Source organism: Sardina pilchardus, chromosome 11 (genome assembly GCF_963854185.1).
Source record: "Sardina pilchardus chromosome 11, fSarPil1.1, whole genome shotgun sequence".
Taxonomy (NCBI): domain Eukaryota; kingdom Metazoa; phylum Chordata; class Actinopteri; order Clupeiformes; family Clupeidae; genus Sardina; species Sardina pilchardus.
Genome location: NC_085004.1, coordinates 26,268,343 through 26,340,431, shown reverse-complemented (window position 1 = coordinate 26,340,431; position 72,089 = coordinate 26,268,343). Strand labels below are relative to the sequence as shown.

Sequence of the window (72,089 nt, the reverse complement as noted above, 5' to 3'; positions counted from 1 at the left end):
ATTTCATTGATGTTGGTGATTCTGGACTTGGAGCTGTACATTTGACATGTGAACTCCTTTAAGGATGCATACAACTCAGGTGTCATTGCCCAGTCTGCCCCAACCTTCTGAAAGGTCTCACAGAAGTTTTCATTCTTCTGAAAAAGTTTTAGGGCTGACACTTGGCCTGCAAATGCACTTACAGTATCGCAGCCTGTATATACGTGTATTTTCTTGCCTGAGAACAAGGCATTCATTTTTTAATGTAAATTCCAAGAAAGTGGGGACCTGATATAAATGATATGTGGTGGATATGTATTAAGGACCTTTTTAACTATCTAAAAATGCTGAGAATGCTGAATAACAACTTTTTCAAAATTATCTGTATCAATAATTATTATCTAAAATATATTTACCTCAGACTTTCAACTCGACATATCAACAAATTAGCCAAGGGTAATAGTACACTACTGTTTATGTCTTTGAAAAAACGCCATCTCTGATACAAGACTGTAAATCACCCCCTCCAAATCAGATAATATGGGTAAATGATATATTTCCTGAATCCTTAAGGTCATGCCAGTATTTCAGTGTTTGGATTTTGTTTCTCTGATGCTCCCAGGTGCCACAGGATTAAAAGACAAAAAAATGGCAGGGAAATGGTAGGGAAATGTGTGTGATTAAAGGTTTGAAGAGCTCCAGGGTTGGCTGTACTTATCCAAAATGTTCACAAAAGGATTTAAATGAAAGCTCTGAGTCTCCCCTTTAAAATGATACCAAACATAACAAAATAAAATATTCCAGTGTTCTGCTTGATTTATACACATTATTTCTTTAACCTTAGTTTACATTATGTGTCATAACTCAAAACAGCTACTCTTGTCAGATGGCCATCATACATCATTGAAAAGCTGAGATTCCAGGCTTTCAGAAAAGGTATGGTAGCCTTTGCCACCTTTTCGGTAACGGTTTCCATAATTTGAGGCCCTGGCTCACGGTCTATTAGTTCAATTCAAACAGGGCCAGGAAAAGGATTTTAAAATAACATTCAAATTTGATTCTGATGTTCACGAAAATAAATAAATAAAATGTTTCACAGAAATGTTTAATTGAAACAAACTTTGATACACAACAAGATATTAAATAAGCAAAAGAGATAATGCACTGACTCACCCTCCTTGGGTTGCATTGAGGACCATCACAGTATGAAAAAAGTGGGAGAAAAAGGTAAAAAGAGGAGAGTGATAGATGAAACAGACTGTGGTGTGACAGGGTAATAAGAGGATGAGGAAAAGAAGACTTTGGAGAGGGGAGCTAGCTCCTTGTGTCTCCTTGGAGACAAATGCTTTTTCAAAAGGAGCAGCCAATGACAAACAGACCTGTGCTGTGCTCACACACAAGAGGTCATGTGACCAAGTTGCTGTCTCTCACCTACAGAAAACAAGCATAGTGGAAAGAGAGAGAGAGAGAGAGAGAGAGAGTATGTTGTGTGTATGACATTTAAATGTTTATTGGATGATAATGATATAGTTGGCGGTGACATTTTAAGTAAGACCGGAATATGCATTCACAATTGAATAGCATATGGCCTTAGGGGGCAACTTTGCTCCATGATTTTTGTGCCATAAACTGAGACAAATTGAAGTATTTTTTTACTTAAAGTGCATTACCTTGCTATTCTTCAGTTTGTCACCATTTTGTGAGATTTTATAGACCAAACAAGTACATTAATTGTGAAATTAGTCGAATATTATGGACAAATGAACTTATGAAAATACTTGTTAGTTGCAACCCTGATCAATTAAAATGATCAAATCAAATTACTTAATTAGTTTTACAATTTGCTATGGCATCATGAATGAAAGCAACATGTAGGCCTAGCTATTTTAAATGATGGCTTCAAACTCAATTTGAGCTTGCTCTTTATGTTAACAAACAAAGGTTACAACGGTCTCTTCTCCTGACTTCTGTACAATTCTTGATTCGGACATGCCACGATGCCTTAGCCTGGATGCCAGACCGAAGTTGAGTATGACGTCGTCAGGCTAACGATGCCTTGCTTCCCTGTAAGATATCTTAAAATGCAGCGTTTCGGACACAGCCAATGAATTCTCCAAGCTCAAAGACCCGCATTCCCCCTCCTGACAATTGCACTCATTGATGCACTTTCTAAATGTCACTACTTTTGTCACTTTCTATTTTCTTCACTCTTACTGCACTCTATCTTTTTTTAGAATTTTAGAATTGTTGGTAGAATTGCTGTAAAAAGCTTAAAATGTTGACCATGTTGTAAGTCGCTTTGGTTAAAAATTGTCAGCCAAATGTCATGTAATGTTGAACAAATTGCCTGTATGCTTTGCATAATACCTTGTAGTGACAACTTTTGGTGATTCTAGTAAAGTTGGGATCTGGGTGAACATGGTTCAATAGCACCTATTGCTTAACCCTCATGTTGTCCTAAAATCTTACGACGTTCGTTGTCCTTGGGGTCAATTTGACCCCAGCTACAAAAAACTCTCAAAAATGATTAAAATTATTTTTTTTACCCAATTTTTTTTGTGGTAGGTACTTAACAAGAGTGTAATAACCACTATCAAAAGCCCTACAAAACAATCCCACCCCCCCACACCCCTTTATGAACCCTGGAACCCTGACTGGCAATATGGCCAATCCAGTGTCAACAGCCCAAAGGCTGACTTTTTGGACTTTTTCAGACCTGCCAAAATAACTTATATGTAATATGTACTTGTATATGAAATAATGATAATAGCTACATGTTCTCATACTATTACAATAATAATATCCATAATTTGTCAAATATTCATTTTCATCATGTTTCATAAAAATGGGGTCAAATTGACCCCAATACCACCAACGTAACTATTTTTTTTACAGGACATTGGAAACATATTTTTGTGCAAATTTCATGTTTACTCTGTTGTACCCTTCAAATAAGGAAAAGTCATGAAACTTGAAGCAAAACAAAAAAAGTGAACCATATATTTTATGATGTTAAACACTGCTTGGGGTCAAATTGACCCCAAGGACAACATAAGGGTTAACTCCTGCTTTGGGAATTTGGCAACGGAGGCCTATATTTTGGTGGTAACTTTTTTTTAGTTGTAATGATGACTTGCTGAGTTGACTTGGAGGTACAAGAAATTATTTATCCTGGCCCTGGGCAGTGTGTTGTCAGGAAGTACATTGGGGTGTTTTGTGAATCTGGTCAAGTTGGAAATTGATAGGGACCCTAATGACTAATGTTCTTGTTCTTTCTTAACTAAATAATAATCTCAAATCAGACTGTGTCTGAATTCATTTTTATTGCAAACACCTGTATTTGTTTTTAGCCTAAGAAAAAAAAGTCAGATCAGTTAAAAAAAAAAACACAAATATACCAACATTATGAATAGCCTTACCTAAGCACATTGATGTTTTTCATGTTTCATGTTTCCAACACATCCTTTTTGTCTGTGCACCTGCCTTAACAGCATCAATATGAAGCTTCGTCCATGCGTAATGTGCTAGGTTTCACCTTTATCCGTTCCCATGTCAGACAGTCTTGTTCCCATGTCAGTCTTTTTTTGGCCTACAGGACACTGACTGGATCTGCTCCCTACTATCTTAATTCAATGATCAAGATGTATATCCTCAACCACTCACTGCTGTCTGATGAGCATCTGATGTTTAAGCACTTAGTTTATTAAGCGTTTCTCATGCATTATGATTTGTGCATTGTAGTATTTATACATTTTCATTAGGTTATTGATTGAATTGACATTGTTGTTTATTGCTGTTCTGCTTTAGCCTGGCAAGCCAAACTATAATTTGCGTCTAGATTTCTAGGCTAGTTCTGCTTGGTTAAGTCTCACCAACTTTTTAATTGTTTACTATTAAATGTAACTGTTGTTGCTATTTGTAAGTCGTTTTGGACATAAGTGTCTGCTAAATACCAACCATAACTTGGATAACAAACTACAGGTAGGCCTACATGGAGCTGTTGTTGTCAGCGCTGTCATGTCATCTATAGGCTTGATTGGGTGTAATAATAGCTTAAATTCATTCCACAAAACAGTCATTGCAAGCTTGGAGTGAAGTTGAACTCAATGAGATGAATATGCTGCCCTCTGCTGGCACCCATAAATTACTTTAATACCACCAGCTGAAGGACTCAAAACAGCCTGGGATGAATGCTCTGAGAATAATAGCAGACAGCCTCCCCAAATATTTTTTTCTGTATACCCAGAGAATGTGCGCTCATTAAAGCATGCTTTCATTATAAGATTGTGCTCTCAATTTAGTAAATCAAGCACACTTTTTATAGTGTGCTCATTTGAATAAGTGCACTCATTTTTTCTAATTTCTGCACAAATTACTGAAACAAGCACTCAATTTACTGAATTGAGCACACAATCTAAAATGAGACCACACAATTTAGTAAATTGTGTGCACAATTCAGTAAAATTAGTACACATTCTCTTAATAAAATAAATCTTGCAGACGCCTCCCGGGGCTCTGTACCACAATCTTGTACTGTTCAGTAAGAAGCAGCTGATTATATTTTCCCTATGTTTCCCTTTCTATCACAGAGTAGCTTGACATTTCTCAGTGAAACTTAATTTGTTTAGCATGTCCCAGTATTTATTTCATACCCATGTGTCATATAAGTGATGTGATGTCCTGCAATCAGGAATTAATGTGTTTCAGAAGAACAGATCTGTAGAGTCATATCCTTTTTTAAAGGTTGAATGGGACTTCACCAACTGGGCAACTTTCACTTTTTAAGAATGTACTGAACCTTGGGTCACCCCCTATTCTGATCTTGCTATCTAGTTAGTATTGTTTATGGTATTTTCTCCCATGACAGTCCCTAGAAAGTGGCTCTCAACATAAGTAGCCTAATGCGTGACCTACTGTCAATGGTATACCACTTTTCCACTGGGATTGGGAATAGTCTAGACTGTCATTAGTTTTATGAACATTGAGTTTGACATTTTCGATAACCTCCTCTAATTATAATTGATTGTCTCTCTAATTGATTGAATATGGTTGAATTGTTGTCGTTTTAGGCCAGAAACATGCAATATGAACCAAGGGAAAAATACATCTCAGGCACAATGTTGATAGCAGCAGGCTACCGCTTGGAAGATCTACAGTATTTAAGTGCAGTAGGCTATATAGGCCTATCGGATTCGAAGATAGGAGGATACAAATGGGTGATTCCCAGTTAATAAATAACCTTGCACTTATGTCAATAGCTACATAAAAATCATTTTAAGCAATGAAGAGTTTCTCTCTGCATATGTTCTTTCTGGTAATACACTCTGAACTCACAGCTGACCCTAATCTTAGCAATTGTGCTGAGGGGTGTAAACTAAAGGTTACGACCGTAACCCCGGTTCTCTGATAGCATGAGTGAGCACTATGGGACACGCCCCCTCGCGGGTTCCCCAGAAGCCAAATATCATTACGCCAGCCACACTGACGTATGCGACGTGGAGGAGGTACGCCCATAGATATATATAGCACTATGTATGCCCACCACCCTTATAATCCACGGCCTCAGTCTAGCTAAACCAACCTCTTCTCGCCACCGGCTATCAGAGAACCGGGGTTACGGTCGTAACTAGGGTTGGGCATCGAAAACTTATGCGGTTTAAAAACTTTGGGTTTAACTTATCAATTCCATCGACATCGTACGTCTTTTTTGTTATCGATTCCCTTAAAGGTTGGGTACGGAATTAGCAAAACGGACGGCAGAGTTTGAACATATACAACCTCAAGTCCCGCCCTCCATGCACGAGCGACAATTCAAATGCGCAGCGCGAGAGCGAGCCAGGCTAAATGAAATGCCAGCCTGGCGTCTACAGCACTATGAGCTCTAGTCTCCATACAATCACTCACATCAACTTCCCCAATTACATTCTTTATTCACCTCCAAAGGGTTGTAGTACATATGGTTCAGTAGCCATAGGTGTGTAGCCTATATTTGAACAGAATCTGGTTTGTTCTTACCAGGGCGATTATCTCCTGAAATATCCAAGTTCAGTGCTGGCCCGTTGGTTCGCCTATTCCACCGTAGCTCCAAGCTGTTAAGTTTCGATTTCATGTTTACAGCACTCTTCGTGTCACGGTAAAATGTAATTTTTGCTACATAGCTTATTTATTGCGTGGGTGATTGAGTTTCCGTAGATATCCGCTGCATTAGTTAGTTTGTATAGAAATGAAGTGACACATACAACAAGAGGGGAACATGGACGTGCAGCAGCAGGCAGTTGGTTTCGTTTCAGCACTGACTCGCGGTCACGACTCACCAGCTTTCGAAAGGGTCGCGCGCGGTGGGGAGGAGGAAGAGGAGTAAGACGTTAGATTGACGAACGAGCTGTGAAATGATGGTATGGGGTGAGGAATTCTATTGGCTGGAGTTTTTCGAGCCCTGCCCGTTCCGCAGATGATTGACGTGTTTAATTTACATTTCAGTGCTTCCAACTTAGTGGCTATAAGTGGGTTAGGAATAGGATTTCAAGTGATTTTGCAAAAATGGCCAACAAAGCTCATTCCATACCCTACCTTTAACGATTCCCTCAACCTGCATGACGTCAGACTTTTTCCGGTTTTCCTGAAATGTTGTGTTACTACACGCCCTCTGCGACGACTCAGCCTACTACAAGTCAACCCGAGAGGAGGAAAAGATCCAAAGTCTGGCTCCATTTCACTAAAAGTGATGAAAATTCTGCCGTCTGCAACCAGTAGGGGAGAGAGGGGTAAGATGAGCTGAGGGGTAAGGGGAGCCATACCCTTTTTCTAGGATAGCCTACGGTAAACACATTTAATTCTCTGACAGCATTCTAAGGGGGAGGGGAGATATTTGGAATAATGTGTTTTTTTGCTCTTTGAGTGAATGCCATGTTTGTCCAGAAGTAAGATGATTTAGAGAAAACAAGAATAAAACAACATTTAGACACATTATATCTGAGATGGTGCCTTTATAAGCTATTATATGAGGGCTAATCAAAATGACAAATCTTAGCCTAGCTTGTCATGAGAAGCATTTTTTCCCGAAATGGTGCTATGTAATGGGGTAAGATGAGCCATAAGAGATGGGGCAAGTTGAGCCACAAAAAGCCTGACAATATCAGGCCTATATTTTAACATCAGGCTTTTAAATTGCAGTTGAGTTTATTTTTGATAATGATTACAATATGATATTTTAACATATGAGAATAATGTACAATATTATATTTTAACATATTTTAACATATGAGAACAAGGTGATATGGTCCATGCATCCACTCTATATCCCTTTTAAACTTTAAATGGATTTTAAGGTAAGTTTAAAGGCTGAATTGGTTGACATAGCTTTTACAGGTCATATTTTGTGTTATGAACAATGAAAGACTTAATACAATATTTTACCTGAGTTTTTGCTTTGGCTTAGGCTATTTTACCCCACACATTGGCTCATCTTACCCCGTGCATGGGGTAAGTTGAGCCACTTGACCACTTTTTTTCAAAAGGGCATATCACTGGGTCTATAAAATGTTTTCAATGATTTTTTTAGTCAAATAGTAGCAGGACACTTTGAAGTTTGATATGGTATTACGATTGAAAAAAAAAGACGTCTTTGACATGACGCTGTGATGAAAAATGTAAAAAGTGGCTCGTCTTACACCTCTCTCCCCTACAGTATTGTTATCGTGTAAGGGTAGTAATACCAGCAATATGTTAAAACATTTGTCCGTGAAGCATGGGATTAAGCTCCAAGACAGCCTACGGAGGGGTGCTAACGTTGCCCTGTCCAGGGCTCCAGAGTGCATATGCGCCCAAAATGTTTAAGAGTGTGCCTGAAAATAATTCTAGGTCGCACTGGTGCACCTGACGCTGCTCGGGTGAAAGCATACGTTTCCTTCACAAGTTTTAATTGTAGACTATGCGTGCAACTTTGCCAAACTGTATAGAAGTAACCCCCTTGGCCCACTCTCTCTCCCTCTCTCGTGCGCGCTCAATGGACACCCGCTCCTCGACATGCACATTCACAATCGTGAAAGCAATTACGCATAGAAGACAACTAGTGACATTATAATTAATTTCGGTTAGCATCATAGCGTAGGCTACTGCACAAATTTGATTCAAACTCTTGCATTCAAGTTGACTGATCATCTCAATGTTTTCCAACTCTAAGACTCAAAAGGGCCTGTCCCAAGGAGAAAAAGTATTAGCCTACCTTGCAACTTAAACACACGTGGGGAAACTGAACAGTCCAACCAGTAGACTATAATAAGCTAGCCAACCATGCTACTTTGTTTACAATTTGAGGCTTCAAGCCGACAGCTGAATTAAAGAGGCAGAGTTGTAATATGAATAGTCATGAATGTCATGAATTGTGTGCTTAGTACTTATCTCAGTGCTTAGTACTGTATGCGCTAAGGTCGGGGCTGTGACATCAAGTCTGTAAAACCTGACAAACCTCGTCGGGTTTGCCCAACACGCTGCCAAGCACACATCCTCTATGGGGAAACCCTGAAATAAAGCCCACGAGGTCGACATTCCACGAGTCGAATGAGCTCGTAAACCAGCCGGGGGTTGTTGCCCCTTGGTGGTATAGGCCAGGGCAATGGCCGCCACAATCCATTGTGATAGCCGCTGTTTAGTGAGCGGTCTACCCAGGCGAGACTTCGCACAAGACACAAACAGCCGGTCAGTTTTTCTCAACTCTGCTGTTTTGTCCACATATACGCGCAACGCTCTGCGGCGGCGGATTGAAAGCAAATAGCTCAATCGGACGGCACGACAGTGACGGATTGAAAACCTTCGGAATGAACGCTGGGTTGGGTTTTAGTACAACCCTCGTGTCACCCGGGAAAAATTGCATACAGGCTGGATTCACGGATAAGGCGTGAATATCGCTTACGCGTTTAGCCGTACATAAGGCCACCAACAATGCCGTCTTAAGTGAGAGCACTTTAAGATCTAACTGCTGTAATGGCTCAAAGGGGTGGGGGGGGGGGGGGTGAGACAGAACATCCAAAGCCATAGGTAGATCCCATGAAGGGGCCAGTGGTTTAGAGACCGGGCGGAGACGACGCGCTCCTTTCATAAAATTGGTGCTAAATTCTAAAAAAACTAAATATATGCTGTTTACTCACTCTAGTAATGCACTTGATTTGCCACATATAGTCACTCTGCATGGCCAAGAAATTGAAAAAGTGGAAAGCTATAAATATTTAGGATTTTTGGTAGATGAAAAACTCTCATTTAAATCCCATGTAGAAGACTTAGTAAGGAAGTTGAGAGTTAAGTTAGGTTTTTATTATAGGAATAAGGCTTGTTTTAATATAAAAGTAAGGAAGGAACTTGTAGCCGCTACCTTTTTGTCTGTTTTGGATTATGGAGACATTCTTTATATGCATGCATCAAAGTCTGTATTACGCTCACTGGATTCTGTTTACCATTCTGCCTTGCGCTTTGTTGTGAAGGCTGAGTATTCCACACATCATTGTAGTTTATACACTTTATCTGGTTGGTCTCCACTCTCAATTCGTAGACAGCATCACTGGCTAATTTTTATTTATAAGGCAGTGATAGGATTGTTGCCCTCCTATTTATCAGTATTATCCCCAATAGAAAATCATAGGTACAATCTTAGGTCTAATAACAGCATTCTTTTTGCTACACCTGCCGTACGATCCGAATTTGGTAAGACTGCTTTCCGTTACAATGCCCCTTCAACCTGGAATGCTTTACAGAAGCAGTTGAAGTTAAGCACTTTTATTTCAGTCAATGATTTTAAAGCATATGTGTCAGAGATCCTCAGCTACAACTGTAGTTGTATATAGTCTGGTCTATTGTTCTTGTCTCTTGTTTTTCTTCTGTTTGTGGCTTTCTATATTGCTTGTTGTATGGTGTCTTGATTGTTACATGTGATATTTTTGTTTGCTGTTCTATTTAATTGTTGTCCTTATGTTGTGCTGTGCTTTGCTATGTTTAATGTGGTGTGGCTTGTGCAGAGCTGTTTGTTGTTGTGTAATGTGGTGTGATCTGTTTGTTGCTTTGTATGTTCTTTGTTTGTACTAACTGGTGTTTATTGTTGTCTATGTGTGCATGGTTGGTCCACTGTAGGTGAGGTGAGGTCTCTCTATATTTTAGGTGTTTTAAGTGTTGCCTTTCTTGGCCAGGGACCATTTGAAAAAGAGACTATATGTCTCAATATGACCCCCCTGGTTAAATAAAGGATAAATAAAAAAAAAAAAAAAAAATAAAAAAAATAAACTGACATATGAGAGGGTGCTGGCCCGCTGTTTTGTCCCCAAAGCCTACATGGCAGGCCGAAACGGCAGCCAGGTAAACTTTAACAGTGGAGAAGGACTTGTTCCTATCCAGTAAATCTTGTTGAAACGTAAGGATAACGTCCACCGAGCACTGGAAGGCTATTGTCCCTGTTTTAATGCACCAATCATTAAATACACGCCATTTGCTATCATACAACGTTCTGGTTGATGAAGCCCTAGCGTTCTGAATGGTTGCTATGACATTGCAGGGCAGGCCTGCAGCGGTCAGATTTAGCCTTTCACGGGCCAAACCCAGAGAGCCAGGCGTTCTGGGTGAGGGTGAAATATTTCCCTGTTCGCTTGGGACAGCAGGTCCCTGCAGAGTGGCAGCGGCCACGGCGGGGAGTGGAGTAACGGGATGATCTCCCTGGCCAGCGCGGGGCTATGAGGATAAGTGAGAGGCCCCGTTCCCGCACCCTGGCTAGTGTTGGAGTGATTAGTTCCAACGGGGGGAAGGCATAGAGTAGGACGTGTGGCCACTGGTGTGCCAACGCATCTATCCCTAATGGAGCGTTGCGATCGCGCAGGGAGAAAAACATTGAACATTGCGCATTCTCCCCGGAGGTGAATAGGTCCACTTTCGCCTGACCGTTCCGCAACCAAATCTGAGCCACCACATCGCTGTGGAGTGTCCAGTCTCCGTAGCGGGGGTTGCCCCTGGATAATAAATCTTCACCCAAATTCAATGACCGTGACGCGAGGGATTCAATTTCAGCGATGCCACCCACCGCTGAATAGCCCTCATGTACAGGCGGCCGAGTGGTATGACTACCAAGGCTGACGCCATGAGACCCAGGAGTCTGAGGCAGACCCTGAATTTCACAGTGGCTCCCCTGCGGAACAGCGTGAGACATGCGCGGAACGCTTTGACCCGCTCCGCTGACAGGCACGCTCTGAATGAGACGGAGTTTAGGGACAGCCCTATAAAGGTGGTAATCTGACATGGGCGCAGAACGCTTTTCTCCCAATTTATTCTGAAACCCAGTAACATTAGGTGCTCTGTTAGGAGAGCCGGATGTTCCTGCGCTTCCTGGCACGACCGCGCGGCCACCAGCCAGTCGTCGATAAATGTAGCCAGGCGTATGCCCTGTTCCTGGAGCGGTGCAATAGCCGCTTCGGTGACTTTCACGAAGACACGGGGGCTGAGGGGGTCATCGCAGACTTCTGGGCGGGATGGAGGTGGGAGGCCAGGAGCGGTTCAACAGGGGGCAGGTGGGCGAATCCACTGCTTTCCATGTCGGGCCATTCCAGCGCCACGACCCCTTGAGCCGGGTTTTTCGCTGAGAATGGGCTGCTCTATGACCGTGTAGCTTCCTCAAGGCACTCGGGGAAAACGGGCAGCAGTTGTCTGGTGGAGCTTTTAGCCTTCGGGAGCCTCTTTCCCTCGTAGCGAGAGGAAACGGTTTCCTTCTGGGCCTCTGGCCAAGCAAGGCCGAGCTTTGCAGCTGCTCTTTTGCAGACGTCGTGAAGGCCCACGCTCGCGGCCTCGTCAGCCTCGGTGGTGCTTTCACTTTTCGTGCCGCCCGGGCGAGTAGTCGCCATCTTCATCCCCGAGGGATAGTAGGTCGACGGAGCCATCCTCCGAGGAGAATTCAGCTTCACCCCATTGGGCTGTCTTCAGCGTCGGACATAGGCGATAGGGCGTCGAGCTGGTCACCCTAGCTGGCGTCCACTCCTCCAGCGCCGGCCGGCTCTTGGGTGAGGGTTGCTGACTCAAGGGGAGGGAAGTCATCCGCTCCGAGCATGGGGTCGTCGCCGGTGAGGCTAGCTAGGCGTGTTAGCCTGCGTTGGCGAGACCGGTGGGAGAGACGGGCGCAGTGTTCGCACACTCCCGGGGCTGTTATCGCGGTCCAGGCGTGTAGCAGCCCCAGACACGCGGCACACACCTGGTGGGTGTCAGCAGCCGCAATCTTGTTCCCACACAAGCACAACCTAGCAAGGTCTTCGCACTTCCTCGCGGGGAGGGGAGGTACTTGCGTAGACATGCTCCTTCGCTACTGTTTGGTGACAGGCTAGCGGTCGCTACTGTTAGGTGACAGACTAGCTTGGGGTACTACTGTTTGGTAACAGGCTAGCGGGGCTACTGTTTGGCGACAGGCTAGCTGTGGGCTACTGTTTGGAGACAGACTAGCTTTAGAGTTTGGGGGCTACTGTTTGGAGACAGGCTAGCGTGCTACTGTTTGGCGACAGACTAGCAGGGAGGCTACTGTTTGGAGACAGACTAGCCAAGTCCAAACCAATGCTCTTCGAAGATGAAGTAGCGTTAAGGAAGCGTTCGGGGACCGAGTCGTTACCTCGCTCAATGAACAGTTAAGCCTCCAAGCCACGACACCTGTACACGAGAGAGCAAGCCTCTGGGGGCGAGAAGAGCAATGACGCTGCGCCGTGGATTATAAGGGAGGTGGGCGTACCTCCTCCACGTCGCATACGTCAGTCGTCCAGCCAATAGTGGCTGGCGTAATGATATTGTGACCCTGTAAAGCGGAACCAGTCGTTTCGGTAAAATTGACTAAATTAAGTTATTGTGCTCACGTGAACGACCATAAACTAAGCTTTCCAACGATATGTGTATCGAGGGTATTACACAAACTATCTCTAAGATAACCGCATCCAAAGTTGACATGGTTCTCCTGTCACGATATGCCAGAAGAGGAGAAATCACCTTTTTAAGCGGCGCATGCACAACGGGAATGACAGCAAATGTGTTGAATCTTCGCCGGGTTTAAAAGTCTAAACGTATGTTTTTCCGTGAAATGCGTTCACGATATGAAACTGTAGACTGTATACAGTCGAATTATGCGAAAACGTGAAATTCAACATTTTAACCTGGAAGTTTGTTATTGTTGATTTTCTCATAATAACGTTGTGCGCAAAACGACTGATTTCGCTTTGAATGGTCACATTTGGCTTCTGGGGAACCCGCGAGGGGGCGTGTCCCATAGTGAGATACCGAACGAATGCTTGAAAGAGAACTCGAATTGCCTTCATATAGCCTAGCGGAACGGACTTCTTAATATCGTGTCTGCATTTTACGCACGGACATTATGATCAAGACGCATCATTCATGTGTCAGTAGGCTAATCGAGGTGTTTTAGTTAAGTGAATAATGTATTTTGAAAGTCGTAGGTCTCTATGAGAAATGAGAGCAGTCACAGGCCTGTGCGCCACACTTTCACTGTTGATGAGTTTGGGCGTGGGCTGCGGTTACGCGCTCACTCCCGCCTTCCCCTGCGCGCGGCACATTGTTCACTGCATTCTACTCTGACCTCACCGGGAGCTCTGCCTTCTCGCCAGCGCCGTTCGACTCACGGGTTGCAAGCTACCGTTGAGAAATGACGGCAATAACACGACTGAAAACGGCGAGAAGCACGTAGTGTGGATGGTAAGAGAAAGAATTAATATCACGTCGTTGCCCAGTATGCGCTAGAAACAGCGCAACTCGGACCGAACGATTGACTATATTCTCTCCCGGTAATCATTGATCTCCGAGGGAGCTCATCACGTTCTGTCCTCGAGGACATCGACGGCGTCGTGTTTTTGTAAGTATTGTTGAACATTTTGTCGTTTTCCTCAAAACGTGCATGTGGGGTTGTTTTATATGATAGCATTTGCCATTATAGGAACAACATTAAGCTATATAGTGAACTTGCTGTTTGATCATTGGTTTATGGATGCTACCAAAGCCAATACACCCCCTCCAAATCACAGTAGCATGTTATCTTTTTGACACTTAACAGTTGCTATATCTTTTTGTCCGAAGTAACAGTTTGGGAACTTGTGTAGGGCTACAGTACGTTTGTCTCCCACGTCTCGTTTAATTTCTAGGTGCTTTGTGCTTTGTGCATTCCAACCAGGAACATATCTTTCCCTATTGAAATTAGCCACAGAATATACGTGCTCGTCGAGGGGGAAATCAAATGATGTCATTACAGTTTCATTGACGTGTGGCGTGAGCTTTGCAATAGTATTGTCTGATTTGTTTACGTGGGTATAGATGCTTGTAGTAAGAGTCTTATATACATTAGGCTACGTTAAAAAGAGAGGCACAGGCCAGAGCGAGATGTTTGGCATCTGGCCTCGCCTTCCTGTTGCTTGTGTTTAGCTGCAGGGGTGACGCCCCGTAACAGGCCGACTAAACATTGTAGCACTCCACTGTTGAAACAACAGTCTTGTCAGTGTGTACGTCTGTGCATGTAGGTCTGATACTGCTACTGAAAAAAGTGGTATCTTTCTGGACAGTGTAGTTCGCTGTATAAATGTAAATCTACCCGCTTAATGAAGCGTGTTTCGAAAATGTTTGTTTGTGACCCTAATAATAAGCCTGGAATGGCGACGGATCGTAGATTTGTCAATAGACCTCTGTCATTTCAGTTAGGTAATTGAATCTACAGATCTACAAGCGCACAGAATTCCCTGTCAGAGGCCACTCCCAGCCCAGAACCGAGTCTGCACAGCATACAGCCATGCAAACAGATCACCAGAATGCTTATTTATTTATTACACTTGCTTGAATGCTTAGTTAGTTTTCAAAATATCTCCACGCTGAGTAGAATAAGACCCAAAGGCCCCTTTCCTTGAAATTGAAATGACCACTTGTGATTGAAGGATGATGATCACAGTGCAACAGAATATTCAAAATGCATCAAACCTAGTAAAGTGATGTTTGCTAACTTGTCTCCTTTTCCCCTTTGTCAAGAAAATTGACATTTACAGGCATTTCTAAAATTATAAAAAAGGTGTAATCTACAGTGAAAACATTTCTATTGGTTTTCCATAAGGTTAGCATCTTTTCTCAGGTCATGATGACATGCCCCATAACCATGGCTAATTTTGACCAGTAGATGTATGATACAGATGTATGATACGTATAATAAACAACCTGAACTGCAAGCAAGCTAGAATATGGGTACAAAGGTCATATGTCTGTGATCAAACGTGGGATAGTGGGGCCTTCAGTATTTTTTGTACGTGGTGGTAGGTTTGTTTGTCTACATATAGCCAGATAAATGTTGAAAAATGAGGGTTGTGACTGTAAACTGTAAAAACTGTGTTGTGTTTGACTGACCGTGTGGCTTAGCCCTGCACCTGCAAGTTGCAGCACTTTCGATTGGGAGGTGACTGTGCTAGCAGGAGACCTAAAACCCTCGCGTGTTTACATCTCTTACTAGCAGGTTTCTTTAGACATCAGGATGAAGATCTACTTAACATATAGTGATAAACTATCATACCTTCTGGCAACTGATACACTATCTAATCTTTTAGGGGTGTATCTGTGTGGATGTAAGCTTGCCGTGTTCAGCCCCTATATTTCTGTACAGTGATTGCGGTCTGGACATGATGTTTCATGTGGGTATGTTTGGGTGTTAGAGATGTTGAGATTGCTTGTTGTTTAAAGTTAAAACCAAATGTGGTTTGGATTAGTATCTTCCAGTAGCACATTTTATTGTTTTTCTGGTCCGACTCGAGGTACAATGAGCTGCTGATGAGATATAATCAGGTAGTAATAGGAAATGTGTTCCTGTCCCCAGAATATTTTCACATCATCCGGAGGTTGAATTGTCTGGACATAAGAGGGAATAGTTGTGTTCATGTAAGTTTCAAAATAATTGATGATTAACTCATGTTGTCTAGGAATAGTAGCCATTTTCCATTGACCTCAGCAGCAAGTTCTAACTGTTTTGTTTGATCTGTATTGTGTGGAACCAGTAAACAGACATGCCATTTCAAAACAGAATCAACAGAATCTCACAAATATGTGGGGGTTTTGTGCCCCATAACACACTCAGTGACCATATGGAGTAGTGATGCTCCGATCGATCGGCCGCCGATCATGATCGGCCGATATTGGCTAAAAATGGCTTGATCGGTGAAGCTCAAAAGCGCCGATCAAAAAAGCCGATCATATGACCTAAATTACTTGCGTGACATTTTTTCACCTGCAGGCGCGGCGCACAGGCACACAACAGCCTAGAGTAGAGAGGAGCTTGCAGTGGCAAACATGAGTAGGCTAAAGGTTCAGTGTAAAATTAACCATTTGCAATGTATGTCGTGCTGAAATCCCTCGAGGTGGAAGCCACCAAAGACGTTTTAACACCACTGACGGACAACTGAATATGTTGGGTATGAGAAACTAAACCAGCCAACTTCCCCATCCTTCAATCAGCCGACTGTAGGCCTACTAACGATAGGGATGATAAGATGGAAAGGCATTACGTTCAGAATTAATTTGCCTCCTCGAACAACCCCTATTTCGTTGTGGAGGATAAAGCCCAATTACGATTTTGCAAATATCTGTAGCCTAAAAGATTTTTGAAAGACAGTCAGACTCTCACATCTAAAGACAAATCATAGAGTTTTAAAGTCAGAAACTAGTCACAGACTATGCAGACATGCGATAATATCAGACATGTTTGATATTGTTGTAACGGCAGAATTAGAAAAAGACTCCGACTGGCTTACAACCGCTAATTAACACCTTACATTAAACGAGTACACGGGAGCGCGCCGCGCCATGATTTCTGTCCCGACTTTGGATATTTATTCATCGACTGTGAAAACATGGCAATATCGCGCAATGTAAGTCGGCCCTAACCTGCCTTGATCCACGATATTACCCCGCAGGCATAAAATACTAGCCTAATGTGTATCTCCCCGCGTTACCAAACAGTGTAGCCTACATTGACAAGCTGAAGAATAGGCATATTAGCTTCCCAAGCGCAGACGCCTGTCCAATGTCCCTGCTAGCTTAACAGCGCACTTTATTGACTCAAACTGGTGGCATTTAACGGCATGTTTCAGTCATGGGGGATTCCAAGATAAAAAAGACTTGCAATTTGGGGATTTGGAACAGAGAAAAGGCCATAGTTTTGCACTTTGAGGCAGTAGGTTTTGGTGTAACACGTTTTTCATTTAATGTAGTCAGTCTATTTAGAAGCTATACTTTTCAAGTAGCCTAGGCAATGTAATTTGGTCCCATCCCATTTAGGTGATCTGTGTGTTGGTCTGCCTGACCCTCTCCTTGTATGAAATCATTTTATGTCTCGCTGCATATTTGGAAAAGATGGCCAAAGTTATTTCATTTTCTAAATACAAATCGATAAATGGTGGTTCTTCAACATCTTGACTAGCCTATAGGCCTACTGTCTTTTATGCCACTTACTGTACATTAATTCATAGTTAGTTTAATTTCTACAAATGATGCAAACTCTGGTAGACTATTGTTAAGAGACTCTCATTCCCCTGCCATTCTGTGATCGGCAGTGATCGGCAATCGGCCGATCATGATTTTGATGATCGGTAATCGGTGATCGGCCCCAAAAATGCTGATCGGAGCATCTCTAATATGGAGCTATACATTGTGGCAAAGTTTTTGGTCTTTCCCTTCGTATATGTGAGAGAAACTGAAGTTCTTATTGTCACCTGCAATAGGAACTTGTTCCACTTCTGTTCATTATTGGAGCACTAGCTTCAGCAAGGCAGCCAGGGAAAACCCTGTGGAGGTGTGTGGGTGGCCTTCTCTCGGCTGCTCAAAGAGCTTGTTTTGTGTCGTCTGTGCGTCACTCCATTCGAATTGCTTCATTTTGTCGTAGCAACAGCAGCAAAGGTGAGCAGTTGCCAAGGACAGTCAAGGAAGTGGTGGCAAAGGCAGTGTGGAACAGAACGTTTGCGTCAGCACAACGTTGTGCAACGTTCCACGGCCTCTTTCTGTGGGTGTACGTTTTGTTTTGTGCTGTGTTATGGATCACCCTCCCAGTTGCAGATTGATAAATGACGCCCTTGAGCTGAACCTGAGCTGTTCTCAATTTTACACTACTGCTAAGAATTTTGCTTAATCATTCCAAAAGAAAGATGTGACTTCATCTACTCGGGCAGCTGTGCCTGTTTCAGCATTATGCTGACTTTATGTTCAGTACTTCAAGTGTTATTACATACAGTAACCTTTGTGAAAGCACCCCATGGTCATTATTTTTGGCACGGTGATCACTAAACCAGCCTAAGTTAAACTGACTGACTTCCTCAAAAAATCCTTTGTTTACAACTTATTATTTTATTGATGTTGTTACCTGGAACATTAGGGGTTTTCCCAGCATTCCAGCAACCCTCAGGCTCAAATAATCATTGTCTCTCTTTTTTTTTCACTCTTTCCTTCACAGCTGCTGCTGATAGTATGACTGAGTATAAGTTGGTGGTGGTGGGTGCTGGTGGTGTGGGCAAAAGTGCACTGACCATCCAGCTCATTCAGAATCACTTTGTGGATGAATATGATCCCACTATTGAGGTGAGTCTCATTTGGTCTAGTTTTCTTGTATTTGTAATAGCTTGACTTGGGGATTCTCTGTGATATATCAGATAGATAATAATGATAATGATGATAATGAAAATAAATACAATTTCACCAACTCTCAGGTTCTCTGTACAACTCTTTGTAATTGGCCATTCACTTGTCTCAAAATATCAGTAAATGAGGAATATTTATACATGTGTGGGACCTTACCTGTTTTGACAGGACTCCTACAGGAAGCAGGTGGTGATTGACGGGGAGACGTGTCTGCTGGACATTCTGGACACTGCAGGTCAGGAGGAGTACAGCGCCATGAGAGACCAGTACATGAGGACCGGCGAGGGCTTTCTGTGTGTGTTCGCCATCAACAACACCAAGTCTTTTGAGGACATCCACCAGTACAGGTGGGACAGTGTGAATAGTCTGGGTTAGGGAGGGGTGTGAGGTCCAGGCATATAACAGGATTTGTCAACTTATTTGGGAGCCAAAATCCACTGTAAGGAAATAAGATGGCAGAATTGAATAAATCCTCTGAACTAGAAATATGGGGCCGTGTTAAGTGTGTAGTAGCTATGATTATGACAAGGGCCGGAAGATTGGTGAAACCCAATTAAAAGATCTGAATAAAAACTATTTACGTGTGTGTGTGTGTGTGTGTGTGTGTGTGTGTGTGTGTGTGTGTGTGTGTGTGTGTGTGTGTGTGTGTGTGTGTGTGTGTGTGTGTGTGTGTGTGTGTGTGTGTGTGTGTGTGTGTGTGTGTGTGTGTGTGTGGGCATATAGGGAGCAGATCAAACGGGTGAAGGATTCGGATGATGTGCCCATGGTGCTCGTGGGCAACAAGTGTGACCTGCCGGCACGCACAGTGGACACGCGCCAGGCCCAGGAGCTAGCCCGCAGCTACGGCATCCCTTACATCGAGACCTCTGCCAAGACCCGACAGGTATGTGGCACGCCTGCACAGTCTACTGCAAAGCACAGACAAGTTTGGTCTGTACTGTATATTGAAGGAGTGGATTGAGAATAAGGAAATTGAGATTGTGGGCCGCGGTTGGACAATACATTGAGTGTGTGTGGCATTATGCGATTAACCAGGATTTACCAGACCCACTGACTTATGGCACTATTTGTGTTAGTGTTTGCTCTGCCATCAGGATGGTGAACCAATAGATGACCAGAGAGGGCCAAGTGCATAAAATTGATAGCATTTTATTTGTAAATGTATTAATGAGCTAGAAGCATACAAAGAACACCAACAAACATTGACAAATTTAAATAGAAGTCGGAGCAAGAATAGTGTGGTAAATATAAATGTGCGGTATGCCTGCATGATTGTTTACAAAAGGCTGTGATCAGTTTGAACTAAGTGGAATAGTATGTCTGTTGCTGTATGTTGCTGTATGTCCAGTTGCTGTATGTCCAGTTGCTGTATGTTCAGTTGCTGTATGTTGATGTATGTTCAGTTGCTGTATGTCCAGTTGCTGTATGTCCAGTTGATGTCTCTATTGAGAAATGTATTTGTTTATTCTGTGTTTTGGTGAGCCAAAGACAATTTTCCACCCAGGTGGACAATTAAAGACTTATTCTATTCTATTCTATTCTCTTCTATAGTAAGTAGGAATCCCATACTGGTCGATGCTAATTGGTTCAGGGTAGGAGACCCAAAGACCTCACCCATATAGGATGCACCTATTGGAAGCAATCTCCAATAGAGAGGGTCCAGACCTTTTTCACAAAGTGAATGGGTTTAAAGAAACCAGGATATTATATTGAATAGCCTATATAGTGAAATTAATTACTTCTAAATGTAATTTTATTTATGTTGTGCCATAACATAATCTCAAGGTGCTTTGCCGCCACCCTCCCAACCCCTAGATCAAGGGCAAAGGCAAAATTATTCACAAAGTGTATGGTTAGGGTGTCATATTTATATTTCCATAGGATTTTATGTCTGTGAGTCAGTCTGTAGTGGTACGTGGAATAATGGCTTGGAATGGTGAAGAACACACTCTACACCTTGGTATGAAGGGTGTGTTCCGCATGAACCAGTTTTATTTCCTGACTCACATGTTCCATATGCTAACTCAACAGAGGGTACTATATGTTGTTATACAAGGGAATTGAATGTGTGTCTGTGTGTGTGTGTTGTGCAGGGAGTGGAAGATGCCTTCTACACTCTGGTGAGAGAGATCAGGCAGCACAAACTGAGGAAGCTCAACCCACCTGATGACAACGGACAGGACTGCTTTAAGTGTCGCTGTGTATTGTCATGACCAGGTGAGTCGTTAAAAGAGTGTGTTAAGTCGCGATTAAGTTAGTACATTTCTTTAGGGTTGGACATTTATCAGGTATATGTGGCAGCCATTAAAACTATGGCCCATTTGCTGAAATAGACTCCGACACCAATGTGCAATGCATAACAGGATTACAGTATAACTTAGCACTTTGAGATCATCTATTTGATGTAAAGCGCAATATAAATAAAATGTATTATTATTATTATTATTATTATTATTATTATTATTTCGATAACATAGGCAGCCGCAAGTAGCTTACAACCAATGTATGGGAATACAGCTGCATGAATTGTACCTGTAGGCCAGGCCTATACAACTTTTGTGCCTAGTTGGAACAGACATTAATCAGTAAGACGTTAAGACGTTCTTTTTTTATATACAGCTGGTGCACTCCACATCAGATCTCTAAGCTGCCAACATGAATGTTGTGTCATGTCATGTCGCTGTCATGACAGTGCACGAAAGTTGTCCCAAGGAGCGATTCCACAATGCCCCGTGCCAATTTTTGTGACACGCTATTGTGTGAATGACATTATGTGCATGTGTGTGTGTGTGTGTGTGCGCTTGGGTGGTGAGGGTGAGGGTGGGCTATGCATCAGTAGACATTTGTGTGGAACGAGGCTCATAGACCACCTCTCTCTGCAGCCATCACGGACCCCCGCGGACCAGAGTTTTGGAGCAAAGTGGCTGGATGGACCTCACATGCCGCACCTCCGGTGAAATACTGCGGGAGAGGGGGGAAGCTTTTCTGCGTCGCGCACAGACGCCTGCAAGCCTGAGTCTGAGTTTGAGTCCACTCGCCGGAGGCTCCCACTGCCTTCAGTGTTGGCCTTGATGGGACAGCAGAGACTGACGCACGGGAATCAGGCCTAAACCACTGTAGTCTCATCACTGGGCTGGCCATGGCTGAGCCACAGAATACAACACTCATATTTGATTTGATTTGATTTGAGGTGGACTTGTAGATGGGAAGTCAACGGTTTGTTGTTTGCCTTTATTTTTTTTAATTTTTTTTTTATTGTATTTGGAAGAAGATGGTCACACTCTACCACTGAGGATGATTGATCTACAGTGTAATAATGACCAGCTGCTCCAGAGGTGATCGTGTATGTGCGTGTGACTGTGTGTGTGTGTGTGTGTGTGTGTGTGTGTGTGTGTGTATATGCGTGTGTGTGTGTGTGTGTGGGGACCAAGTGCCCACAGGTCTCTCTCTCACACACTAGAGCATTATCCCTAAAAACAAGACATGCGGTGATTGTTAATATGCAGTGAGTTAAATGTAAGTCTCAGTGCAATAGTATTTCTTTTTTTATACTTAACAAATTCAAGGTACAGTGAGTAGTTGAAAAAAAACATGATTTGTTGTTGTCTGTACACAATGCCTTGTGGGAAATGTATTGAAATGCCGTCACACAAAGCCTGCAGAGACTGATCACCATCTTAGAAGACTTCTTATAATGGGTGGGATAGAAGTGTGTGAGTATTTTTGGCACACTGACCACCCACCATCACACACTACTCCCAGAAATCTCACAATGCACTGAAAGGCTGGTTATCGGAATAGGTGGTTTACTAATACTGGAATCTAATTATGTGGAACTTTTATCACCATCTAGGCATTGCTGGTTTTCTTTTTTTACGAGTGCCTGAGTTGAGACCTTGACACATGTGCAGTCCCCTTGTAGGGACATACACGGAGGAGCTGTCATGTTGGGCAGAATCTAGTGAAGGTTTTCTGATGCAGCCATCACTGTGCTATGCATAGGCTCAGGATGAATGTGGATAACGTGTGACTGCATTGACATACAGTACAGACCTGACAGTGACTGTATGGATACTTTTAATAGTAGAGGAGTGTTAGATGTACTGTGTGGCTGTTTTTACTGTGCCTCTTTCTTGGTGTTATGAGTGTCAGATGTCCCTTCCTGCTCTCCATCCCTGAAGCACTAACCATCTCCAATTGAAAAAAAAAAAAATGACAAGACAGAAAGATTTGCTTGGATTGAAGGAATAAAATGGTTCTGTTGGTGTTTTTGACAGCTGGTAGTGCCGATAATGTCTACCCTAATGGAAAGACATTCTCTCTTTCTCTGTCTCTTCTGCATGGCAGCCCAGGAAAAGTCATGGCTGCTTGTTGTTGGATTTCACTTTGTCTGTAAAGCCCACTAGCGTACCATGAAAGCATTGAGCAGTGGCTGATACAATGTCTATTATTATTATTATGATTATTATTATGATGATTATTATTATAATGCTATCTAGGATTTTCTGTGGTGCCGGTACTGGTTAACATCCTGTTGTAAGGACATTTTCAAAGTAGTCATTTTTCAGGGATGGATTTATTGTTACACACAGGAGTATGTAATGGGAGACAACTGAGTGTCTAACTAATGCCATTAAATAGCACGAACCTTTAAAAATTACATAATTTTGCAGAGATTTGGAACTGTCATTTCTGCGTGTGCTCTGTGATGGTAGAACAATGTCATTCCTTTTTAGGATTAATTAGCAAAACCATTGTAAACATAAAACCTGTGTTCAGTTTCTCAGATATGCCAACATTCACTTATTGTCAAAAATAGGGGTTTGTCTTCAAATCTCATTGTTTAGACAACCACGAGGCCAGATTATTGACTTCTTTACCTCCAAATCTAGTGTCTTGGTATAATGATCTGCTTCACAGGGTGTGGTGTGTGTTGTGTGCGTGTGCGCATGTGTGACATTGCTTGAGTTCTTCCTTGTTCAGGCAGGTTCCCTGTATTTCTTGATTCAATGAAGATGGTCATTGTGAACCCATTGTACTTCCTCCTGACCAAACAACAAACCACCCATTTGAAATTAGATTTTTTTTTAATTATTATTTATTTGATTATTTTTATTTTTTTGTCTAATGAAATTGGCCACCTCTGATCATAAAATGTACAAACAACATTCAGTATATTGGATAGTATCTGGCTATTGCTTTCCAATACAATTATTTTGTATTGCGTGTTTTTGTTTATTATAATCCTTAACTTTGAATTCTAAATTACTTGATGAACACATTTTCGACAAGGTACACCATGCATTTTTAGAAGCATTCATTGTGTACCATCAATTTCAATGGTCACTTAGTTTTAGCATGATTTCAAAATCAGATGAGATTTGACTTGTGATAGAATTTAAAAATATATATGTATTGTACCTCTATAAAACAGAAAACTGCAGATTCTTAACTGTGAGTGTATTGGTTAAATGTGAATATGTTCCTCTGTGTTTTTAATAATGTATCTACATCATCATGAAATTGATACTTGAGTGCTTTTTTTTATTACTTTAACCAAATGTTGGATTGCTTTAAGGATCTGTCATAATGAAACACTTTGTTATCTTTCTTACCCATCTCTAAGAAATGTGTTTGCTTTCCTTTTGTGCCAGCGCTAAAAAAAAAAAAAAACTGTTGAACTTTATTTTATTTTTTTTTATTTTTTTTGAGGTTGGAAAAAATGCCCCACTACCTACTACTGCATCTGCTGCTATGATCATCTGCCTCAACCTCTGAGTGGAGAGCAGAATAAAAGGATGTAACTTTAACACTTAAACTCATGTGCCTGCTATTTTTTTCCTTCATATAAACACTGGTAATGGAGTAAGAAAAAGTGAAGTATTTGACTATGTGTATAAAGTCACATCTGCAGATAGATAGATAGATAGATACTTTATTGATCCCCAAGGGGAAATTCAAGAATGCATGCATGCATGCACAGAGAAGCACAAAGAAAAACCTGGTAAGTAATGTGAGTGGGTTGTTATAGATCTGTAGCCATTCCTTTACTGTTGAAAAAGGGATCAGTAGCCTACTTTTTATACATTTTAAAAAGATAAAGCCTATTTAAGTCCTATATAAATTGTCAGCCTGACTCATAAGACGAGCACATTGGACAAATGGATCACACCATTATTGTGTTATCCAAGAATGGGAAATGCATGCAACAGTCACCATTCTCAGGTGAGAACATGTCAGTCTGAATGTTGGTGTAGGAATTTTCATTGTCCACCAGTTGGCGTTGTGGAATAGTGTCTAATGCTTCGAGGCATTTCATGTCTAGAGTCCCAGTAATAATTTGATGTTTCTCTTCCACTTTCAGCATAGTCTTGGGCACCGTCTGTCAGACTGTCACAGTGCAAAAGTGAAATAAGTCGGCTAGTTGTATCCTTTTGGGGGACTTGTTAAGACTATAGCAGTCAACATGAATGTGCTCCAAATAATGTTAAAGGTAAGTACTGGTATGTCAAATTTCTATTTTCAATCACTATTTAAGACTATCTCTGCATTACTTTTCCCTTGTTGACTCCAGCAGTGTAGAAGGATGCTTTCAGATTATGATGGATTCAAACATGTTGATGTGACAATCCCTAGTGTTTGCACCACTTCTAGTTCGGAGTTTCTTGAAGGATGGCTGCTATAAGGCTTTAACCAGCGGGACACATCGTCAGTTGTGTACCTCAGCATCATAGGGTGTTTCGGCCAATCATCACAATACACCCTCTGCTGAGGCAGGCCCATAGCAGATTGATCAAGCCAGGGTGTGTGTCCCGCATTTAGCTATTCGCCTTAGCAGCCCAGGTGGTATCGTTCCTCTTCAGCCACAGCCAGTGGCTTGTCCACTCGGCAGTGCTGGCCAGCAGCATATTTGATTTGATTTAGTTTGAGGTGGACTTGTAGATGGGAAGTTAACAGTTTGTTGTTTGCCTTTATTTTATTTTTGATAATACAGTGTAATAATGACCTGCTGCTCCAGAGGAGATTGTGTGTGTCTGTGTGGGTGTGGGTGTGGGTGTGTGTGTGGGTGTGTGTGACCAAACTGCTTCCACCTCCCTGACTTTGTTGAATTTTGACCAAAAGTCCATATTCTCCTTATAGTTGTTTGATGTCTTTATATCACCATATCCATGGTTGAACTTCTGTGGTTCTATTGCCATTATCCACAAATTAGAACATGTTTATATGTTAACTGACAATATTGAACATGTATCTTGGGGACACATGTCCTTGTTTTGTTTTTTATTACTTACCTGCTGTACTTACTTATCTGCAATATTACAATATAATATGAGAAGCTTTTACCATGTATGGCACCAGATGGTGCAATAGATGTGTAGCAAACTTGTAATGTCCTTTCACCTTTGGTCTGCTGTTCTCTTTCACTTTCAGCGTGGTCTGTCGCAGTGAGGAAGTGAAATAAGTTGCCTTTTTTTCTGGGAGACTCTCGTTAATTCAGATTATGGCACTGACAATCAATGAAAATGCACTCCAAAGAATGTTAAAGGTAAGTTTGTGTTTAGGCCTACGGCTTTTGTGTTTAGTGTTTTGTGATCTTCTCTTTTCCCTTTGCTCCTTCATGCAGCAGTTGGCTATAACTGACAAGTGTGTCATGAGTACAAAAACACCAATTGCGTTATTGTTCATTTGTCGATGTTTTCAAGTGGCCAACAATGTCAATTAGGTTGTACAAATCAGGAGCATTTCACCCTTTACTGTAGTTTGCTCATTAGCATTTTGACTAGGCTATTCCAGCAGAGCATTTAGCCCATATGCCTACGCCAATGTTAAAGTAGGCTACTTCTCTATTTACCCATTACTATCTTAATTCTTCACTGTCCTTTATGAAGCAGGCCAATTATAATTAACCTAAACGTATTTTGTAAACACTCCAGCAGCAGTTTTTTTGGCTACGGTCTATGTGAAATACTATCTCTTTTTACATACAGAGTTACAAATGCAAGGATCTGACTGCGCAGGAAATCATTCATGTCATTATCCAGTACAACGATCTCAAGCCTGTTATGGATTTATATGGTAGGATAAACAACAACATTTTTTTCAATTCCAAAGTACCCTGAGTTCACCGGAAAGATCTCGGACTAAGTGGTGTTCCATAAGCCTACCTTTTTTAGTTAGAAGACCTCAACTTCAAATCATGTCTGGGTCTTTGTTTGGTGATGGTGTTGCAAAATTAATTTGAGCAGCATATCAGTAACATGCAAGAAAGATAAACAACACTAGAGAAACTTATTTGTATTGTACCTCTACTCTTCTGGTCTCACTTTCTCTCAGTGTTTAATGATGGCTCCAGCAGGGAATTGATGAGCCTGGCAGGGACTGTCCCCATCAACTACAGAGGTAAAACAAATGGCACCTTTAGTATGAATATGTATCAACCTTTTATGCATCAATTGTAGGCTATTTATAACCTTACTCAAATCAGTAATACATCAATAACTATAGTACAGCAAATGTCCCTAGTTTCATAGTCTTTTGTTACATGTGTTATCTCCTAATGCTCTCCTCAGGAAATACTTACAACATCCCCATCTGTGTGTGGCTGCTGGATACCTACCCTTATAACCCCCCCATCTGCTATGTGAGGCCCACCAGCACCATGATGATTAAGAAAGGGAAGCATGTGGACCCCAATGGCAAAGTCTACCTGCCCTACCTGTACGAATGGAAACATGTAAGTCCTGACCATCGTCCATCATCACTGTTGAGCTAGGAACACTACATTGCGGGATAATGAAGCACAACACAACCAAAATAATTTTAACCAACTTGCCATTTGCCAATATGTGTGTGTGTGTGTGTGTGTGTGTAAGAGAGAGAGAGAGAGAGAGAGAAAGAGAGAAATTGAGAGAATGTGTGTGTGTGTGTGTGTGTGTGCCTGACTACCTTAACTATGGTTCATGATCCCTTCACACTTTCTGTGCTGTCAGCCTCAGTCAGACCTGTTCAGCCTAATCCAGGTGATGATTCTGGTATTTGAGGAGGAGCCACCCGTCTTCTCACAACCCACCACACCAACTCCACACCAACCCTTCCAGACAACAAGCCCAACCACTGGTGAGTAACACATACTGTAACAACTGCACAAGACTCTAACAGAGTAAATTCTAGATTCTAACCCAGACCAAATTTCCCTGCTGAAGAGTTATTCCTCAGTGACATATTTTTAGTAGAAAAAGCGCTAGTAGAACACTCCATTCACTTGAATGTGATTTCCCAATGTTCTATGGTCAAATATGCACCACAGAAACATAATGACCACTGTCAATGGCAACAGGTTATGTGTCTCTGATTCACGTCTCTCATATCACTCTGCTAGTAATCCGGTTACTTCTTGCAATAGGACTTCAGTCAAAAGTGAAAGCAGACTGTTGATCTGTTTGATTCAAGGTCAGCGTTTTGCACTATTTGTTTCTCAGCAAAAGCCATGATGAAACGGTAACAAATAAATGTAAAGAGACATAATCGTGTCTTTATTTTTTTCATTTTGCCAAGTACCCATATGATAAGCAGGATAATAGAACGCACGTCATTATCAGGGAAAATAAGTCCCTTCAGACCAGTTTACTCAAACTGACTGAATTGTAATTATAACACTCATGCTACAACTTAACATTCAAACCAAATGTAGGCAAGTTTGACACACTAGACACCCCATATTCTTTACAGATCCCTTTAGCACATCTTCAGGGGATCTGCCAGAGAGAGCTGCCAGCGGTTCCCTTGCTGGAGCACTTTCCATCATCTCCATTGAGGAAACAGATGAAGCTCAGTCGCTGGAGGTGAATTTCTAAGTGATCCAAATGATCACATTTATTTATAAAGCACATTTAAATTTACTAGCACGATGACTGATTGGAATTGCTGATGGCTGTGTCTTTATGCCATTACAGTATAGGTTATTCATAGTTCGTCATTATACTGAGGAATCTGCTAGTGCTCACTGAAAGTTAACCACTTTGTAACTTTGCTGTGTCAGTGGTACACAAGTTCATCCATGTCCTATCCAGCGAGAGTTAACCACGTCACACATATATTTCTTTCCTGTAGTACATCCAACTTCAAGAGGAACTCTCATTGCATGAGATCCTGGAGACATTCTCCATGAAGAACAAAGAAGATGGATCCACCCCAGTTGTGGTTCGCCGAAAAAGTGTGCTGAAGGATGCTTTGACTCTTTGTAAGAAGAGTTATTTTTCTTGGAAGAGGACACCCCATGTGGAATTTATTGGGGAGGAGGCTGCAGATTTGGGGGGATCCATGAAAGAGTTTTTCAGGTACATGTTTACACCAAATCTTTATCACAAGAATAATCACCTACACACTACTCAAAATACTGCTGCAAGCGAGAGAGAGAGATTAAGGTCTGCTGAGGGCCAGCTTAAGACCCACTTTTTTAGACAGACATTTAGTTTCCTTATTGTGTCTGTATTGTATATCTTTTTTATTCGTTTTACTTTTGTATATTGTTCTGTAGGCTATCGTGTTTCATCTTGTTGCCACCATTTCACTCTGTTACTTGCTCTTGCAAAGCACCCTATGGCTAAAAAAAAAATGTTTACAAATTAATTTGACTGATGTCCGTAATAGGACATAATCTTAAAAAGTAAGAAGCTTAGCTGAGCTATCTGGCTGATCATATTCCATGATATATTTTGTCACATTCTGAAATATTCTGTTTATGTTACTGTCCAAACACTGTCCAATACTGTCCAAGATAACGAAAACAAACTGTCTTGAACCAAGCAACAACCAATCAACATAACATAACAACATGTATAAGTAGCCTAACCCTTTTACAGAGTTTAATCCACACTGCACACTGAATTCCTCAAAATTCACCTGAGGAAGGTCTATGACCGAAACGTTGTAAATAAATATGCATGCGTATTGGACAGTGTGCGGGATTTTCTTTCACAAGTTTAACTGGGTAACCTATTCCGACGCACCTGTCCCTACAAAAGAGGTGTGCAAAAGCGTTTTGTAAACTAAACAGAGTTTAATCCATGCCATCTTTATTCACAACAGGCTTTTAATGATGGATGTGGCATCAGCTTATGGTGTCTTTGAAGGTCCTCAAGACAAGCTCCTATTCACGTATGATCTCTCAGCTCTGGAAGATGGGAAATACAGGACAGCTGGGATGCTCATAGCCTGGTCTGTTCTCCACAATGGACCAGGCATCCGTGCTCTGCATCCAGCACTATTTCAGATCATGTGCAAGCAAAAAGCAGACCTGCAACACTTTGACTATCATGACATTCCTAATGAGAAAGTTCAGAGCAATCTACAGAAGGTATTTTTTTTTTACCTCTAAAGTTGCCACTTTTGGCAAAATGAATAAAAATGAAACACCTGAAACCATGGTGTCGCTCAGATATATTTGTGTTGATTTGATGAAATTATGGAATATGATACTAACCATTAACCCTTGTCTGGTTATATAGGCTTTATGATGACTACTAATCCTTCCTCAGTTTACACACAAATTAATTTTGGTTGCTTTTTAATTCTTTCAGATTCAGCAGTGTGTAACAGAGAAACAACTTATGTCTTTGTGCAGTGAACTAGGAGATTGGATATCAGATTGTGGAGTTCCTAGAATTTTTACTGCAAAAATCAAAGACATACCTACTATTTTTGATCAGGTTGTGAAGTATTATATTTACTTCAGGTAGGCTGTTTAAAAAATAATTATGAATGATGATAATGATTTGCCTGTGTGGCTATATTTTTCAAGCCTGATACCATTTTTTTGTCTTTTTAAATTATTGTCTCATGTGTGGCATTTAGTTTCATTTTTTGTTAAGCATCACTTTATACTAAAAGTCCTACCCCTTTAGGTGTACTGAGGAGCCTTTGATAAACATTATTTTTTAGAATGGCCTCTTTTAACACACAAAACCTCACCTAAGTTAATTCCAAAGTTACTTTTGCTTTACTCAGGACTGCAAGTGTGATTCACCAGTTCATTGAGGGGATGAACATGTGTGGGAATCTGTGGAGTCAGGTTGAGAGGAACTGGGTGGCATTCCTACCCATCTTCACCAACACATCTGGAGAAATGTCACTGTCTTCATTTAAGGGCCTCTATAACATCTCCTGGTCCCCACAAGGAAGCAACCAGAGAAGGAGGGAGGAAGAAACCATGTTTGGATGGGAAATGTTCCTCATCGCAATTCAAGGTGTGAATATCCTCTTTGTGTGATATGTATAGGCTGAAGCATTACATTATACTGTTGAATTGCTCTATAATGTGAACACATGTAATGCATCTTTTATGTTGTAAATGCTTTTATGATGTTCAAAAAGCAAAAGACTAATGTGTTTTGCATAGTTCTTACACAGTCATGGTTTGTATGTGGTTGTTTGTGGTACTTTGTCAATTTGATATTGTTATTATTCTGTTTAACTTATTTAGTCTATCACTATTACTATTGGCTTTATGTAGGCTATATGACTACTTTGAACTGCTAGTTCTTTTGTTGTAACAATGTTTATTGTTATTTATGTATGTCACTTTGGTGGACAAAAGTATCTGCCAAGAACTGCATTCTTAACCATAACAAGAGTGGCCCCCTAGCTCATTAGCGGAAATGGTGCAGATTAACTCTCTGACTCAATGTGTTTCAGAAAAGGCCACAGATGTGACTTTCAAGGATCTGCTGGTCTTCTGGACAGGCATGGATTCAGTGCCCAGTCTTGGGTTCTCAAGGAAGCCAGTCATTGAGTTTTATGAGCAGGAGGGTAGCTCACGGATACCATATGCCTCCACCTGCTCACTGACTCTCTTTCTACCTAGAGGAGTGGAGGAGGAGATGGATGCACTTCTTACCATAGCAATCAAAGAGTCATTTGGCTTTGAGACAGTTAAAGGCACCACACATTGTTGGTGAAGGGGACAAAGTATCAAGAAGAAAGCTTGAAGATGCTTGAATGGAATGATCCATATTGTGAATGCTATACATTTTTGATCTTCAATTGCTTATAAATAGCAAAAGTTCAAAAGAAAACTTAATGAGTAAAAAAATGATGTATGTATACTATTATGTATTGTTTACATTTATTCAAATTGTTACTACAGAGATTAAAGAAGCACTAAATCGTTTTTACCTTAAAATAATGTTTCCAAAATCATTTTGATGGCACATAAACTCTTATTGGGGCAAATGGCACTTCTGCCGCACTTTGAGTTCCTGCTATGACTAACAAAAATGTGTAATTTACCTCTATACCAACAAGTTCTGAAGATATCATTTTCATGCGCACATATGTCACAGACAATGTAAGTCACTGTGGTTATTATCACTGAGTGATAAAAATACAAATCGAGAGGCAGCATTCCCTTTGAATCTCCAGCAAAAAAACAATAAGAGCTGTAGACTTTAGACTAAATAAATACAGTAATTCAGAGCTCTCTATCTGAAGACTGCCGTCACTGCATTCTCTTATCGTCTCCGTGTTACAGTTTGTTAGATACACATTCATGACCCGATCTGCCAAAATCAGTCACAGTGACCCAAAATTCAAAATTGGTATCAATGGTCAGACAACACAATAAGCTTTGGAATTATATCCTCAGAGTCATATCTTGTTGTCAATATACAGCATTTTGAATTATGGCCTCCCACCATCTTTTTCCAATTGAAAAACTGAGAAAATAACATTGTAAGTTATTGGTGCAGGCAGGTACAGGTAGGATTTGCCCATATGAATAATAATTTTGGCAATTTGATAATTGGCATGTATCTCAAAATGATTGAGCGACTTTCAACTCATTTTGCCGGACCGGGTCACATTTATTGTACTCTACAGTAACAGACAATTCTTAACTGTGAGGGACCCCAGGAGCAATTCTTCATTAGAGCTGCTTTAAAAACAAAATGTTTACAGATACACTTAAAGTATTGATTACACCCAAAGCAATGAACATCCAATTCAATGTTTTTGTGATGAATAGACAAAATATGTGGCCTGTTAAAAGGTTTTCTGACAGCCAGATTCAATTTAGAATTTGAGTCTACTACATTATTGGGATGTGAGTGTGACTGATACAGGCGAAATGCACACAACTGGATATATCTAACCAATCATAGCAACAAAATAGACTGTTGTCAAATTAAGTTAACCCTTTTGGTTGTGAAACTTGTGAAAGCTTTCGCATGTTTTCACTAAAATCCAATATGGGGAAAATGGTGAAATAGACGCTTGATGTAAGAATTCCAACTGTAGGCCTGCCTACACCTCGGTCATTGTAACACCGCACATTGAAGCGCGATGCGCAAAACTTGGTGGGCAATCTGGGCATGTAGCATGAATCCATCGCAAACTCTGAGGACCCTGTGGGAAAAGTGTCTACAATAGATGCATAAATATATAAGTTAGACCCGTTAGCCTATTTAGAAAGAAGGAATATTTCGTGGTTGGAGAATAGCGCCTGATGTGACGTAAAGTCGGACACCTCGGGGAACAAAACTTCCACACGAGTCTCCGAGCAAAAAATCCAATCCGACTTTGAGTTCAAGTCATTTTTCCGCAAACAATGTGACATGAATAAGTGATCTGAAGTTCAGCAAAACCAATGCAACTGAAATTCTGTTTGCGTTGTTTTAGTCATATAGACCTAACACCTATGGTTTTACACATTCGACAAGTTTGCCGCTGAGGAGTTTCGGACATTTTTAGTACGCACTCGGTGCGTATCGCGAACACGCCCTCATTTTCCATTCAGTCAGCTGGGTAGAAAGTATGAGGAAGTTTTCCAGTTTGTTGAGGATATCATGGTTTGACGTTGTCCGCTCTTGTCTTTCAATTTCCATCCAAATAATGTCGGTTTAATCGAAGAACAGATAGTTTGTCGAAGGGAAGAAGTGAAATAAAACGTAGGCTATATTTTTGTCCTGATTTTTGGCTGATTTTGGGACTAGTTAAGATTATGGCAGTCAACGAAAATGCTCTCCGAAAAATGCTGGCAAAGGTGAGCTCGGATTTACTAAACTTCTTCGGTCTTGTTTAGCCAACAGTTATGCTCATTCAGATGTAGGCCTTTTGTTGCTTAAAGTTATGTTTGGCGACGCCAAAGTGGTGTAGGAAGACTGCTTTGTAGGCTAAGCTTATTCTTTTTAAAAATATTGAGTTGTGTAGTCGTTTTTTAGCTCGTAGCCTAGGCTATTCTCTGTGCTGAACTTTTCCGTCTGGTATTGTAGGCTACGTGTTGTTGTCTTTGTCTAGATCTTTGTATCCATTTTAACATAATTATTTGCGTGCATTTGTAAAACACAGCAGTTTCCCCACTGTAACCTACGATTTCCCCACTTTTTGCATGCGCAGGGTTACAAATACAGGGACCTGACAGTGCGAGAAATCAATCATGTCATCACTCAGTACAAGGATCTAAAACCTGTTATGGATTCATATGGTAGGACAAACATTCTCTTTGAGTGATTATTTTAATTTCCCTACAAATGTAATCTTTGTAGCATTAGCCTTACCATGCAAGATAACCAACCTGGTCATAGAATATGGAAGGCGAAAACACCAGCGTCAGGCTGTGCCCTCAATGTAACCGAAGTATTATACAGTAGCTGTATTTCCTTGGGCTACTGAGTGCAGTCATCATACAAACCTCAGTGAATTTCATGAAGTCGGCAATATTTACCCAGATATCAGAGAGTACACAAATGAAGGGAAACTAAGATATATCTTAGGAGAAGTAAAAGAAACTGCAGTAGCAGTAGCCTTTATCATAAAAGACTATACAACCTCAAACCAGGGAGGCCATGCCTTGCTTCATTTCTTTCATTCTTTAGGATTTTATTACTTAGTTTTTATACTTTATTCATTCATTATTATTATTGCATGGGCATGCCAGTAAAGCCTGATTGAATATAATTGATAAACTAAATAATTCTTCTGAACCTATGTGAAACTACAGCATGCAGGAGCTGCATTGTGTCATTATAGTTTGTTGTGAATTTTAATTCTTCTGGTCTCACTTTCTCTCAGTGTTTAATGATGGCTCCAGCAGGGAATTGATGAGCCTGGCAGGGACTGTCCCAGTCAGCTACAGAGGTAAAACAAATGGGACCAAAAGAGTCATGAATGCACTTGAATGCATGCATGAAATATGTTATTTTATTATTAACCAGCATATTCATCCAAATTAATATTAAAGTTTGTCCTGTTCCTGGTCATGTTTTTTAATTTGCAATATAGGCCAGACAAAATATGCCGATGTAGACACAACATAGAGGGACATGGTTTTGATCTTATACTTGGTGGGAGGGGTTCACAATCTTTGTTTGGGAAGTTATTATCCAGTACATGATAAAGATGTGAGCTGCATACACACACACACAAACATTTAAGTGTGTTTCCATTTGGGTGGAAGACTAAAGCATGGGGATAAGATCAGCCCTTTAGATTTATAGTAAGCTACATAGTCTTATTTTAGATACTTAAAAAAGCTCTGTTACTGTATGTTTCTCCCAGAAGTGTGCAAACGCTGCACTTGTGTGTGTCACTCAGGAAAGGATATTTTATTTGTCTCCTCAGGAAATACTTACAACATCCCCATCTGTGTGTGGCTGCTGGACACCTACCCTTATAACCCCCCCATCTGCTTTGTGAGGCCCACCAGCGCCATGATGATCAAGACAGGGAAACATGTAGACGCCAATGGCAAAGTCTACCTGCCCTACCTGCACGAATGGAAACATGTGAGTCCTGAGCATCATCTCTGTTTAGCTTTTCTCAGACAGATTTTCTGGTCATTTTGCGATATTTGCTTGCCAAATTTCTGATGGTAACGGACATTCAGACATGAAGCATATGCAGAATTTATACAGCCACCTGTTGTTCACATCTAATTTAGAATTTCCGTCAACTGGTGTTAGGTTCGCTGAGGAGATAACGACTGCTTTTAAATGTGGCCACGCTGTCAGCTGTTCATGCCTGACAGTGGAGGAGTGTAGTTTTTACCCCAGGAGCATGGAGGATTAAAAAATAATTGCTCTAGCTTTACTTCATTACCAGCAGCGTGTTCGAGAGATGGAGCTGTTCAGTGACATTAGGGCACTTTAAATGCACATAATACTTCCCTCAATCCTCACTGACAGGTGTGGAATTTTTCCGCGATTGGATTCCCATAGCAGCTGTGGTGGCAACATTACGGCAAAATGACAAGGTCAGCAGCAGGAAAGTAGATATACGTACATATGAATTCAGACAGCACAACAAGAAAAAGCCTACCGTAAAAGGTCTGTGAACATTGCGGAAATACACGTCTGTCTGAAAACATCTTTTGTCAGTTGTGTAGACTACTTCCTGTAGAAAACTTTTGTCAAGTGTTATTTCTAGTTTTCACTAGTTTGGAAAGGGCTTGGATATTGATATCAGCCGCATAGACAGGGCTTTGGTGTGGCCTTGGACATATTTCCATTAGGAATGGGACAGTAACCTAGCCTAGAAATCTAGACGCCCCTAGCGGCAGCAAATGTAATTTGGCTGGCGGGGCAGGCTAGCTACGCTTCATCGAGCTTAGGAGCGGAGAAACGGACGGGCCACTCACAGCGTGTATAGAGTCGGTGGGCGGGCCTAACATAATGGTGACTGACTTGCGACCAGAAGTTGCGACGGTATTGTAACGCATCTTGCTATTAGAAAACAAGAAGATGATTCGTTTAGCGTTATCCTATTGCATGGAGAGGGAAGGTTACGCATCCTGCTACTTGAAAACAAGACGATGATTCGTTTAGCGTTATCCTATTGCGGAGAGGGAATTTGAAAGTGAGTGAGTTCCCAGACCCTACATCTTGATGTGGGTCTGGCTTGTCAGGCTAACAGTAACCACATATTACCACAATACTGCAGTTATAACCTGCATAACACCTAGTACCGAGGGTAAAAAAAAAAAAAAGTTCCTGCACATAGTGTGTAATGTCGGAATGTGTTATGTGAGGCATTATCTTGTGACATGGATTCAAGGTTTTCTAAACAAAACTTTATCATCATTAAAAAAAAGATATCATCAAAAGATGGAGCACACCTGACCTTTCTCGGGTTGGAGGAGCGCAATGTTCCATAACTATGACACATAACATTCCATTTGTGTTATATGGGCAAGAGTAAGGAAGGACTAGGTGTAATGCTTTTATATTTTTTTCAGTTCAAATTTGATTTTTCACATAGATGATAGACTGGAAAGATTGGTCAGAAAGGAGTTACACGTTTACTCCATGAAAGTTCAGTCAGAATTAAGAAATATGTAATAGTTTTTTCAGAATTTAAAATAACAGCGACTGACCTCCCAAGGCGCCAGGTGTCAAGAGGGACTATGTGCTGTTTGCCTTATTACCCTAACTATAAGTGCCTCTCATGCAGCGTTTATACGTCCTCCCTCGCTCCTCGGGCCTCGATCCTCACTGATCTACATAAAGACTGATGGGGGGGGGGAAACAATGGGATAGTCTATCCAGTGTTAGTTATAGATCAGTGGGAACGCCCCTCGAGGATCGAGCATCGAGGATCAAGGAGGCATGTTGAGAGGCACCCTATGTCTCATGATCCCTTCTCCCCTTCTGTGCTCTCGTAGCCCCAATCAGACCTGTTCAGCCTAATCCAGGTGTTGATTTTGGTATTTGGGGAGGAGCCACCCGTCTTCTCGCGACCTACCACACAAACTCCATACCAGCCCTTCCAAACAGCAGGCCCAACCACTGGTGAGTCACACATAACAACTGCACAAGACTCTACATGGGTCAACTCTAGACTCTAACCCAGGCCATGTCTCCCAGCTGTAGAGATTCTTCTCAATGATATTTGTGTAATCTTACTCCGATACATTCATAGTTCTGAACAAAGGTATTTATCTATATATGGGAATGACAGGAGACAGGGCATTTGACCTGTAAGTATGTTACTCACTACAGTTTGCCACTGTACTTTCACTGAATGATTCACTCTTAAGTACTGTCCAGTACTCTAACTAAATGAATAACAGTTGGACACCTATGCATACACCCCATATCACATTAAAACTAAAAGTAAATATTTTAAACTGCCCCCAGGATGAAGCATAATTATCAACCAAACTAACTCTGTGTAGCCTGTTTGGCTTTGATCTCATCTTTTGTTTTTTGTTTCTTCCTATTTTTTTGTGTTGATGTTAACCAGTTAATATTTTTTGTTAAACATTTAACTCTCTAGCTGCCTATATGCCAGGCCCATCTGCCTCCTATGGTCCCCCACGTTCACCCAACCCCAGGTGCGACCTTTACTACTCAAGTCAAAGTTCAATGCTTTTCAGTGCTAATGAGGCACAGGTCTTCTGTCTTTGTACGTTGTTTTCTGCTCTGCTGAAAGTCTCTGGTTTTGATCAAGCAGTTTTCAGGGTTACCCCTATCCTGCCGCCGGCACCTACCCAGCCAGCCCGGGTCCGGGCCACTTCCCCCCCACAACACCCAGTGCTACCACAGGTATGGACACACTCACTGGTTATTGTTTGTCCTCTGAATGTCTTTAGTCTGTCCACTCCGTGACAATGAATGACTTGATTGTGCTTTTTACATTACATTACATTTAGCAGGCACTTTTTTGACTTACATAATGTCAACTACACTACCACTGCCCCACTCAAACGTGTGTGTGTGTGTGCGTGCGTGCGTGCGTGCGTGCGTGCGTGCGTGCGCGTGTGTGTGTGTGTGTGTGTGTGTGTGTGTGTGTGTGTGTGTGTGTGTGTGTGTGTGTGCGTGTGTGTGTTTTTAGGCCCTGCTCGTGATGGCACCATTGGCGAGGACACCATCAGGGCGTCCCTGGTGTCGGCGGTGAGCGATAAGCTGCGCTGGCGGATGAAGGAAGAGATGGACCGAGCCCAGGCAGAGCTCGACGCCCTTAAGAAGACAGAGGAAGACCTGAAGAGAGGTCATCAGAGGCTGGAGGACATGATCGGCAGAATTGGACAAGAGATGGTGAGGGAGGAGAGGATGAGAAGAACATGTGTTTATTTTTAAGATTATTTGAAAGAATATTGGAAAATTGAATTTGATAATTAGTAGTAAATGTCAGGTGTAGATTAATATTGTGTTAGGACTGCAAACACCCAGGTATACTTACCAAAAAAAAGTGTCGCCGTTTTTTTTTTTTTTAGAAACTTTTGGTTGTGCCACCTGACATTTTTTGGTTGGTGAAATTGCAAATACAGTCTAAAATGTATTAAAGCCACCAGTAAGTAAGTGTTACACAGCCATTAAAGGTATACTATGCAACGTTTTTCAGTTAATCAATTCGTTCCATACTGTTATATATGATTAAATGGGTCATTACCGGTCGAACAGTGGTTTTTTTGGCCGCTCTAGTGGTCTGTAGCGGTAAAACCACACTTGCAACTTCAGGAGACACCGGGCACGCACCCATGCTCTACTCCAGGAAGTGTCATGTAAAGTCTCATGAAAAGGCACGGCAGACTGACCGATTGAGGAGTTTTGTCAAATATACACGCTAAAGCTGTAGGGGAAGCTCTGCAGAGAAATATGCAAGCATAAAACGAGCGAAAATGAAAAGTGAAAGCGAAACCGGCGATGAAATCGCCAATCCTGCATAGTATACCTTTAAGAGTTGTTTAAACACAGTCTTCCAAATAAACAGCATTCTGTCCATTTTTAAAGATTATTTTGAAAACACATTTTTAAAAGCCTTATTTGTCGATGACCCATGTGTGTTGTGTGTTTCATGCCTTCAGACGGATGTAGACAGGAACATTGAGCTCCTCAAGCAGAAGGACGAAGATATGAAAGCGGCGCTTGAGAAGATGGACAACCAATCAGAGAGGGGTGACATTGATGATGTCATCATTCCCACAGCACCCCTCTACAAGCAGATACTAAACCTGTACTCGGAGGAGAATGCCATAGAGGACACCATCTTTTACCTGGGAGAGGCTCTCCGCAGGGATGTCATCGATCTGGAGGTCTTCCTCAAGGTGAGTAAACATCACCCAACAGCTACAACACTCAACAGGCTTAGGCTATTCTGCTAGGTTTGCAATAGTACAGAGTAGTCACATGTGTAATGCTTTCATTGTGAGATTTCTCATTCACTTCGAATGGGTATTGCCTCACAGAATTATGTACCTGCTGCTTCGCTTTGCATCCATTTATTGCATGTAATGTCATATATAAAGTATTCTATTGTTCCATTCACTTTTTTTCATTACCATTTTGTCTTTGCCCCTTCATAACCCTTTTACATTATATTGCATTGCATTTGGCTGACACTTTTTTTAATCAAAGCGAATTACAACATGGTTAAAAAAAAAAAAACACATTTTAAAGCTTTTAAGAGCTATTCTAGCAACAATTTTACGACAATAAACAAAAAACACAATAAGTGGGTCAATGAGTGTAGTAAGTGCATCAATGAGTGCAATTGTCCGTAGGATCAGCAAGGCTAGTTGTAAGTAGTGCTATGAGAGGAGATGTGTTCTGAAATGTTGGGATTTCAGATGTTTTTTGAAGATGGAGAGGGATGTCCTTACTCTAGTAGGAACTGGTAGTGCGTTCCACCAACGAGGAACAACAGATAAGAAAAGTTTGGATTGGCCTGAGCGTGCTGGTGGAAGAGCTAGACGTTGCTCGGCTGAGGAGCGCAACGGTCGTGTTGTAGTATATGCCTGTATGAGGGCATTCAAACAAGTGGGAGCAGAGCTGGAGAGTACTTTGTAGGCAAGCGTTAGAGTCTTGAATTTGATACAGGCGGCCAACGGTAGCCAGTGTAGCTGGATGAGCAATGGGGTGACATGCGCCCTTTTGGGTAGCACTGACTATCTTCAGAATGTTCTTATTACTGATTTTACTGATTGATTGCTTATGTTTTTTTTGTTTTTTCTTACAGCATGTACGGATTCTCTCTCGTAAACAATTCCAACTACGAGCTCTAATGCAGAAAGCTCGAAAAACTGCTGGCCTAAGTGAGCTCTACTGATAACCACACACACACGCACAGACACACACACACACACACACATCATACAGACAATAGAAGTAAAACTGGATGTTTTTTATGCCATATCCTTATCTATAATGTATTATGGAGGTTATGATACTAAAGAAGGTCACATACTGATGAGGGAAACTGTCATCTGCATAAGCCAAGTGTTGTAGCGGTGAAAGTGCTCACCTCTAGTTGAAATATAATTGGCCAAATGGCAGGGATTAATCAATTTGAGAAGGTTAAAGGAATAGTTCAGAATTTTGGACATACATGTAGGACCTCATTTCCAACTTTGCCGAGGTGATATAGGTCGGTGGAGACAGTTGGTTCTGAGCTAACGCATTTCAACGGTAACATCCAAAACAGTCTTACTCACTCCACAGCACACTCAAGACAAGTAGATTAAAACGTCAGACTATCGATGTCCTTGTTGATAGAATAATTTTAGAAATAAAAATAACCTTGCAACTCAATGATTTATTACATGTTGAGGGACTAGTTTCTCAATATCAATCCGCTACTGCCATACAGGGAACAAAGTAGGCTATTGCAATGCGATGCAAGGTTAGTTTTATTTCTAACATTGTTCTATCAACACAGACATGTGCATCGATAGTCTTTATAATTTATTTGTTTCGGGTGTTCTGTGGAGTGGATTAATCTGTTTTCAGTGGCAGGCTGGATGTTACCGTTGACTTGCGTTATCTCGGCACCAGATGAGCACGAGATGAATGCTGCAACTTAAGGAAGGGCAGAAATTCACAGAAAATGGTCTCCACCGACCTATATCACCCCGACTAAGTTGGAAATGAGGTCCTATGTCCAAAATTCCAAACTATTCCTTTAATTACAGTCAGACATGCTTCGAAATGTTTTAACATGCATATACAGTACATTTGCTTGAGATGCTCTACACTACGTAAATGTGGGTCCACTTAATACAATCTTTAGTTGACATCCGATGTACACTTAAAATGACTTTGCATTATAAAAGAGGTGGGGGAGCCTACACAGTGGGGCTGTGAAAGGGTGTGTTGTCCTGACTAAAGCCAGACAAAACCAAATCAAGTTAAAATGAAGGACCAAGTTCTTTTCTTCTGTGATCTCTTGTTGTTCGTCACTTTATAAAAAGTCTGTTTACATAGACATAAGTTTAACATAAATATTCCGAGCAGCCTTATTTTTTAAAGGGAAACATTATATATAACCCAGTTGACAAATATTTCATTTATTTTTACATGCTAATAATTAGTTATAGTTTTAGGTGAGTTACTGAATGATTCCGTAACACTAACTGTGAACTGTAACATCTCCACACTCCTATGGAATTTGCACAGTGAGCTCATTAACCACGGTGTAAAACTCTAGTGAATTTGTCAGGAAGTTGTCATGGTATTCAGTTATTTTTTATGCTTAGGCCTATATGAAATATCAATAGATTTTATGTCAATTTAATTGTCATACTTGTAGAACATTCCTAATTGAACTACCAGTATGCAGTGAATGTTACATTGTCTTAATTACATTGCATATACATTTAAAATTGTTCCGCTACATAAGCGCCCATGTACTTTTCATTAAAATGCTGTAATATTAACATTGGTTTTGTGTGATGGCCATTCTTGGAAATCCTGTTTGTGACTGTATCTTATTGCAGACCAACAAAGAGAAGCAGACATTTACTGGTTAGGTTCCAGAAAAATGACAAGACTCATAGTCCAGCCAATGGGTTCAATGATGAGATTAGTGATGAACAAAGCAAAATTGAGAGGATAAGATTAGATAGACAAGGCTGTCTTGCTTTCTAATCCTGTATATTCTTATCTCACCTAACTTACCGTATCCATCTCAGTTAGGTGTAATTATAGTCTATTGGCTAGGAGAGGCTAACCTGTACCACCTCACTACTGAACGTAATGCTATTCTAGTAGCCTTGGTCCCAAAGTGAGAAATATCATAATAAATCAACTCATCCCCACTGTATTTGGTATATTCTAACTTGTACCGAATTGTGAAAAAAAAGGAAGGGGAAAAAAGCTTTTTAGACATAGGTGAGATGAAATTGCCCATTGCTTATAAAAAAGTGGACAATATTATAATTATTAGGTGGACCTATATATTTGGAATGTGATCATAGGTTAATTATGTTTTAAATAATGATTTAGTGATTAGCCTGATACGGTCATGTGCTACATGCAAGTCCATGAGCCAGTGGAGAAGGTGTACCATGAAAGGACACAAATCCAAAACTGTTTAAATTTGTTGATCTGTGCCCCCACATGCCATTCACCGTTCATCATAAAATGGGCCTCTGGCTCATGGAAACAGGCTCATGATATTGCTAAAGCCAACATACCAGATGATCCACTGCAAGGGCATAGTTGGATCCTTGATGGAAATGGAGTTATAGTACCTAAAGGACTGATGCTGACATCGTACCAGTTGAGCTTGTTGACATTTTTGAAAGGACAGAAGGAAATGAAGAGAGTGAGGATTCTATCATGCGGAGGGCATGGCCTCTGATAACCCATCATGGACTAGCCCCATCGAATACACATACAGTATATGACTTTTTTAGGCCTAATATGATATAATAATATGGTTTAATTGACCTTTGGATTATGATATAACATGTCAAATACTTTCTGTTGATACCCTCCGTGCTCAATATTGACCAGTTTTTTACATATAAGCAATGGCCAATTTCATCTGTCTTAAAATCAGTATTTATCCACTACTGGGTACCGGTCAGAAAGTGGTCTACCAGGTACAGTGGGAATGAGTTTATTTCTTGTTAACATGATTTTTCTTAAACTCTGGGAACAGGGCTAATAGAAAATGCCACTTAAGGGCATGTTCAAACTAGGTTTCTTCTCAGGTGTGGGTGGATGTTTTACATTATACTCTGATGATAGGCCTACAGAGGTTTTGAAAAAAAGGTCCTGGGCGCCTTTTAAATCGCTGCCACCAGCGTATCCCATGGGGGGTTTATTGCTGCTCTCCCTGCCTTGGGCTTTCTAACATGGAAGGGCAGGGGGTCTCCCTCCTTGATAGTAGGCTACCGACTAAGCCCTCTGGCTCAAGGGCTAATTGGCAGAACAACCTCTAAATTGGAGTGAAGAAGAGTACATTTCTGAGCTCAATTGATTGTGATTAGTCATGCTTCCTAGAATGCCCCAACCCCCTGAGAGATGTTATAATGAAGAATGGTCTGTATTATAGCCTCTGATGCCACTGGAGAACAATACATGTGTCTGTTGTAAGCAAGGTGTAGGCTAAGCTATTTCTATATAGGAAGTGAGTTTCAATTTCAAACAGTTCTTTCAGGGACCTCTGCCCCGTTCCGCGTGATGTCCACGGGGTACGCCTCTGGTCTTCTATTAAGAGTGCCAAACACTAAAGAAAAGTGTGGGTCAGTTTTGTAGGCTATAGCCTACCATACTTCCTGCATACTGCAAAACTTTATCGAACTCAAAGGATGGGCTAACAGAACTGACTGGGAAGGTAAGACGGCTTTCTTGTTCGAGTAGGCCTCTTATTCAGTAGGCTAGGTAGGTGTTTTCAAGATATCTCACAGATCTTAACATACGTGCTTTTTAAATGTTCTATGGCTAAGTGCGACAATTTACAGGGTTTGACAAATTAGACAGGTGGCCTACGTTGATCCACTTGCGTTGAGCGCGCGAGCGCGCATCGCTTGCAATTGCTAGCTGCCTTCCCTCATGTGGACACTTGCATGTTAAATGTTTAGTTCGATAATGGTTTGTTTACCTGGCTAAAGTGCTGCATATCAATGTACAACTATGTTAGATTTGTATTCAACATATCAGTATTAGATTAGACAATGTAATCTTTATGCTATTGTTTAAATTCACATTCTAACCATAGGGCATTCAGAGACAGACCTCCATCAGGGCTTGTAATATCCTGCAACAGTAGTGAAAGTCAAATTAAATTTGTTCTGTCAGCCCATGAGTCTGGTCTGCAAAACAATGTAATAGTTATTTTTGGCTCATACACTTTTCCACAAAGCTTAACATGTGGAAGGAAGTATAGCCTACATGGACAAACAACACTGAAAATATTCATCTTCATGGTATTGATAAGAGATACTAATAGCATTTTCTAGCAAAAATAATTGCAAAATGGTAGGTTACAAAAAATCTTGTCCAATTCCATCGACATAATAAGCTTCACACTTTAGTTTAAGAAACACTAGTATAGGCTACTTTTATGCACATAGCCAAGCAAGGTCTTTATTAAGCACCATTTCACATGTAGGTCTTAATCAAGCAATTTGTTAATCCATAGTCCATTTATTCTGGATAAATCCTATAAGCAACTAATTGGTGGATGTAGATTTTGATGTGCAGATCAAAATACAAAGTTGATAGACTCCTAAGACAGTTCTGAATGTGTGACTTGTAATGACAGATTAGTTGTTAAATGTGTAATGGGGGAACTCTCTAAAAACTGCCGCATGGTACTGCAACTAGAGGGCGATCGCGAGCAAGTGGAGAATGAATGGATATCATTTTTTGGGGTAGAAATCGGAATATTGCATGTGAAAGTCTGCAGTTATAAAGTTTACCTTCGGCGCCAGAGCTGACTCCAGTGAGGCTATTTGAGCTATGTAATATTTTCCATACAAAATGTTGTCTTTTGACAATCTACAGGAGTCGGGACACGTTTTAACAAACATACTCTTAATGTTTCAAACTATTTCATGATGTTGCTTCTTGAGGACGTAGCATAAAAAGTATAACAATCCATTTCATAGCATACACCACCACTGACACTTAGTGACTGATTGGGTAACTACCTTGCCAATTGGTTAAAACAGCTCAATTTCTCAAGCTTTTCTCTCCCTTTAAGTATTTAGCCAAACGTATAAGCTAACATTTACAAACTTTAAATACATTTCTAATCTTAGAAATCTAAAAGCAACTGAGAAAAAGTGTAAGTAATATAAATTCCGGATAACTAAATTCTCAGAGAAGAGACAACATGTTTCCAGTATAATATTACTCATTGAATATTTTGATTGCTTTTATTTCAGGCAAAGTGCTCATCAGATCTGTTCTGGGCCAAAATCTACAAATCTTGATGACTATTCACAGTTGAAGGTATGAATGGGATATTTATGTGATAAGACAATCCAGCAATGTCCTCAACCTGACAGTGTTTGAAAAAGTGGAATGTCAGACTGAGGGCGACAGAACCAAAGTTAAATGCATACACTCATTTTCAAGCTGTTGGTTAGAATTTTGTGTCCGAATATAACATTTCAGTTTACATTACACAAAAGACGCCATCCGTAGGTTACAGAGAACACTAACACAAAAGACGCCACCCGTACAAAGAACACAAATGTGGCTCTCGTACAGAGAACATCAGAGGATGGTAACAGAGGGCAGAGAGCGCCACCCGTACAGAGAACACAAAATATTGAGTTGCTGTAGCCAGCAGTTAGAGCTCACAAGCAGCTACAGAGCCCCCATATTCATACCAGAGTGTAGCGTTAAGCTGTCGGCTGCAGCAACTCAAGATAGTCTGTGATCTGTGATCTTGAGAAATGGAGATCGATGTAAACATTTATTTTCCTTTATTTCATTGACATATGCAGTGGTAACTTAACTTGTAGCTACTGTATAGTCTCCTCTGCCCAGTAGTTTAAATGTTATTCCAATGCTGTAGCTGTAGTTCTGTAGTTAAGCTTAAATGCTTAAATTTATGCCTAAATGTTAATATAAACCACCTTGTCATCCATTATCCCTTACATAATATATTGTATATACAGTATATTATGTAAGGGATAATGGATGACACGGTGGTCAGTTCACGGTTCTTTCAGTGTCCCGGGAATGGTTGACACAAAATTGCTGAAGAAAAAAACAAACAAACTTGGATAAAACGCTGTCCTGTGGCTTATGGTGCGGCTAATACACAGGAAGTTGCTGTGCATCTGTAATTGTGCTGTATAATTATAGAATGTTTGTGTGATTGTGTTCTAACTTTTCTCTTCCCAGACACAGAAAATGAATTCTTCTGTCTCTATTACCTTGAGATCATTATCACTGTTTGTGATGAACTACTTAGAGCCGCCAAAGCTTAATACCAGTGGTCAGCAAATAAAGACTGAAGAAGAGGGACCTCAAAATCCATGTTCACGTGAGTATTTTTGATGCAGGCAAATCATAAATGCACCAGTGTGAGGAATCAGTCAAGGTTACTATTAGTCCAGATATGGACTCGTCACAGTATTATGACTGCTTGGCAAGGGAAGCTCTGGTTTAGTCCGTTTTTTTTTTTCTTCTGGATTTTTTATCATCAGTATTTTTATGTCAATGATTCTCGGGACACTGAAAAACCAGGCTGCGCAAAACTTGGTGGGCATATAACCCCACAAGGATGACACAGAAGCATCAATTTTCGTTTTGAGACATTGTAATTGCAGGTATCTCTGACATTTTCAAAACTGCACAACATGGTGTAGAATCATTATACCACCTTATAAATGCATGGCAAGTTTCATGGACTTTCGTTCATATTTGTACATTTAGTGACTGTGCGCCAGTCGGCAACATATTGAGTATTGTGGTAGCAATACTTTTTTGAACAAGAATTGATAGTTTCTTGGTCACCTTTGTTAGTAAAAATATCCACCAGGTATGTACTGTACCAGGTACCGGGCGTCGCTAAACCTAGGACTGCGCTGAGGCACAAGCCCCCCCTAGGAGGATCCAGACATGCTGCTCCTTAATTGTGTATATTTTAACGTTGATCAATCTGGTGCACTTCGAAAAGAAATTCAGAGGTTAGACTTGCTTATTTATATCTATGGATGGAAATATTTGTGCTGTAGCCTAGCCTTTGTACTTTAAAAAAAAACATACACACACAGGTAGAATAGCTATATAATTTTTTATTATTATTTAACCTTTATCTAAACAGGAAAAGTCCCGTTGAGATTAAGAACCTCTTTTCCAAGGGAGTCCTGGAGTCCTGGCCAAATAGAGGCATAATGATGATGATGATAGCCTACTGCAATACATTCATAACCCTGCAAGGCGAAACCAGTCTCTTTGGTAAAATGTACAAAAAAGGTTATTGTGCCCACATGAACCACACCCAAAGTTGGTTCTCCCATCACAATATGCCAGAGGAGGAGAAAACAACCTTTTTAAGCGGCGTGGACAACGGGAATGACTGCTAATATGTAATCTTCACCGGGTTTACCAGTCAAAATGTTTCTCCGTGAAATTTGTTCACGATATGAAACTGTAAACTGTATACTGTGAAATTCAACATTTTAAGCCGGAAATGTGTTTATCATGGATTTTCTCCAGATCGCATTGTGAGCAAAGCAACTGATTTCGCCTTGCAGGGTCACACATTAGCTGAGTTTCACAGTTCATAAATGGTCAAATAGTGTACATGTCAGCGCTCCATGAAATTATGCAGAAGTGGTCACCTGTGTTGTTCAACTAGATAGTCTAAGATAATCTTGATATCTTGGTCATTGTAATGGCCATCATGATATAGTTTCCTTCCTTTCATTCTTCATATTTTTTTGCATTATTGTCACTATAGGAAGCATGCCAGCAGAAATATTTATTCATATCGGTTTAGGTGACTGTCTGGAATCTGGCAAAATACAGTGAGGAGCACATGTATTTGATACCATGCTAAAACAGGAATATAAAATCATCATTTGACAATTGATCTTATTGCCTTAATTCAAAAAATGATTAGAAATCAAACCGCCAAGGACACCAATTTTCTTTGTGATTGAAGAATGTATCGTAAATAAATAAATGTTTTCCTTAAATGCTAGGGGAAGGAAGTATTTGACCCCCTTTGTAACCCTATGGGAATTTAACACATGGGGTTAACATAGGGGCAGGCAGATTTGTATTTTTAAAGGCCAGCTATTTCATGGATCCAGGATATTATGCATCCTGATAAAGTTCCCTTGGCCTTGAATTAAAATAGCCCCACATCATCATATACCCTTCACCATAGCAAGAGATTGGCATGGTGTTTTTTTCCAGTAGGCCTATTAGCCTGTTTGATTTGCATTGAGCTCAATGAGCATCAAACAGGCTAACAGGCCTACTGGAAAAAGCACCATACATACTTTGCAGTTACACAAATTATCCCATTCGCTCTTCTGTATGATACAAATGTTTTATGTGAACTTCAAGATATCATCATCAATTGTGAAAAAATTACAGGTGATGGTGAAAAGGATTGGCAACACAAAGGACATACAGAAAGGTATCTTAATCAGACACAGACATCAGACTCGGAGACTCCAAAGCTTAATGTCGGTGGTCAGCAAATAAAGACTGAAGAGGAGGGACCTCAAAATCCATTGTCAAGTGAGTATTTTTTATGCTAGCCCTCCCCCTCCTATACACACACACACACACACACACACACACACACATGCACACACATAAAGACACTGGCACACACACACACACTCACACATAAACATGTACAGTCATGGCTGAAAGTGTTGGCACCCCATGCTTAAGTTGAAATCTTGTTGGGACATACTTGGCCCACCACCGTTGCATATGATTATGTCTGCAATTGATAAAGGTGCACTCAACTCAGGTGCTAACACTGCTATAATCACATATACTTCCCAATTCAGTGATTATAGACACCTATACATTCTCAATGGGGATGCCAAGCTCTTCGCTAAAATACTTGCTAGACGCCTAGAAACGTATAAAATTGATATATAATGACCAAACTGGATTTATTAAGACCCGACTAGCATCAGACCTTACAGTACATATTATTCATAGTACAGCTGATTGTCCCTGCTCAGTCCTGTCACTAGACACTGAAAGCCTTTATGTGGAATAAGTGTTTACATGGTCTTTTTAAAGTGTATAATTAATCTTTATTCAGAATTGAAGCTCTCATATAAACGCTGCAGCTATCAGTGATCTGCTTGGAGTAAATGTTCCACTGTCACCGACCTTACTTTTACTTAATGATGACTCTACTTTATAATTCTCTCTACAGCAGAAGCGAATACTATGGGCTGGTCTCACTGCAGCAAAGCAAATGTTAGCCTTGCGATGGAAACTGCCTCACACATTGTCATGCAAATACAGTATGTAAGTGTAAGAGAGGAACATAGTAGTGAAATTAATCATTTAACTTGTTTGTTTTTTTTTTCCACAGGTGATGGCGAGAACAACTGGCATCACAGAGCTAAAGAAAGACACCTTCATCTATGGCAAACAAGATTCCCTGAGAGGAAACCTGATTTATTGCGGCTGCAGCAACAACCGTTTTTCATTTATCCTTGTCCCAAATGTGGGAAGGGCTACAATAACAAAGAGGAATATCGTGGACACATGAAGGAAATGCATTCTGTAGAGAAGATGCACCACTGCAAAGATTGTGGTAAAAGCTTTGCTGTTGCCGGATCACTTCGCGACCACCAAAGAATCCACACGGGTGAGAAGCCATTTGAATGCCAAGAGTGTGGAAAGACCTTGAGGTCTAAAGCTCTTCTCAGGGCACATAAAAAGGCTCATGCCAAGCCCTACCACTGCACAGAATGTGGAAAGACTTTTGGGAGTAGGGCAGGGTTTAAGAGCCATAAAACGATACACAGTGGAGAGAGGCCATTCAAGTGTTCTCACTGTGAGAAAAGTTTTATTTCCAAACAAGCAGCAACAACGCATGAGAGAATGCATACAGGAGAGAAGCCATATGGTTGCAAAGTGTGTGGAAAGTCTTTTGCTACATACGGAGCTTGCAAAACACATCAGAGAATCCATCAGATTCCATCAGAACACTATTTTTGCAAAGAGTGTGGACGTAGTTTTTCATTTGCTAGTAATTTAGAGAGGCACATGCAAATTCATACTGGACAGAAGCCTTTCAAATGTTTTCGCTGTGGAAACAATTTCAGGCAAAAAGTTCACCTTATAGCACATCAAAAGACACACTCAAATAAGCCATAACATTGCAGGGTTGTCAAAGCTCTTGATCACAGTGATGTGACACAAATAGCTGTACATTTAAACTCCACTTATATGGCAATTAGTGTTGCACGGTGCACCGATACTACAAAAGAATCGCGATACCCTGAAATGAAGAATGTCATAATACATTTTATTAGTGTCGATACTTTTCAGAATGGCAGTGTTCTTTTGAAATAACATTCATGTGCACAAGGCATGCTTTTAGTCCCTCCCCTAGTCTTTTCTCACACGTTATTAGCTGTCATGCCAAGACATGACATGGCTGCTTAAGTGATGATGTGGCTGCACAGTATAGCAACACCATAATAGCCTAATATCAAGTTAATTTGCTCACTTATCTCAAGTTCGCGCTACTCACTTACCTATGCAATGGTATTTGGGTATTTTAGGCATACTGTTGGGTTTAATGTCAGAAATGGCGTATGCAACCTTGGCTAACTTGAACATCTAGAGAGCTCCTTGCTAATTACAGTGCTCTCTAAAATCATATAGGAAAATTGCAAGACACTCAGCTCTTTAATGATCCCAGAAAGATTTTCTGTTTTTTGAACATGTATTTTATCTAATGGCACGGAAAGCATAACAAATTGCATACACATATCCTTGTTATGCACTACTGTGTATGCAGTATTTTTCACTACCCTAAACCGTGAGACTGAAGGCTTATTTCTAAAAGGGACAGGCCAATTAAATACACACGCCACAAAATGAGCACTCATTAGACCTACACCACATTAAAGATATGACTGTGTGTAATAGTTTTAAAATTAGTACTCAAATGACCTAAATATTTTAGCTACTAGTAATTATGCAGATTGTAAAATACTAAACATTATTAACCAAAGTGTTTTGTACAGTGCTTTTGTACAAGTGAAGACAGACAACCCAGGCTAAAGTTGACTTAAAAGAGGAATACAAAATCATCTTTTGGAAATTGATCTTAATGCCTTAATAACAAAAAAATGAGGAAAAACCCAACTCTTAAGAACACCTATTTTCTTTGTGAGTGAATAATGTACCGTAATAATGTTCTTCCTTAAAATACAGGGGACATACATGTATGTGAGTACATGACAGTCCAATTAACTTAAAACTTAAAAACTAAAACAATTCCGCTTTAAAGGGCACTGAAATGGTCAGCGGCGGCACTGGTGTGGAGGGTCGAGCAGAATCTTGGATGGCCACTGATGAATGATCATACTATATTCAATATAACTTTGAATGGGCCTCCCAAACGTTCTGCGGTGATTTAAATCGCGTTGGGGTTCTGTTCATCCTGTCGGGAATTATTTTCTATACATTATCCCTTACTTATTATACGGCTCTCTAGAATGTTGAGAGAGCTCCCATTCACTTTGATCTTCTATCACTTACTTAGGCTACTGATGATGTCCGACCCAGATCAACTAAAATTGTAAAAAAAATGTTTTCAAAAAGCATCAGAAAAGGTATCGCAATTGTTGACTTAGTGTATCGGTATCAAAACAATAATTTTGGAATTGTGACAACACTAAGCAATGCCAGTAAGGAACACAATTAACTACTAAAGAGTACCCTCTTCATCGAGTAGGCTACTGAAAAGGTTATGTTACTGGCTGGGAAACTATATATTGTGATGCCAGTATTCATGGTCAGATAAATACATTCTGTTGCTTTAATGCAGGATCTTCAACCTGCATTAGGTCAGCAACAAGTCAGCAAAGCCATGCTCTAGTCTACAGCATGAACAGAGCAAACATTTGACCCTAGTGCTGCTTATGACTAAAAAATAGTACCTCTGGTAGCATTAGTGCTGACCAGCAAAAGATGGACAGATAGCTCCAGACTTAACACACCCTGTCGGTTAGGTGTCTCCAAGTGCTGTCTCGGTATCTCAGGAGGGGTATACGTACTGATGTGTGACTATTGTTCTTCAGTACGATCCCGGGGACACTCTGGTTTAAGCTGTTGTTTTACTGGCAAGTGGCAACAATAAACCATTTCTGCAACTCTTTGAAGATTCAACTGTTTTCAGCACAGTTATTAAAAGTGAATTTTGGTCAAAGTCATGAGCTAGAAATTCTGCTTATCAACTGGCCAGAAGTGGTGAATTTCTACTACATCAGTCTCAACAAAATCTGTGTTATTTGTGATTACTGTTGATGTGAATTATAAGTCAGAGACAGAGGATTTTGCTTCTACTTACTTGCCTATTTTACTAAGTAATTGATTATTGAATAATTCACTTTGGGGCAAATTCTCCCAAGTAAGTGTGTAAGGGTGCGGTAAGTCAAAACAAGTGCTCAACCTTAATACAACCTCAGAGGTGCTTAGCTTAGCTGGAAAACTGCGTAAATCAGTGGCAGAATGTGCTCAAGATTTGTTTATATCAAACGCCCACATTTTACCGTGGCTCCTCCCAAAGCACGCAATTAACTGCCTCCATGGCCCGCAAATAGGACGAAAATGGCTTATTTGCGCACCTTTTTTTTTTTACCTATGCACATGGGAGGATTAACTAAGTTCACCCCTAGGTTATGATTTGAGTGTATTTCAAGAAAATCAAGAGAACAGGCCCCTAATGCCTGATTTTATATCCTGTCTATCTTTTTGTTGTTATTCTATTTCACTCATAGTTTAGATTTAGCTGAGAGTTGCTGGTCTCATGTCTCTTATGTATCTATTTTATTGTCTTTTGAAATATTTTAAAACTGTGTTCAGTCTGTTGTCATGTTATTTGACATGTTGTCTGTTCTTTGGTCAACTACTAAAGTTTATTAGTGTGCCCATACATAAACTGGACTTTAAAGTAAGGGAAACCTTGATTTAAAGAAGGAGAACAGGCCTGAAAACTGGTCTCCCCTGACCCAGAGAACCACAACATGTTTAACAGAAACTTTGTGTCGGTGTGTCTGTTGTGCAAGCTGTGAATTGTTTTAGAATTAAAGGAAGATAATTAAAAAAAAAAAAAAAAATCCTACAAAATATTGAGAAATAATGCTGCTATATTTTGTAAAGGCCAGTAGCCTGTTTAATTTGAACAACCACATGTCTGCCCTTCTGTATTATTGATTTTGTTAATTTGAAGTATTTTGAAATAGTTTTACTGTATATTCTGTGTTGTGTTATTCTGAAGAACACATTGAATTTGAACTTACTTGTGTGTTCTCTCTATCCTATCTCATTTAGCCCACATTTTCTAGAATATTGTGTGTTTTTAATATGTAATAAACAATGTCTCCGTTAACTAGAAAATGTGATTTTGTGGACATTTCCAGTTCATGAAAATGAAAAACATATGTTAACATAAAATGCAAAGCAAACCTTTATTAGAATACAGAGGACACAGTTATTGGGAGTCATAGTTGATGACAACTGACAGTTGGAGTGGTTGAATGGTTGAATAGTATACTGAAATGATTTAATAGTGAATTATATAGAGAGTCTTTAGTCTTTGATGTGCAGCACAGAAACTGAATACGTCCATGAAGGTTAGTTGTGATTGATTCATGAATTAGTCTTTGATGTGCAGCACAGAAACTGAATACGTCCATGAGGGTTAGTTGTGATTGATTCATGAATAACCCAACATCTCTTTGGAACTTCATCCCGCAACTACATCTTTTCCCAAATTAGTGGCTTGGAATTTCTATGAATATGTGACTTTAATCTTAGTCAAACTTCCACAAACAGATGCTTCTGGCATCTTTTTAACAATGGCAAAAATACATTGTTACTGTTCCGTATATTATCCCTTTCTGGAATGGTGTAGAGCAGGGGTCGGCAACCTTTGAGACCTCCAGTGCCAACTTCAAAATTTCTAGTCAATGAGTGTGCCACTATCAACAATAATGGTTAAAAACACACACACAACGGGAATATACTTCTACAAATTTGGAATTTTATTTTACATTGAAAATCTGCTTATAAAATAAAATGTTAATTATTATTATTATTATTATTATTATTATTATTATAGCCATGCATAACAAACGAAACGGCCACAACATTTTATAGACAACAGCAGGCCTATTTAACTGAACAGTGTGGGCTGAGGCTAAAATGGATCATAGGCTATATGTCTCAATCAAAAAGGTATATCTTGCCTACCAGTTAGTGTGATCCCTGTCCTTGCTTTTCTTGGCAGAGCTTTTTTAATCTGGGGTTTGTAGTTTGTCACTTTGTCAGTCTGAGATATTTTTTTTTGCTGATGATGGTGGCGCGTGCCATTGATTATGCCTCGGCGTGCCAGCAGTGGCACCCGTGCCATAGGTTGCCTACCCCTGGTGTAGAGAATATACCATGGAGAAAAGTTTGATCCTTGCCTTTCAAGTATTTTCTTACACAAAATAAGAGAAGTTTAATTTAAGCTAATTCACAAAATCTACCCTGTAAGATAATTTTTTAAGAGATACATTATGGATACAATATGGGTTATACTCTGTGCACGTTCAATGCGCTATATAAATGAAATGACTTGACTTGACTTGACATTCAAGATATTGAGACAACCTGTTCTTTCTGCAACATTTCTATGGAGAGTGCACAGCATCTATTTTGGAACTGTCCTCATACAGCCACTTTTGAACTAATGTTCAAAGATTCATACCTACTGATATTTCTTCCTATTTTAAGGATGTCGTCTTTGGCATATTAGCTTATGAAAAAGAATATGAAGGTAAATACTTCATCATAAACCATAAATGCAAGTTTAGTAGTGATAAAACCGTATTTCCCTGCCATCTGATCGATTTGGACAATTATGGACTCAATAAGACTTTCCAAAAATGCTAAGGCACAAAGAACTCTTCTTCTATTGGACTTTTTATATGACAAATGTCTGATTTTAACATTTCTTTTTACTTGTTTGCCCTTAGTCTCCCACGGCTCTGCCTTTGTCAATGCATGATGTTATTCTGTATGCACCCCTTTGAATGTCTCTATGTCTGAAGTATTGATAATAATAATAATAATAATAATAATAATAATAATATAGGCTATAAACGTTTAATAAAGGAGGGCTATTGTGCGTGAGATGGTATATCAGTGACGCAAAGCCACACAAATCACACCTCATATCATGTGCACTTCAATCTTAGAGTTACAATATACATTATCATCGCACTGAACTGCCTTGCACTATATTTATATTTAATCTTAAACCTCAGTCTATATTGATACTGCACTACTCCCACCCTCTTTTCAATTGTATGTTGCATCCTGCGTCTTGCCCGTGCCTTCGTTTTTATGTTATTGTTGAGTGGTGTACCTGAGAGCAAATATTAACCGGAGTTAAACTTGTTTGTTTACGCAAACCTGGCCAATAAAGCTAATTCTGATTCTGACAAGTGGAAGACGGAAGTGATCATACGGCCCACGTACCCCACCCGTGCTCTCCCATTGTCCCACGAACGATCTACAAGACGGTAACTTCCCCGGTAAGTCCTTTTCACTGTAAAGCTTGTTATTGTAATGAATTATATTTATGAGCGTAATTGTCCGTTTCTTCTTCTACTCAGTTGGCCACCCCGCGCAGAAGTAACTGAGGCGTTGTTACGTTTGAACGTCTGAACTCTGAAGAAGACACTACTGTGTCGAAACGTCAGTTCTTTTGTTTGCACCATTAAAGACTGCAAGTATATTCAGTGTGCTCCAGTCTCCTTCTTAATTGATTCACCTGTCAGTCCTACTGAGAAGCACCTGAAATAGCTGAAGATTTTGGATTTTGGATGCGCAGAGTTCTTCATTTATACGCGTTGTTACGTTTGTTTTTTGTTTATTTGCTTGTTTGTGCCGCTGCCATTAGATCCAGTTCTACTGTCCGTATCATCCTAGTCACTAATCAGTAATAAACAGTTCGTTAAAATCATGTTGTGATACTTTTATGTTCATAGTTCATAGTAACGGAGGTTAGCTCCGTGACACACGTTGAGGTGCTAAATCAACATTATGTTGTCTCATGTTGCAATATAGGTCTAGGGAGCCTTGTCCCATTAATAATGTACTTTATAATAAGATTCAGATACCATATACCGCAATTTCCAAACTATTAGCCGCGGCTTAGACGTTGATTTTGCAAAAGTTTTACAGCTATGGGTAATACACGGGGGCAGTTAATATGGCATCAATAAGGTTTAATTTCTTTGCACTTGCATAAAACACTGTCCTTCGGCTTATACACTATGTGGCTAATACACAGGAAATTAGGCCTATGTATTTGTAATTCTGCTAGCCTATATAATAATTATAGAATGATTGTGTGATTGATTGTATTATGACTTTTCTCTTCCCAGACACAGAAAATGAATTCTTCTGTCTCTAGTTCCTTGAGATCATTATCACTGTTTGTGATGAACTTCTTAGATACTCCAAAGCTTAATGCCAGTGGTCAGCAAACACAGACTGAAGAAGAGGGACTTCAAAATCCATGTTCACGTGAGTATGTTTGATGCAGGCAAAATACACCAGTGTGAGGAATCAGTCAAAGTGAAATTAATACTAGTCCAGATATGGATTCGTCACATTATTTTGACCGCCGTGCAAGGGGAGCTTGGTTAGGTTTAGTCAGTTTTTTTCTTCTGGATTTTTTTCCTTCAGTCATTTTGTGTCAATGATTACCAGGACGAAACGTGGTGGTAGGCATGTAATGTCACAAGGATGACACAGAACCATCAATTTTCACCGCGCCGGGCCAAAAGGCGGGTGGGTCAAACACAGTGTTCTCTGAATATCTCGAGTACCGGAGGGCCTGGGGGTCCGTACAATAAATGAATATATGTGTACATACAAGGATACAAGGATGTTTATTTGTCATATGCGTATGATTACTATGTAAATAACGCAGTGAAATTGTCAGTTCCTTGGCCTATTGCGCATCTGTGGGGGTGGTAGTAAGGGCAAGATAAGTGCAAAAAGGGTTGCAACCCAACCCAAAAAGCATTAAAGTGCATGGGGGTGGGGATAAGAGTAAGAGCTGCAGGGGATGAATAATGTATGTGTGTGTGTGGGGGGGGGGGACACCCAGGAGCAACAAGGGCAAGGAAAAACTCCCTTGTCCAGGAAGAAACCTTGGGCAGATCCACGGCTCAAAGGGCCAACCCAACTGCCTGGGGTCGTGCTAGTAGAGGGAGCCTGCTAGTCTGTGTGTGTGTGTGTGTGTGTGTGTGTGTGTGTGTGTGCGTGTGAGAGAGAGAGAGGCAGGGGAATTCTAAGGGCAGGCATGTGTGATGTCTTGGGTGGAGTGGTGGTAGGACAGTTAAAAAGAGAGGGGGGTGGGGTAATAGTGGTGTACTGTCTGTATGTAGGGGTTGGAGGGTTACGGGGTAGTGTATGTGTGTGGGGGAAGTGTGCATTAGTGATTATACACATATTCTGTACAACTTTACAACATTGAGTATCAGTGGTGTAGAGATACTTTTTTTAAAACAAGAATAGCTAGTTTCTTGGTCACATCTGTTAATCAAAATATCTCATACAGTATTTCACCATCATTGTTCATAATACAGTATATACTCAGTTGAAGTCATGAGCTAATTTCAACTGGCCAGAAGTGGTAGATCTCTTAGCCTATCACAACAGTCTATCAACAAAATGCTGTGTTATTTGTGCTTACTCTTGATGTGAATTATAAACCAGAGACAAAGGATTTTGCCTGTATACTTACTTGGTCATTTTACTAAGTAAATGACTGTTGATTAATTCACTAAGGGCCAAATTCTATCATTCATCCATTCATCCGTCCTTTTTTACACGCTTCCAATAACATACTTTTCAGTTACATTCGCGTTTGTATGACACAGATGTTTTATTGAAACCTTAAGAATTCAAAAATCAAAAATTGAAAAATGACAGGTGATGGAGGAGAGAATGGGCAGCACAATGGAGTTGAAGAAAGGCATCTTAATCAGACACAGACATCAGCCGTGGAGAGTCCAGAGCTTAATGTCGGTGATGTGAGGACTGAAGAGGGACCTCAAAATTCATGTTCGCGTGAGTGTTTTTGATGCTAGCTCTTCCTCCTCCTACACACACACACACACACACACACACACACACACACATAAACAACCACACGCACAAACACACACACACACACACACACCATTGTGGAAAAACATATCTTTTTACAGGTGATGGCGAAAAGGATAGAAATCTCAACGTAATTAAAGAAAAATTAACCAGACACAAATAATTCCTTAGGACAGACATCACTGTACTTGGAGACTCCAAATCTTATTGCCAGTGGTCTGTAAATAAAAGGCAAAGAAGAGTTCTTGTTCTCATGAGTATTTCTTATATAGGCCTTCAAGCTTATCATACATAAACCAAATACTGGAATATCAGTCAGGGTTACAATGAATACCAATCCAGATATGGACTCGTCACATTACTCGAGTCAGAATCAAGTCACTATTTTGATGGGTTTAGGCCTGACATGACAAACCTAAAAATTACTTTGTCTTGGACTTTAAAACCAGACTCTAGACTTGATTGAGACTTTGCCTAGATGACTTGACATAATTCATATTGAAACATTACATTCTTTATCATATGAAAGAAGTGTGCAGCAATTTCCTAATACAGATAGGACTTGCACAAAACATGATGTGCGAGTATCATGACCAAATTCTCCTTTAAATGGCCATCTTAATTACAAGACAAAATGTCAGATAGAGACATGAAACAGAGGTATATAATCTGATACAACAGAATGATAATGATAAAAAGATACAATATGTAACAAAATGATTTAACAAAAAAACATTGAAAATAAAACTAAAACTGTAGATGCTGTATGTAAGTTTAAGACAGGAACCTACTGTGGTAGTGAGAAAAATGGTTTAACTTGATTTTTTTTTACAGGTGATGACGAGAACAACTTGCATCACAGAGCTGAAGAAAGAAACCTTAATCTACGGCAAGCAAGATTCCCTAAAAGGAAGCAGAAGCAGCAAAAAAAGTTTTTCCTTTATCCTTGTCCCAAATGTGGGAAGGGCTACAATAACAGAGAGGAATATCGTGGACACATGAAGGAAATGCATCCTGTAGAGAAGATGCACTACTGCAAAGATTGTGGAAAAAGCTTTGCTGTTGCTGCATTACTTCGCGACCACCAAAGAATCCACACTGGTGAGAAGCCATTTGAATGCCAAGAGTGTGGAAAGGCCTTTAGCTCTAAAGCTAATCTCAGCACACATAAAAAGGAGGTTCATACCAAGCCCTACCACTGCACAGAATGTGGAAAATTTTTTTCAAATGAGACATGGTTTAAACGACACAAACGAATACACAGTGGAGAGAGGCCATACAAGTGTTCTCACTGTGAGAAAAGTTTCATTTCCAAACAAGCAGCAACAACACATGAGAGAGTGCATACAGGAGAGAAGCCATATGGTTGCAAAGTGTGTGGAAAGTCTTTTGCTTCACTCCACACAAGGTTTACACATCAGAGAGCCCATGATGTGGACACACACTATTTCTGCAAAGAGTGTGGACATAGTTTTTCTAGTTCCTGTAATTTAGAGAGGCACATGCACATTCATACTGGAGAGAAGCCTTTCATATGTCACTGTGGAAAAAGGTTCAGGCAAAAGGTCCACCTTAAAGCACATGAAAAGACACACTCAAAATAAGCTACAACATGTTAGGGTTTTCAAAGCTATTGATGACAATGTGACACAAATACAAATTTGAGTAATGATTATCCAACTGTTATTGGGATTATATAGCCTACATTTAATGTGTGCAAATATAATCTTGGTAATCTCAAAACCTCAGCTCAGGCAAGCTCACGGAGCTCACGGAGCTTGCAAAACACATCAGAGAATCCATCAGATTCCATCAGAACACTATTTCTGCAAAGAGTGTGGACGTAGTTTTTCTTGTGCCAATAATTTACACAGGCACATGCAAATTCATACTGGACAGAGACCTTTCAAATGTTTTCGCTGTGGAAAAAGTTTCAGGCAAAAAGTTCACCTTATAGCACATCAAAAGACACACTCAAAGTAAGCCATAACATTGCAGGGTTGTCAAAGCTATTGATGACAGTGATGTGACACAAATAGCTGTACATTTAAACTCCACTTATATGGCAATTAGTGTTGCACGGTGCACCGATACTACAAAAGAATCGCGATACCCTGAAAGGAAGAATGTCACAATACATTTTATTAGTGTCGATACTTTTCAGAATGGCAGTGTTCTTTTGAAGTAACATTCATGTGCACAAGGCATGCTTTTAGTCCCTCCCCTAGCCTGCATGTCTTTTCTCACACGTTATTAGCTGTCATGCCAAGACATGACATGGCTGCTGAAGTGATGATGTGGCTGCACAGTAGCAACACCATAATAGCCTAATATCAAGTTAATTTGCTCACTTATCTCAAGTTTGTGCTACTCACTTGCCTATGCAATGGTATTTGGGTATTTTAGGCTTACTGTTGGGTTTAATGTCAGAAATGGCGTATGCAACCTTGGCTAACTTGAACATCTGGAGAGCTCCTTGCTAACTACAGTGCTCTCTAAAATCATAAAGGAAAATGGCAAGACACTCATCTCTTTAATGATCCCAGAAAGATTTTCTGTTTTTTGAACACAAATTTTATCTAATGACATGGAAAGCATAACGAATTGCATCCACATATCCTTGTTATGCACTTCTGTGTATGCAATATTTTTCACTACCCTAAACCGTGAGACTGAAGGCTTATTTCTTAAAGGGACAAGCCAATTAAATACACATGCCACAAAATGAGCACTCAATTAGACCTACACCACATTAAAGATATGACTGTGTGTAAAAGTTTTAAAATCAGTACTCAAATGACCTAAATATTTTAGCTACTAGTAATTATGCAGATTGTAAAATACTAAACATTATTAACCAAAGTGTTTTGTACAGTGCTTTGCATAAGTGAAGACATGTGCTAAAGTTGACTTAAAAGAGGAATACAAAATCATCTTTTGAAAATTGATCTTAATGCCTTAATAACAAAAAAATTAGGGAAAAACCCAACTTTTAAGAACACCTATTTTCTTTGTGAGTGAATAATGTACCGTAATAATGTTCTTCCTTAAAATACAGGGGACATACATGTATGTGAGTACATGACAGTCCAATTAACTTAACTTAAAAACTAAAACCATTCCGCTTGGGGCACTGAAATGGTCAGCGGCGGCACTGGTGTGGAGGGTCACGCAGAATCTTGGATGGCCACTGATGAATGATCATACTATAATCAATATTAGGCTACTAATGATGTCCGACCCAAATCAACTAAAATTGTAAAAAAAAAAAAAAAAAAAAAGCATCAGAAAAGTAACGCAATTGTTGACTTAGTTAGTGTATCGGTATCAAAACAATAATTTTGGAATTTTGACAACACTAAGCAATGCCAGTAAGGAACACAATTAACTACTAAAGAGTACCCTATTCATCGAGTAGGCTACTGAAAAGGTTATGTTACTGGCTGGGAAACTACATATTGTGATGCCAGTATTCATGGTCAGATAAATACATTCTGTTGCTTTAATGCAGGATCTTCAACCTGCATTAGGTCAGCAACAAGTCAGCAAAGCCATGCTCTAGTCTACAGCATGAACAGAGCAAACATTTTACCCTAGTGCTGCTTATGACTAAAAAATAGTACCTCTGGTAGCATTAGTGCTGACCAGCAAAAGATGGACAGATAGCTCCAGACTTTTCTTATCTAAACACACCCTGTCGGTTAGGTTTCTCCAAGTGCTGTCTCGGTATCTCAGGAGGGGTATACGTACTGATGTGTGACTATTGTTCTTCAGTACGATCCCGGGGACACTCTGATTTAAGCTGTTGTTTTACTGGCAACAATAAACCATTTTTGCAACTCTACCTCTTTGAAGACTCAACTGTTTTCAGCACAGTTTTTAAAGGTGAATTTTGGTCAAAGTCATGAGCTAGATACTCTGCTCATCAACTGGCCAGAAGTGGTGAATTTCTACCACATCAGTCTCAACAAAATCTGTGTTATTTGTGATTACTGTTGATGTGAATTATAAGTCTATTACTAAGTAATTGACTATTGAATAATTCACTTTGGGGCAAATTCTCCCAAGTAAGTGTGTAAGGGTGCGGTAAGTCAAAACAAGTGCTCAACCTTAATACAACCTCAGTGGTGCTTAGCTGGAAAACTGCGCAAATCAGTGGCAGAATGTGCTCAAGATTTGTTTATATCAAACGCCCACATTTTACCGTGGCTCCTCCCAAAGCACGCAACTGCCTCCATGGCCCGCAAATTATACTTAAGTTCACCCCTTAGTTATTGTATTTCAAGTGAAAATCAAGAGAAAAGGACCCTTTAAAGGGATATTCCGCCATTTTTGGAAATACGCTCATTTTCCACCTCCCCTCGGGCAAAACAATCGATATTTACCTTGTTCCCGTTCATCCAGCCATTCTGTGAGTCTGGCAATACAACTTTTAGCTTCAGCCTAGCATAGATCACTGAATCGGATTAGACCATTAGCTTCTCGCCTGCTAGCTTCATGTTTAAAAGTGACTAAGATTTCTGATAATTTTCCCATTTAAAACGTGTCTCCTCTCAAGTTAGAAAGTGCAATAAGACCAACTGAAAATGAAACCTTGCGTTTTTCTAGGCTGATTTGACATGGAACTACACTCTCATCTGGCGTAATAATCAAGGCAACTTGCAAACGTACCATAGGCGCAGTGATATCGTACGCAGCATCTGAAAATAGTCCCCATAGACATCAAGCAGTAGTAGTGTAGAGTAGAGGGGTGCTCAGTGTTCTGGGGTTCCGGTCAGGTGATTAATGGCGCCGGCAAGGTGATACGCTGAGTTCTCTATCCTCAAAATGTTTGTAAAATAAGCAACTAGAAGTTTTATGTTGAAAATGAAGGAAAATAACGTTTATGTAATCTAGAGAAAAAAACGCAGATGTCCCGAAAAACAAGTAGAACTGGTAGGCAAAAAAAGAACCAAGAAAAGGAGACGGCGTCGGACATGGTAGACGCAGACGAAATGAGAGAACTTATGGCAGACTTGAAGAAATCCCTCTCGGGGGAAATTCTGGACTTTAGAATGGAGTTCAGAAGTTTCAAAAATGAAACGGAAAGAGACATTAAGCAAATAATGCAACAAAACGCGGAATTACGACAAGATGTCGAGACCCTAACGAAGAGAACAGGGGCCGGTTTCCCGAAGCCTTCTTAACGCTACGTAGTTCGTAACCTCTATCTTAAGCTCTACCTTAAGTACCTCACGCATTTCCCGAAACCTTCTTTGCTACGAATGTCTTTCGCACGTCGTTCGTTGGTAAGAGTGGTCTGGAGCACTCTCAGACCTCTCTTATCTGCACCTTAGCAATGTTTTGACTCGCGACGCTAGTCGCCGCCACTGTACCCTACAGCAATTTCCGTTACGCATGCAACTCATATGATACAAAATCACTATTTTGGTTCGCCAATGATTTTATGTAAGTATGCTAATTTAGAAAATAGTTTCTGGAAATGTTTTCATGCAAATAGGAAACGTGCACGCATTTGGAAATAGTTAAAAGCACTTTATTCTTTGCTTCCCCCCACCGTCCTACAATGTTTAGGCCTAATGTGCGGGCTTGCTGTCATGTTTAATGTTAACCAATGGCACACAATACTGAATGAGGATGTTGGTCAATCAGCTGTGATTAAAAAAAGTCTACATAGCCTATTTCAACTAGAAAAGCACAAACCTCCCCCAAGCAAACACATGTAGCCTACGCCTCCTGCATCCAGACGGTGATACGAATCACTCACAAAATTAAAAAGTTTCTTCCTTGGGTCATTTCAGATCTTCCCTGGAAATTTAATCGAAATCCATCTTTAACTTTTAGAGTTAGCCTATCTTGCAAACAAACGGACAAACAAACAAACAAACAAACAAACTAGAAAAGCGCAGACCTCTGCTTTCAAACATGAAGCGTTCGAATATTTTTATCCATGCGGGAAACAAACTAACTAGGGGTGTGAATCTCTCATGTGAAAGACGATACGATTCGCATCTAGATACATTGTCACGATACGATTCAAAAAAAGATACATGTTAATAGCAAACGATTCGGTACGATTCAATTCGATGCGATTCGATGCAATTCGATGCGGTTCAATAATCGAAAGCATTCTGAAAGTTATTTTTCATTGTGCACATTCACTTTACAATTGTGCACATTTTACATGATCAAGTTAATGGTTATCAATAGGACAAACAACTTGATGTATGAACATGACAAAACATTTTATTGTGAAAAGGTGAGGTTTTTCATATAATATTTTAGTAGCCTAATGGCACACACTGAGGACACCATAAAGAAATAAACAGAAGAAACACATATCTCTGTATATGTTGCATAACAAAATTAAAGACCAAAGAGGTGTCGTTACAAAAGAAAATAAAGCAGTGCTTTGCCCTTGGCCTTTTCTCATGTAAAAGAATAAATGATTCTCTGCTTATCTCCCTCAACAATGGAATTCTCTTCTCTGATTGGCCATTAACTTCGTATAACCTGCTACCTTTGAAGTAGTTCCCGTATCACACTTGAATATTAATTCGCCAAACTCGTTGCGAAGTTTAAATGAACTGTCACGTTGCATCCCAGCTGAAATACAGACGTGCAGAACCATAGTAACATTGTAGCATATGACGGAGGTGGATTGTAGCTAGTTGGATGCCATGTAGGCCTAGGCTATAAAAGTAGCGATCTTTCAAAGTTAAAGTTAATCAGAATCCTGGGATATGCCCGCTTGACAACGGGAGAGATAGAACCAGAGCCATATAAAGAGACCTTCTCTTTTGAAAAAGCCAAACGACTTCCAAACTTTGGATTTAAGTTTCGCCGGCGCGTTGAATATAGGTTCGGAGTTGTCAGAAATCTTTTCTGAGGAAGACTAGCATCTCATTCCTTCAGGCACGTCCAGGGCACGTTTCGTTGGAATGGATAGAAGAACGTGATAGGCTATGCCATCTTTGACCAATGAGAGGCTGTCATTGTTCTCAAATCAAAATTGGGATGCACACAGCCACGCACCAGGCCAGGAAATCGAGTATTTCATAAGAGACGGTCAAGTCAGAAACGTTTGCGAATGTGAACCGATTTGTTACTTTTAAATCGAAACAATAACCGATTCATGTCATGAAAAATTCGAAACGAGGCTTGATGCATCGATGTAGTCGTCTTTTACAGGTTAAAAACGAATATCGATATGTATCGGTTAATTTTTACACCCCTAAAACTAACACACCAACAAACAAACCCAGATGAAAACATAACCTACTTACCTACGTAGATCATTTAATTTCTAGACTAGGCCTACGTGTTTTATCATTGTGTGCTAATAAGTTCATCCACGTTGAAGTTGCGTGAATGTTGTGGGGGCGATAGGCTATTATAAGCAATGGTTTTGGTGCAAAGAACGCTTTCATGAGTCTGTCAAGCCTCCGCGTGAAATAAAAAATCGATTTCTGAGCAATCGATGTCACCTAATTCAGCACCTTCATGGTGGACAGTGCCTTATACGTCGGACGTAAGGAGCTTTTCGTAAGAAGACTCCAAAGTGATAGTTCGGGAACCACGACTAGAAAGGTAAACAACTTTGGTAAGTTATACCTTTGGAGTCTTCGTAGCTCGCTAAGAGTGAACGTTATCGGGAAACCGGCCCCATGAATTGGAGACGCGGGTGAGTGGACAAGAGGATGAAACGTTTAAATATCAAGAGGAAATCAAGCGCATGCAAACCCGTATTCATGAGATGGGTGAGCAGGTGGATTACATTGAGAACAAATCGAGACAAAATAACGTTTGCATCTACAACATCGATGAAAATACTGAAGGGGATGATATGACTACGTTTGTTCAAAAACTGTGCAAAGACGTGCTGCGCATTGAGCAGGAGATTCCAATTGCCCGGGCGCATAGAATTGGCCAAAGAAACGAGGGTTCTCTTAGACCAATTATTGTGTCCTTCACAAACTTCAATGGGAAGAAAGAAGTGCTTAAAGCGGCCTGGTCAAGAACAGAGATACTCTTCAACGACAAGCGCATATATCTGGATCATGACTTTACAACAAAAGTGAAGCAACAACGAACTGAATATAGATCTGTGCGGGAACAATTAAAAAAGTTGCAGATTAAATCGCACATCTTGGCCCCAGCAAGGCTCAAAGTATTCAATCAGGATGGAACTACAACAGTCTTTAAGAATGCAAAACAAGCCCAGGAGATTCTACAACAGAGAGGCCTATACAAGCCAAATGAAGGCCCCACTGGATGAGGAATCTACTAAAGGTTCGCTGGGAAGTAGCCTAGGCTAATGTTTAAGAATACAAAAACTGATCGATGCTTAACGAGGACATTTGTAAGTGCTTCCTTCATTGCTATTTCCAAAAGGAACTTATTTAAGTTATGTTTCTATCTAATTTCAGAATTTATCTATTTGATAAAAGACCCCCATTGATATACGTTGGTTGAATGGGATGGTTTAAGCTTAAGCTGCATATGAAATGACAGACTTGAGTGTTTTTTTTTTTTTGTTGTTTGTTTTTGATGGGATGTCAGAAAGACCCAATGTGGAAACAAAGCTGAAAAGAGGATATTGATTAAATTCTCTCTCTCTCTCTCTCTCTCTCTCTCTCTCTCTCTCTCTCTCTCTCTCTCAGTGGAAATGTGTGAATGAATGTGTTGGTGTATGTGTGTGCATGTAAATAGGGGAGGGTTTTGGGATAGGAGTGAGTGTGTGAATCGAGAGCAGAAGTATAAATGGGGGGGTCTAGGGAGGTGTATGTGGGCGTGCGTGCACGTGTGTGTGCGGGTGCATGTACGCAGGGGATGGCATCGGGATATGAGTGGATGGGTGTGCATGTGTGTGTTTGTTTGAGTATAGAGCATGAGTATAAATATGGGGAATCTGGGGATAAGTGAGTGTGACTCTGAGTGTGGGTGTGTAGGTATGTATGTGTGTGCTTATGCTTAGTGGAGGACATCGGGATATGAGTGGGTGTGAGTGAGTATGTGAGCCTAGAGCATGAGTGTAAATGTGAGTGAAAGGGAGAGAGTGTGTGTGTATGCATGACTGTGCATGAATCTAGAACATGAGTATAAATGCGAGTGACAGGATGAGTGTGAGTGTGAGTGTGAGTGTGAGTGTGAGTGTGTGTGAGTGTGTAAGAGTAGACTGAATGTTTGTGAGAAGGGGGGGGGGTTGAAGGAGTTTGGAGGTGGATCTTTATTGTGTTGTTTATATTCATTTGAAAGATTAATTAATAGAAAAGGGGATTAGAGGCTATGTATAACCTTGTCAGGTATTAATACCTGTGTGTAAAGTGTATATATACACTTTAAAGGCGGCCGAGGCACGCCAATACAACCATTGGAGGAATATGGTTGATGAATACCTTTTTTTTGTTCGGAACCAACTGTTTTCTATTTTGTTCTTTCTTTTGTTTTTTCTTTTCTTTTTTAGACACTCCCTATACACTACATACATTACTCTTTCCATAGCTTCCAGTATCCGTACGCACATTAATATTGTCGGTAAAGGTATAAGTATTGGCAGTAAAATAAATACGATTGATTTGAGTTTTGATTTCGAATTACTCAACTATTCGATAGAAAAAATGATTTGCTACATTAATGTCTGACAATTGATTGATGCATGATCTCAATGTAATATCACTGAACGTAAATGGTTTAAATAACAAGGTAAAGAGGGAGAAAATCCTCCTACAAATGGAAAAGGATAAAGGAGATATTATTTACTTACAAGAGACACATTTGCAAAAGCAAGAATATGAGAAACTTAAAAGAAAGACAAATACTCAGATATTTTTCAGTTCATACAACTCAAATCAGAGAGGAGTGGCAGTGATAATTAAATCACATGTAGGTTTTGAAGTAGAAACACTTTATAAAGACAAAGAAGGTAGGTATGTGTTGGTAGTAGGAAAAATAGAGGGAGCATATTTCTCATTCTTCAATGTTTATTACCCCCCAGACACAGGAGCAGTTCTTATGCAACAATTGATAGAACTTCTAACTACAAAATGTAAAGGGATAGCAATCCTAGCTGGAGACTTGAATCTGATTATGAATGCAAAATTAGACTCCACTAGTGGTAAGATACATAGAGCAGAAAAGAACGCAAGCCTCTTGAGGAAAACATGTGCAAATGTAGGGTTGGTAGATGTATGGAGGATGCTTCACCCTGGTAAGAAGGAGTATACATGCTACTCAGGAAGGCACTCTGTATACAATAGATTAGACTATTTTTTTATGTTTAAAAATGATGTGACATTGGTAAAAAAATGCATGATTGGAGCAATTACTATGTCAGACCATGCAGCCATTACAATTGTAATCACAGTAAATAGCACTAAAGGGCAAACTATATGGAGACTAAATAACTCATTATTACAAGACGCAGAATTTATTTTAAAAATTAGAAAAGTAATTCAAGATTATGTAGAAATAAATGATACAGACGGTACAGATCCAGTATTACTATGGGAAGGAGCTAAGGCGGTTATAAGGGGCCATATCATATCATATGCATCAGCAAAAAAAAGAATAAGGGAAACACAACAGAAAAGGTTAATAGATGAAATTAAACAGCTAGAGAATAGACATAGTCAGACAAATAGCAAGGAGGACGAAGTAGAACTAAAAGAAAGACGTCAAAGGCTTGATGATATCCGTATATTGGAAATTGAGAAACTGATGAGATTTACACAACAACAGAATTGGGATGGGGGCCCAAAATCTTTAAAGCTCTTGGCTTATAATCTCAAAAAACAGACAAATAAAAGTTATATCACAAGATTAAACACAAAGCAGTCTGAAATTATTATTGATAAGGACCAAATTGCAGAAGAATTTGAAGATTATGAAAAATTATATACAGAGGAGGTTAAGGAAGATGTAGTGTCAATCCAGAATTATTTAAAGGATCTAGAGTTGCCAAGACTAGCACAGGAGAAGAATGAAAATCTGGTAAAGAGAATTACGACAGAGGAGGTAAATGCACAAATAAAAAACCTGAGATCTGGGAAAGCACCAGGTGATGACGGCTACACAAATGAATTCTATAAAATCTTTAGAAATGAAATAGTTCAGCTTTTAGTTAAGGCATATAACCATGCATTAGATTCAGGAAAATGGGCACAAACATGGAAATCATCAATTATAAGTCTAATATATAAACAAGGGAAAGATGCTACAAAATGTGCTTCATATAGGCCAATATCATTGCTTAACACAGATCATAAAATTATATCAACTATATTAGCTAATAGGTTAAAAAATATTATTGTAGATGTGATTGATGGAGATCAGTGTGGTTTCATACCAGCAAGACTATTGGTGGATAACATTAGGAGGACTATAAATATTATTGATTATGCTCAAAAACAGAATGAGGATTTATTGTTAGTAATGTTAGATGCGGAGAAAGCCTTTGACTTGGTAAGTTGGCCTTTTATGTTTGCTGTTCTCGATAAAATAGGTTTAGATCAAAAATTTTCTTTATGGTTACAGGCAATATATAATAATCCAGTATCCCGAGTGAAAACTAATGGAACTATATCAAGAAAATTTGTCCTACAAAGAGGTACTAGACAAGGAGATCCTCTTTCTCCACTGCTATTTGCAATATATATTGAAGTTTTAGCAGTAGCCATAAGACAAAATGCAAACATAAAAGGGATTAGAATAGGAAAAGAAACACATAAATTAGCACTTTATGCTGATGATATAATAATATATTTAAAAACACCAGAAAAGACAATACAAGAATTAATGGTAGTAATTCAAGAATATAGTAAATTTTCAGGTTATAAACTAAACGAACATAAATGTGAGGCTTTAAGTGTAGGGAAAAATACTAAGCAGACAGTGAGGGATCTATTCAATATTAAATATACAGAGAAAATTAAATATTTGGGCATATATATAAGTAAGAATTTGGATGAATTGTATAAAATCAACTATGGTACCCTGGAAAACAAAATAAAACAAGATTTGAATAGATGGAGACTTGTCCCAGAAGGCTTAGTTGGACGTGTGGACACTATTAAAATGATGGTGCTTCCACAGTTCCTGTTTCTATTTCAAGCACTACCACTAGTCATAACAGAGTCTCAAATTACTGTCTGGAACAAAATGTTGACTAATTTCGTTTGGAACGACAAAAAGCACAGGGTTAAATTAAAATTATTAACTCAGCCGAGAGAAGAAGGGGGATTAGGAATGCCAAATCTTAAGAATTATTTTTTCTCAACTCAAATTGAGATTATTTTGAAATGGATGAAGAGTGAGGAGAAGACCAAATGGGTAAAAATAGAAAGAGAACTAACTAAAATATCATTAGGTACTGTCCCATTTGTAAGTCGGAAGGTTCAGAAACAACATATTGACAATTTCTGCATTCAGAATACAATATTGAACTGGAGACGATTATGTAAGATAATCAATATACCGTCTGAATATATTTTACTTAGAGAAATGAAGCATGATCCAAATTTTATCCCAAGTAAAACAGATAAAATATTAGATGACTGGGCTAAGAAAGGATTAGTGACGTTCTCACAAATGCTCACAAAGCACACAGTGGATTCATATGATAGTATTACAGTGAAATATAATTTAGACTCAAAACATTTCTTTAAGTATCTACAAATAAGGAGTTATATCAATGGAAATCCACAAGGCGCAACAGAGAATCCTTTGTTGCAATATCTAATTGGAATAAGACACACTGGAAAGGAGAGACTTTCAAAAATATACAAAATACTTCAAAACATAAGTCAGAGAGAGAATGAAAAGAAGGGAAAATGGGAAGAAGAATTAAAGTTTACTATTACAATGGAACACTGGAAAGACTCTCTAAAAGACATTTTCACAATATCAAAATCAAAACATTGGAATGAATTTAACTGGAAAATTCATCAACAAGTATTCCTTACGCCAGATAAGTATGGGAAATATCAGTTGTCAGGTACAAGGTGTTGGAGAATGTGTGGAGAACAGAATGCAAATCATGGTCATATCTTTTTTCTATGCCCTATGTTGAATGAATTTTGGAAAGAGGTTAAGAAAGCTTTGTATTTTATTTTCGACATAAAAGAAATATTGGACTGGGAAAATATCCTGGGTATTAACATATTGGGAAAAATAGCACTAATAGATAAAAAAATATTTAATATAGTACGGATAACAGCCCTCAAACAGGTGACAATGTCCTGGAAACAACCCAAATCACCAAACTTAGATAATTGGCATAATTTAATAAAAAAAAGTCTTAGAAATGGAAAAACTCACATTTAAAGTAAGAGATAACTTAGACAAATGGAAGAAATTATATCCTGAAGAAAA

At 40.0% G+C, this 72,089-nt stretch overlaps 3 protein-coding genes across 4 annotated transcripts; all 3 read left to right on the top strand.

Annotated features, from left to right (window-relative positions):
• Positions 1–13,538: 13,538 nt before the first annotated feature.
• On the top strand, positions 13,539–24,451 carry LOC134095511 (GTPase HRas-like). The gene is made up of 6 exons (XM_062549101.1): positions 13,539–13,846; positions 18,461–18,585; positions 18,814–18,992; positions 19,369–19,528; positions 20,739–20,862; positions 21,528–24,451. The coding sequence occupies exons 2-5, from the start codon at positions 18,475–18,477 to the stop codon at positions 20,856–20,858; spliced, it is 570 nt and encodes a 189-aa protein (XP_062405085.1). The 5' UTR covers positions 13,539–13,846; positions 18,461–18,474; the 3' UTR covers positions 20,859–20,862; positions 21,528–24,451.
• A 1,607-nt stretch (positions 24,452–26,058) lies between these two features.
• Positions 26,059–32,051, top strand: LOC134095482 (G2/M phase-specific E3 ubiquitin-protein ligase-like). Its single transcript, XM_062549055.1, has 11 exons — positions 26,059–26,191; positions 26,634–26,721; positions 26,980–27,045; positions 27,216–27,379; positions 27,636–27,762; positions 28,375–28,487; positions 28,756–28,982; positions 29,734–30,001; positions 30,225–30,379; positions 30,652–30,890; positions 31,339–32,051. Exons 1-11 carry the CDS (start codon positions 26,147–26,149, stop codon positions 31,599–31,601), a joined length of 1,755 nt encoding a protein of 584 aa, XP_062405039.1. The 5' UTR covers positions 26,059–26,146; the 3' UTR covers positions 31,602–32,051.
• Positions 32,052–33,467: 1,416 nt separating this feature from the next.
• Positions 33,468–42,294, top strand: LOC134095483 (tumor susceptibility gene 101 protein-like). Of its 2 annotated transcripts, none has more exons than XM_062549058.1 (10): positions 33,468–33,682; positions 34,036–34,123; positions 34,711–34,776; positions 35,260–35,423; positions 37,298–37,424; positions 37,912–37,969; positions 38,089–38,180; positions 38,470–38,672; positions 39,443–39,682; positions 40,594–42,294. In XM_062549058.1, exons 1-10 carry the CDS (start codon positions 33,641–33,643, stop codon positions 40,681–40,683), a joined length of 1,170 nt encoding a protein of 389 aa, XP_062405042.1. In that variant the 5' UTR covers positions 33,468–33,640; the 3' UTR covers positions 40,684–42,294. The 2 variants fall into 2 exon arrangements, with proteins under 2 accessions (XP_062405042.1, XP_062405040.1); XM_062549056.1 differs by having other exon boundaries at positions 38,086–38,180.
• Positions 42,295–72,089: the final 29,795 nt, after the last annotated feature.

Bases quoted from the DNA above. Each gene is read 5' to 3' on its own strand.
- LOC134095511 (XM_062549101.1), top strand. From the start codon at position 18,475: ATGACTGAGTATAAGTTGGTGGTGGTGGGTGCTGGTGGTGTGGGCAAA. The intron at 18,993-19,368 runs GTGGGACAGTGT...GTGGGCATATAG, and splicing joins GAGGACATCCACCAGTACAG to GGAGCAGATCAAACGGGTGA. The intron at 19,529-20,738 runs GTATGTGGCACG...TGTGTTGTGCAG, and splicing joins CCTCTGCCAAGACCCGACAG to GGAGTGGAAGATGCCTTCTA.
- LOC134095482 (XM_062549055.1), top strand. From the start codon at position 26,147: ATGGCACTGACAATCAATGAAAATGCACTCCAAAGAATGTTAAAG. The intron at 26,722-26,979 runs GTAGGATAAACA...ACTTTCTCTCAG, and splicing joins GCCTGTTATGGATTTATATG to TGTTTAATGATGGCTCCAGC. The intron at 30,891-31,338 runs GTGTGAATATCC...AATGTGTTTCAG, and splicing joins GTTCCTCATCGCAATTCAAG to AAAAGGCCACAGATGTGACT.
- LOC134095483 (XM_062549056.1), top strand. From the start codon at position 33,641: ATGGCAGTCAACGAAAATGCTCTCCGAAAAATGCTGGCAAAG. The intron at 34,124-34,710 runs GTAGGACAAACA...ACTTTCTCTCAG, and splicing joins ACCTGTTATGGATTCATATG to TGTTTAATGATGGCTCCAGC. The intron at 38,673-39,442 runs GTGAGGGAGGAG...TCATGCCTTCAG, and splicing joins GCAGAATTGGACAAGAGATG to ACGGATGTAGACAGGAACAT.